Below are 72,089 nucleotides of genomic sequence, written 5' to 3' on the forward strand. Positions count from 1 at the left end.
ATTGACACCATAGAACTGAGCACCAACTTAGATAAGATCAGCATATGGATCATGGAATGAACATAAGACATTTTGGAGACCACTGCTTTTTAATGGATATCGGGTGTTGACCAGAGCCCGAAGAACAACGACTAGGCCATTAGAACAAGGGCTCACCTGTTCTGTGGTTTGTGATTGTGCATGTCAGGAGGATGTGGTGAGGGAAGGGGCTGAGTGATGATGATCCTCCACAGGGAGAGAGGTGATGCTGACAGATCTCTATTATGAACAGACTGCAATTCCATCTCTTTCAAATCAACAGAGGTTATTACCACTCCAAATCACCACAGGGACTAGGAAACTAGCATTGTAACCTTGTCACACATAGTTATTATCTGAGAGAAGGGCATGGGACTGAATCATCCTCAATTGTCTATGAGGAAAATCAGTCACCTTGATTAGCATGGTACCTGGTTAAATGGATTTCCCATATAAGATCCTGTGACAAAAATCCAAATGGATTGAGTATACGCCCTGGGTGACACCACGGTGATGCATGGTCTTAGTAACCAAACAGGAAATGCTTGTGAGCTGAGTAGTTCCCATGTTCAGGGTTAAAGGTCGTGAAAATGGCAGATTGGTTTAAGCCATGTCACTCAATAGAGACATAACGGAGTTTGAATGAACCTCAGCAGCCAACCCTCAAGGGGGGATGGAAGCTAGCTCCCCTCCAGTAGACGTTTGTTTTGGTATTAGAGGGAGGTTAAACGGTTTAAGCTGAGCAGAGGTGGAATAAGAATAACCCTCTAGTGTTAAGACTGAGCACTTCTCTCTCCCATAGTGTGTAAACCCAAACAAACATCAACGTGACGCGGAGACGCTATGAGATACTAACACCAGACACTTAAACTAGACACTAAACACCAGACATAGACAGGAATTATGAGCAACAACATGTTGATCAGAAGCACATGGGGGTGAGTGTGTTAACTTCTTCCCTGTCTCTCCATCTTTCTCTCTATATGCCTCCCTTTCACTTCTTCTGTCTCTCCATCTTTCTCTCTATATGCCTCCCTTTCACTTCTTCTGTCTCTCCATCTTTCTCTCTATATGCCTCCCTTTCACTTCTTCTGTCTCTCCATCTTTCTCTCTATATGCCTCCCTTTCACTTCTTCTGTCTCTCCATCTTTCTCTCTATATGCCTCCCTTTCACTTCCGTCTCTCCATCTTTCTCTCTATATGCCTCCCTTTCACTTCTTCTGTCTCTCCATCTTTCTCTGTATCTGCCTCCCTTTCACTTCCGTCTCTCCATCTTTCTCTGTATCTGCCTCCCTTTCACTTCTTCTGTCTCTCCATCTTTCTCTCTATATGCCTCCCTTTCACTTCTTCTGTCTCTCCATCTTTCTCTGTACATGCCTCCCTTTCACTTCTTCTGTCTCTCCATCTTTCTCTGTATCTGCCTCTGGCTCTGCTATATATAGTAACAGCTCTATCTGGACTATAGATTTCACAGAACAAGAGAAAACTAAAAATGTATGAAATTAAAGGAGTCATTTCACAGAGCACTGGGTCGGACTATCAGTATGTCTGGAAGTAATCCACTCCTAAGACAAAAACAGAAGAGAAAAAATGACAAGCTTTCAAAATCTTCTGTCCTCCTGTTGTGACTCAATTAACCCACCGTGGTCCACTTACCCAACATTAACTTTCTATTAGACTCAATTGACCCACCGTGGTGCACTTACCCAACATTAACTTTCCATTAGACTCAATTAACCCACCGTGGTCCACTTACCCAACATTAACTTTCTATTAGACTCAATTGACCCACCGTGGTCCACTTACCCAACATTAACTTTCTATTAGACTCAATTATCCCACCGTGGTCCACTTACCCAACATTAACTTTCCATTAGACTCAATTAACCCACCGTGGTCCACTTACCCAACATTAACTTTCCATTAGACTCAATTAACCCACCGTGGTCCACTTACCCAACATTAACTTTCTATTAGACTCAATTATCCCACCGTGGTCCACTTACCCAACATTAACTTTCTATTAGACTCAATTAACCCACCGTGGTCCACTTACCCAACATTAACTTTCTATTAGACTCAATTGACCCACCGTGGTCCACTTACCCAACATTAACTTTCTATTAGATTCAATTAACCCACCGTGGTCCACTTACCCAACATCAACTTTCTATTAGACTCAATTATCCCACCGTGGTCCACTTACCCAACATTAACTTTCCATTAGACTCAATTAACCCACCGTGGTCCACTTACCCAACATTAACTTTCTATTAGATTCAATTAACCCACCGTGGTCCACTTACCCAACATTAACTTTCCATTAGACTCAATTAACCCACCGTGGTCCACTTACCCAACATTATCTTTCCATTAGACTCAATTAACCCACCGTGGTCCACTTACCCAACATTAACTTTCTATTAGACTCAATTAACCCACCGTGGTCCACTTACCCAACATTAACTTTCTATTAGATTCAATTAACCCACCGTGGTCCACTTACCCAACATTAACGTTCTATTAGACTCAATTAACCCACCGTGGTCCACTTACCCAACATTAACTTTTTATTAGATTCAATTAACCCACCGTGGTCCACTTACCCAACATTAACTTTCTATTAGACTCAATTGACCCACCGTGGTCCACTTACCCAACATTAACTTTCTATTAGATTCAATTAACCCACCGTGGTCCACTTACCCAACATCAACTTTCTATTAGACTCAATTATCCCACCGTGGTCCACTTACCCAACATTAACTTTCCATTAGACTCAATTAACCCACCGTGGTCCACTTACCCAACATTAACTTTCTATTAGATTCAATTAACCCACCGTGGTCCACTTACCCAACATTAACTTTCCATTAGACTCAATTAACCCACCGTGGTCCACTTACCCAACATTATCTTTCCATTAGACTCAATTAACCCACCGTGGTCCACTTACCCAACATTAACTTTCTATTAGACTCAATTAACCCACCGTGGTCCACTTACCCAACATTAACTTTCTATTAGATTCAATTAACCCACCGTGGTCCACTTACCCAACATTAACGTTCTATTAGACTCAATTAACCAACCGTGGTCCACTTACCCAACATTAACTTTTTATTAGATTCAATTAACCCACCGTGGTCCACTTACCCAACATTAACTTTCTATTAGACTCAATTATCCCACCGTGGTCCACTTACCCAACATGAACTTTCTAATAGATTTGCAGGCAGAGCCAGGGGGAGACAGGGGGCTGATACTCAACATGGGACAGCTTCGGGAAACAATAGACCTCTGGGGAAACACAAAGAAAACACACATAGGCACTCAATGCACAGACACAATCTTTCACAAACCACATAGAAAGACGGAAGGCTGTGAGAGCAGGGACCAGGGGTGGTTATGGGAAAGTGAAAGAAAGAGTAGAGGCGGAACCACGGCTGGTGGGTTTTCTTTCCCTTGCTCTCTCAGAGGAAGAGAGGAGGAAATGAACCTGAGATTCAACAGAGCTGGAGATTTAGACCTCCTTCCATCCTCTTTCCTTTATCCTTACAATTCCACTTCTCCACTCTTCTTTCCCCCCTTTTACCAGTGGTGGAAAACATACTCAAAAGTCATACTTGAGTCAAAGTAAAGATATCTTAATAGAAAATGACTAAAGTAAAAGTGAAAGTCACCCAGTAAAAAACTACTTGAGTAAAAGTCTGAAAGTACTTGGTTTTAAATATACTTAAGTATCAAAAGTAAATGGAATTGCTAAAATGTACTTGAGTATCAAAAGTTAAAGTGATTATAATTTCTAATTCCTTATATTATGCAAACCAGACAGCACAATTTCGATAGCCAGGGGCACACTACAACACTCTGACATTAATTTACAAACAAAGCATTTGTGTTTAGTAAGTCTGCCAGGTCAGAGGCAATAGGGATGACCAGGGATGTTCTCTTGATAAGTGAGTGAGTTGGACCATTTTCCTGTAAAGTACTTTTGGGTGTCAGGGAAAATGTACAGAGTAAAAAGTACATTATTTTCTTCAGGAATGTAGTGAAGTAAAAGTAAAAGTTGTCAAAAATAAATAGTAAAGTACAGATACCCCTTAAAGTATTTTTACTTCAGTACTTTACACCACTGCCTTTTACATTTATATTTGAGTTATTTCGCAGACACTCTTATCCAGAGCAACTTACAGGAGGAGCAATTAGGGTGAAATGCCTTGCTCAAGGGCACATTGACCGATTTTTCATCTAGTCGGCTCAAGGAATCGAACCAGCAACCTTTCGGTAACTGGCCCAACGCTCTTAACAACTAGGCTACCTGCTGCCCTTGTCCTCTACTTTAAAGTCAACCACACGTGGAATACCACAGGGCAGGATGAACTATTATGTTATAACAGAACAACTCAGAAGAACGCATTGTCAGTGATGTGCTTAAAGTGGATCCTATAGTTGTGAAATCCCAGGAGATTGTCAGAGAGAGAGAGAGAGAGAGAGAGAGAGAGAGAGAGAGAGAGAGAGAGAGAGAGAGAGAGAGAGAGAGAGAGATGTAACTCTGCTACTGCTGCTGATGACAACCAGACCACCTTCCCCTCTACTGCCGTTATATTTTGTTTCTCCTCAGCATTTTCTTTCCACAAAGAAATGGACTTGTAGATTGCAAGTGAAACAGACTCTCTGATGAGGGTAGCACTTAGCTGGAAGACTTGGCAGAGACTGTTGAAGTTTGATTCATCCCAACCAACCATCCAAGGCCCAGCCAAAAATAAAAAACATCCTAATATTTCAGTTGATGTGTTTCTAACAGCAGGAGATACTGTTAGACAGAATATACACAGACATGTTGGGGCGGCAGGTAGCCTAGTGGTTAGAGCGTTGGACTAGTAACCCAAAGGTTAAAGGTTACTAATCCCCAAGCCAACAAGGTACAAATCTGTCGTTCTGCCCCTGAACAAGGCAGTTAACCCCGTGTTCCTAGGCCATCATTGAAAATAAGAATTTGTTATTAACTGACTTGCCTAGTTAAATAAAGATACAATAATGTTACCTTGTTCATGTAACATATTAAATTGTCCCATGTCAGATGCACCTACACACCACACATACATACTAGTAACTGCCAAAATAAAGGAAACATAAAGTGTCTTAATAGGGTGTTGGGCCACCACGAGCCAGAACAGCTTCAACGTGCCTTAGCATACATTCTACAAGTGTCTGGAACTCTATTGGAGGGATGCAACATTATTCTTCCACAAGCAATTCCATAATTTGTTGTTTTGTTGATGGTGGTGGAAAACACTGTCTCAAGCACCGTTCCAGAATCTTCCATAAGTGTTCAATTTGGTTGAGATCTGGTGACAGATCTTTTCATGCTCATCAAATCATTCAGTGATTGTATATAGCCCCGCTATTGTTATTTACTGTTGCTCTTTAATTATTTGTTATTCTTCTCTTACTTTTGGGGGGGATTTTCTTAAAAATGCAATGTTGGTTAAGGGCTTGTAAGTAATTATTTCACTGTAAGGTCTACACCTGCTGTATTCGGCGCATGTGACAAATACAATTTGATTTGAGTACTCGTGGACTGTGGATGGGGGCATTGTCATCCTATGGGGGCATAGACATGGTAGCCCAAATAATGGCTTGCTCAACATTTTTAAACATGACCCTAAGCATAATGGAATTTTAATTGCTTAAGTAACTAAGGAACCACACCTGTGTGGAAGCACCTTCTTTCAATATACTTTGTGTCCTTCATTTACTCTAGTGTTTCCTTTATTTTGGCAGTTACCTGTAGCTACATCAGCCTCACTGCTGGTAAATGCCTGACAGATTCACATGCTACAATAGCTCCCCCTAGTGTCAACTGATCAAATGGCTACTGTTTTCTAAAGACTGTAGACTGGACTAAACTAAGACACAAATGTACTGAGTAAGGACAACATTCAGTTAAAATGATAAATGTTTCAGTATATAGTATTAACCAAAACATTGGATCTGACAGCTTGAGTTTGACCCTTAATTAAGCCACTATGTCAGCAGGGTGTGTCCAAACCTGGACACTAGAGGGCGCCTACACCTCACTGATCACACCAGTATTCCCCAGACCAGCTCTCGCCATGCTACCTCTGCCTGGCTGTCGCCTGCAGCGCCTCATTCAAATTGAATTATACAGTGAAATAGGATTACATGATAGAGCACTATTGTTGGAGTCTGGAAGAAAAGTAGACTCAGTACATATTACACAAACACACATTTCTGTCTGGCATTCTGATTCAAGTCTTGAATAAAACTAGACTGGGAGAATATATTGTTACACATGCTATTCCCTGGTGCAGCATAATGACTTATTTTAGCATTGAGCCTCTGCTTATCTTGAGTGAGTAAAGAAACTGAGTTATGGACCTATAACAATGTGTGGTGGTGAATGCGTGTGTATGAATGGAACAGTGCTGATTTAAAGACACTTTATTATGGCTGGTGTTCCACTAGATAGTGGGTTGGGGAGCTGATATCCCTTTATAGACAGGTTGTTGCTTCTTCCATGACCCTCTCTGGTACACAGGGCCGCCTCTGAGGCAGAATACAATTAAAAAGAGGGAAGTTTATAGAGTCTAAAATAATCTAACAGATATCTAGAGCCCTCCTGAGCCTGGGTACTCATTCTTAACCTTCATCAGCATTTAGTGGTGCGTAATGAGAATAGAAAGGGGGACTATTGAGTGTGTGTGTGTGTGTGTGTGTGTGTGTGTGTGTGTGTGTGTGTGTGTGTGTGTGTGTGTGTGTGTGTGTGTGTGTGTGTGTGTGTGTGTGTGTGTGTGTGTCAGTCAGATGGATAGAGGAGAGCACGTCAGAGACCTCCTTCTCTTTGATGTCTCAGTCATATGGCTGATTGACACACTCCACAGAGACCTTATCCTCCAGTGACCTCTCACCTCTGACCTCAGTCTTGTATGAGGGTAGAGTCTCTGGCCATCACAGACTTATAGCTAATTAACCCCTGAACTGAGATCAATTAACCCTGTAACATCGCCTTAATAGATAGCCAAACAAGCTGGATTAGCAGATACAGATAACTCCAAAGTTCACAAAGGTCAAAGGGTAAAGTAACATTTGAGATCCAGAGGAAAGCAGGAAGCTGAGGAAAATATATCATCTATCAGATAGAAAAAAGGTAGACGGATAGACAGACAGACTGAACCGGACCGACTGATCCAGACAGACAGACGGACTGAACCGGACCGACTGAACCGGACAGACAGAGCTTTATGTTTCTATCTAATGAAGTGGAAGTAGAGCCGAGCAGTGAGCAGCAGCAGTAATATGCTGAAGTGGCCAGATATCCAGTAGACCGGCCCATTAACCTGCTCCTAATGAACTGTGTTATAGGAAATGTTTTTATTAATCACACAGCACCTGGTGACGCACGTGTGCTCTCCAGGCTCACTGTGTACATCAATAAGCTTCAACAAGGCTGTAGATTGACTAGACACCCTGCAGGAAACTACATCAGGGCCAAACAAGCTGCTCACAGCGTTCATGTGTCCATCAGAATGAAAACGGATCAATTCAGCTTTGGGACTGACATAACAAAGTCAGAACCGGCCCTAACCAAAAAGGAAAGTTCCTGTCCTGAGGATGTCAATGAGGAAAATTTTATGTATGCCCCATGTGTGTTGGCATTGGTTAACACTGAAATGTGACTGTGACATGGTCACGATCACCACCTGTTACACACAGCAGGTGAACCAGAATAGTCAGGGACAGTCTGTTAGTCTACAGAAGATCATAGAAAAGTTTATTCCAATCATTTGCATCAATAGCTTAATTCCCTAAATGGATTAAATGTGCTTCCAAATAGCAGCCATCATCATCATACATAATGACATGCTTGGTTCCACTGACATAATGTGTGCAAAAGTGCAAACCAGTCAATTAGTTTAGTAGAACCACAGTGGGTTTGACTATATTCTGCTTGACTGCTGATGAGAAATAGTGTGAGGGCATGAGAGAGAGATAGTTGGGGGCACACGCATGAGGGGCAGGGAGAGAGAGAGAGAGAGAGACTGTTTAAACGTCAATGCCAGTATACGATTCCTTGTCAGTCCACACACGCTGATATGAGCAACGCCAAGGATTCCATTCATCAACTAGGCTTCACCCCAGTGGATATACACTGATACAGCCGACTATATATCATCTACTTCATTCTCACTCACACTGTTGCAGGTTGAGCAGGAATTGCATACACTATTTTTCGTGGATGGTAATGCGGTACATTCTCATGGATTTCCAATGTTATAGTGATTGGACTCAACACCGGGAAAAGTAAAAGGAAGGCGCGTGTTGAAGGTGCCCAGGTGTAGCAGCTGAGCCTGCGTTGGACATGGGACCGTATCTTAGCTTTGGGGATTACAGTGCGGAAGGAATAGCGTCTTCGTGAATGAAAGCTGACTTCGGGCTGAAGCGGGAATCTGAGGCACTGCGCGCGCCAGAAAAATGCGTTCCAACCACGGCTTTATCTTGCTTCTCCTTAACGGAACAGCGTGCTTGGTAAGCAAGAAGGGGCGGCGGTGCCCAGCAGTGTAAAAAAGTTACACCAGTCATATGTGTGTCTGTGTCCATAGTTCCATGTCCATTCACCCCTGTCGTTACTAGGCTACCCCTTCCTTCAGACATGTGCCACTCATTTGTTTGGCGAAAAGTGAAGGGAATTAACCGTGCATACGGTGTCGCACGAGCTACTGGACCCGACAAGGTTCCCTCTCCCAGGGCAGAGACCCGCGTGAGTGAGTACGCTGTGAGCGGTTGCCATGGATAGCATGCTGCGCCACGGACAACGGTCCCGTACATTAATTGTGCCTCAAATCTCCATATTGGAGTTCCTCGGTTGAAGCGTATTCTATCCGTTGCTGAAGTTATTTGTTGATGGACAACGAAAGGGGACTGACTCTCTTTGACCGATCATTACGATTTGTTATTAAAAAAAATTGAAAGATAACTTAATAACGGTACAAAGGCGAGACGAATAGGCTACCTGGCATGAGACACAGTGCAACGTGTCCCCCATACAGGTAATGTCTGGTCAATATTTTAATGTTTCATTGTGCAAGGTTGAGTAAAATAAAATGAAGGAATTTCTAAAATTGTATATTGACCACGAGCTGATTATTGCAGGCAACACAATTCGACGTTAGTGCACTGTAGCCTATGCCAGTTCAGGTATCACACTGTGCAACCTGGTGTATACTCAATCAACATTATGTTGTGATTAATGATCTGCAATTACCACAGGATTTAGAGTTCTGGTAAATGTAACGCTTTTAATGTGATAAACATAACTAACATCAAGATGAAACTAAGTGCCTTATTAGGCATGTTTATTGACCATGTTGTGTGCAAAATTTTAGCCGAGACTTTAATTTTCTAAACAAATGTACGTCATCATGCTTTACATTTATATCTATATATAGAGCAACAATCTAATTTGGCAAATTTAGAGGCAAATTGTAGCATCAAGAACAAAAACTGAATGACGTAGGCTAAATTCAAGTGTTGTCGCAAGGTTGCTTCTTTGATGCGTTGTGTTCAGTTCTGTTGTGACACCTTTGTGTCAGAGCGGCCGACCTTGTGGCTTTGTAAAGGCACACACACTGAATAACCTTGGGCGCTTCTGACTGAACACAGACTGTAGTATACAGGTGAATTGTAGGCTATAATAAAGTATTCAAAGAGTTATTACCCACTGGGCACAGATGTTAGTTCAACGTCTAGTTATCGTTGAGTTGGCAACTAATGTAAAGTCAAGGTGAAATCAACAAAACATGTCACCATGTCATTGGATTTAGGTTAAAAGTTGTGTGAAAAAATACGAAATCCCCTTATGTTGATAATTGTTTTCAAATCAAATCAGTTTTCCACATTGATTCAATGTCATCACATTGATTTATTTGATTGAAATGGCGTGGAAACAAGTTGATTAAACCCGTTTTTGCCCACTGGGTAGTTGCCTAATCCAGGATTTTAAGCACAACAAATTCGTAAAATATAGTAAGAATTGGATTCTTAACATATCATACGAATTGCAAAAAAAACATTTTTTTTAATATTGCAGGATGTAACCACAGAGTTTCTAAACTCAGAGGTGCAACATCGCAAGACTTCCTGGGAACACTTGCGAAACAAACCAAGCAGAGCAGGCTGGGGTTTGAGAAGTCAGTGAAAGAAGTGACATTCTTTTCCTTAGTTGTTAATTTTCTTGAAATCTAAAGGCACAACCTAGATTCGAGCCAACGTCTTAAGTAGTTGAACATATTATTACTCCAACCTCGTGAAAGTGACAAACTGACACCTTTTCATTTTCCTCAAAACCAACATTATATCGAAGCAGTGCCTTTGATTTGACGGCCAGCACATTGCAGTTCCCTTTAGATCCAGTGACTTGTTTCAGCCCACTAGCCAACATCACCATGATATCACCTAGAAGTGTGATTAGGGATTTCTATTGGAGAAGCAGTTTCTGCCTACATACTGTACTGTCTTTGATGTAATATGTTACACGAAATAGATGACTTGGTACACAATTTGATGAGGTAGTACACAAAAAACGGGGACAACTTTTGGCTCTTGAGCACCATTTTCAGAACTACTGGCTGAAATAATACAAAAGTTTGAGAGTGCATCTTAAAGTAGGTAACCTATTTTATATAAAGACATAGGCCACTGTTTAGCCTACGTGAAATTAAAATGAGATTATGGATAATTCAAAATAAAAGTCATCATTAGGCCAAATGTACCACCATCTCAAAATTATTTTTCTTCATTGATTGAACATTTGCACGTCTCACAAAGGATTTGGGTCGTAAGACATATTATTAATAGATGACATTGGCCCTATTACTTGACAAATTGAATAAATGTTCCCCTTCCATTTCCTCCCATCTAAGAGAGAGGTTTTAGGAGTCGGAGAACATGTTTACGCTTCAAGGTGTATGTTCACACATGCTTGCCACATACTCTCAAACGCAGCAGGATTGCACTAATGATGTAATTAATTGGAGTGCAGTTTCTATCAATATTCTACCATGTTGCCTATCTAAAAACTGTGGCGCACCACATCTCTCAGCAGGGGATCTTGGGTAATTCATTAGCCGCACGACATTGATAAATTATAGAGCAATTAATAAATTATCCAACTTATTACACAATAGAGCTCGGATTAATAATGATAGACCATGCATTTATATTCAAATTCAGCTGATTTCCCTATTGTACCGCCCCACTCAATATCAGTGTGTAGCCTTTGTCTCTAGGGTGTATAAACCCACTCTGTCTGGATGGAAATAAGGTTATTAATACTCTATCAACACGAAGAAAGCAACAATGATGTGATGGATTTAGCGTCTCAAATGTTAATTACTATGCCATGCATTGGTTGATATGAATAATATAAACAATCTTAGTCAGAGTGCTTTGAAATTGACTGCTATGCTAAGAAATTATAGTACGTTTTTGGCGAGGGTTTAGCAATTTTTCATTCTATGACATGCAGCTCAGAGATTGGATTCATTTGTTTTGGCTCGAGCATTCAGTGTTATACAGTCAAGAGCCTATTCCAACTAATTTGTTTGTTAAATGTTTATATTAGGGCTATTAACCCAGCACTAGTCTCATAGCAATACCATTAGATCCTTACAGTAAGACAGGCAATATCAAGGGTTATTGTGCTTTCTCCAGGTTCACACGCACACACACACACACACACACACACACACACACAGATCGAGAGAGAAAGAGAAAGACAGAGCGAGAGACAGGTAAGGGGAGTCTGGCTCCTAACATATCCACTGTGTGCCATGTGCCCATGCTCATAATGACTGGGGTTACAAAAGGGCTGAATAAGGAAGAGAGTGCAGAAAGGGAGAGTTAGCAGTCAAATACAGGGTGAGGGACAGCCTAGTGTGAATAGGATAGAAAAGACAAGAAATGTGTAGAACAGCATACAACGAGAACAGAGAGTATGGAGAGAGACAGAATTAAATAAAAGAGTTGGGGGAGAGAAAGACGGAGGGAAGGAGAGGGATTGAAATGGATAGAGCGTAGAATAGATGGAGTAGTAACAGTAGTAATAATAGTAATAATAATAATACATTGAATTTGGCGGACGCCTTTCAGGACACTCAAGGACATTTTCCATTAACAATAGGTCTACATCAAATCAAGTGTAACAATCAATGTGCAATTTAAAATCAAAGGACCAGACAAAACAGGACAAATAAAATGAGGGAGGGAGGGCTTGGGTAGAGGATATAAACACAGTTTAAGGGTTTGGGTTTTAGGGGTAGGGTTGGGAATAGGCAAAGGGATGGGTTTAGGGTAAGGGTTTGGGTTTGGGTTTGGGTTTGGGTTTAGGGGGTAGGGTTGGGAATAGGCAAAGGGACGGGTTTAGGGTAAGGGTTTGGGTTTAGGGGTAGGGTTGGGAATAGGCAAAGGGACAGGTTTAGGGTAAGGGTTTGGGGGACACATGGATACTGAGAAGGGGTGTAGGACAGAGTCAATCATAGACTACAGGCTACAGGTTATAGGCTTCCTATGAAGAGGTGTGTTTTGAGGAGGTTTTTGAATGAGATGACTGTGGCTTCATGTTGTATGTGTGGGCATAGTGCATTCCAGAGCCTGGGTGCCGAGCAGCTGAAGGCCCGGGCACCCATGTTGGAGAGGCAGAATGAGGGGGTGACAAGGAGACCAGCAGAGGAGGAGCGGGTGGAGCGAGAGGGGGCATAGACTGGGAAAAGGTCAGAGAGGTAGGTGGATGCCAGGTTGTGGAGGGCCTTGTAGGTGAAGAGGAGTGTCTTAAAGTCAATACAGGATTGCACAGGGAGACAGTGTAGATTGATGAGGATTGGTGTGATGTGTTCAGTCGATCTGGTGCGGGTGAGGATTCTGGCAGCATAGTTCTGGACCAGCTGGAATCTGTTGGTGAGTTTGGTGGGGATACCAGGGAGGAGAGTGTTGCAGTAGTCCAGTCGGGAGGTGATGAAGGCATGGATCAGGGTATCGGTTCAATAATTATGGAAGTGATAATAAGTGTATTGTACTAGTAAAACGAAGACAATACTGTATATTACACATTCACAATCTCGCTTTCTCACTCACGCACGCACACACACACACACACACACACACACACACACACACACACACCACAGGGACGCGTGAGCGGTTATTTGCCATGGAGCACTGGTCTGAAATTTGCATTGTAACCTTCAAACAGCAGGGATCACCAGGGATGAAGGAGCTCTGCTCTCACACACATTCAGTGAACTCACTCTACCCAGTTTTGGAGAGGCAGGCACGTATTGAACAAGGACTTCTATAGGCTAGAAGCCTCAGGTTCTCAGAGACCTTGAGAGGTTGCACATGTCCTCCACACTCCACAGATTGTCACCCACTATACATACAGTAGTTGTCAGAGAGCATGATTTCCAATGTATTAACTATAGTTTTACAATTCTAAGTTCAAGGGGAAATGGAATGGGAACAACAGAGAGTAGCCATAGGCCAACAGAGGTGTGTGGAATATTCACCCAGTAAGAATCTGAGGTGCTGTCCAAGGATCTGAAGTGTCTCTCGACTTTCGTGGGTTTTAGCATTAGTGGCGCTCCCTTTCCATGGTGCTGAAAACGTCTTCTATGTTCCCTTGTTAGTTGCGATTCCTGTCCATGGTGCTGAAACATCAGTGTGATGTCTTAAGTATTACCTGGGGCTTCTCCCAATGAAGTTACGCTGCAGACAGCACTCTGATCTATACAGCTCTATGTTTTCTGGTTATAGGCCGTGCATCTGCAGCTACATGACTGATCTATGTTTATACAGCTATGTGTTGTATGAGCTTTATGTATATGTTGAGCATCAGGGTCTGTTCTCACTGATCTGTTTTTACTCCATCCTTTCTAGGCTTGTCCACTATGAAGTCTATAGGATCATTACATATCTGACATCTAGTTGCCAGTGCAATTTTAGGTGTTCGTATTTTCAACTCCTCATATTGAAGTAAGATATTAAACAGAGCGTCTTTCCACAGCGTGTTGTGTTATTTAAGGTTAAGAGACTGGCTGAAGGTCATTTTAACCACATGCAGCTATTTTCCCCTCTTCTGTCTTGTCAGAAAGTCTTTGAGTCATATTTCTTAGATACCCAGCCCTCCCTTCACAGTCAGTGACCTTGTCCACCCAGATTCATCCCTCACTAAGCAGGACAACACCAGCCATGCGCCTCCTGTACAACAACAATACATCCAAAGCATTCCAAACTGAGACGGAGAGACACAGACTGTACATGGCCACACAAATATGGTACAATACACCAATGCTGTATCAGCACAAACACATTAGATGACTGCCAATGCAAAGCTGTGCATTATAGTCCTAGTGCCTCTCTGTCTTGCTGTCTCCAGGTTCAATCACAGCCTCAAACAGTATCAATCACAGCCTCAAACAGTATCAATCACAGCCTCAAACAGTATCAATCAGTCACAAACAGTACAGTTATACTATGGCCTCACAAACACAGATAAGCTATAGCCATATCTCTGTCTCTCATTTTCTGTATTGATTGTTTTGTTTAACCTTTATCCAGGTTTCATTGAGATCAAAAGTCTTTCACAAGATGGACCAGGTCCAAGACAAGAGCAGGCAGGGTCACGGTGTAACAAGAGGTAACAGACATTAAACAGGCAGGGTCCCGGTGTAACAAGAGGTAACAGACATTAAAACACCTCCCTGTGGACAATGGATTCTTATTGTACTTCAATAATTCCTCCAACAGACAAGAGCTAGACAGACACACTACAGTGAATGAGAGGAGCTTTAGAGAAGAGGCAGAGAAAAGGGCCAGTGGTGTTATTATGGACAGGCTGTCACTTCCTGCTCGGGTTATAAAACAGCTTGAGTTATGCGCAGGCATGGCATGGATGACCCGAGAGGTGCGCCATTCTCCTGCCCACCCCGCGAGTACCCCAGCGCTGGGCCTTAGGCCGCCCTCAGCCCCCCAGGCCCTCAGCATCCCCTGCTGCCTGACTGACTGACATACAGCAGTAGAGAGAGGCATGATGGGTAGAGGAAGATTGTGCTCTGTGGCACATCACCAGACAGGCACAACGCTGCCTGTCCACAGACAGAAAACACTTTTCTGCACAAGCGCAATTGTCAAATCTAATTTTACAGATGTAGATCTTACCGTGAAATTCTTACTTACAAGCCCTTAACCAACAATGCATTTTGAAGAAAATAGGAGTTAAGAAAATATTTACCTAATAAACAAAAGTAAAAAAAGGAACACAATAAAATAACAAAGGCTATATACAGGGGGTACCGGTACCAAGTCAACGTGCAGGGGTACAGGTTAGTCGAGGTACTTGAAGTAATATGTACATGCAGGTAGGGCTAACGTAACTATGCATAGATAATAAGCAGCGAGTAACAGCAATATAAAGAAATGGAGGAGGGTGAGGGTCAATGCAAATAGTCCGGGTAGCCATTTCATTCATTGTTCAGCAGACTTATGGTTTGGGGGTAGAAGCGGTTAAGGAGCCTTTTGGACCTAGACTTGGCATTCTGGTACCGCTTGCCGTGCGATAGCAGAGAGAACAGTCTATGACTAGGGTGGCTGGAGACTTTGACAATTTTTTGGGCCTTCCTCTGACTCTGCCTAGTATATACAGTGGGGAGAACAAGTATTTGATACACTGCCGATTTTGCAGGTTTTCCTACTTACAAAGCATGTAGAGGTCTGTCATTTTTATCATAGGTACACTTCAACTGTGAGAGACGGAATCTAAAACAAAAATCCAGAAAATCACATTGTATGATTTTTAAGTAATTAATTTGCATTTTATTGCATGACATAAGTATTTGATCACCTACCAACCAGTAAGAATTCCGGCTCTCACAGACCTGTTAGTTTTTCTTTAAGAAGCCCTCCTGTTCTCCACTCATTACCTGTATTAACTGCACCTGTTTGAACTCGTTACCTGTATAAAAGACACCTGTCCACACACTCAATCAAACAGACTCCAACCTCTCCACAATGGCCAAGACCAGAGAGCTGTGTAAGGACATCAGGGATAAATTGTAGACCTGTACAAGGCTGGGATGGGCTACAGGACAATAGCCAAGCAGCTTGGTGAGAAGGCAACAACTGTTGGCACAATTATTAGAAAATGGAAGAAGTTCAAGATGACGGTCAATCACCCTCGGTCTGGGGCTCCATGCAAGATCTCACCTCGTGGGGCATCAATGATCATGAGGAATGTGAGGGATCAGCCCAGAACTACACGGCAGGACCTGGTCAATGACCTGAAGAGAGCTGGGACCACAGTCTCAAAGAAAACCATTAGTAACACACTACGCCGTCATGGATTAAAATCCTGCAGCGCACGCAAGGTCCCCCTGCTCAAGCCAGCGCATGTCCAGGCCCGTCTGAAGTTTGCCAATGACCATCTGGATGATCCAGAGGAGGAATGGGAGAAGGTCATGTGGTCTGATGAGACAAAAATAGAGCTTTTTGCTCTAAACTCCACTCGCCGTGTTTGGAGGAATAGAAGGATGAGTACAACCCCAAGAACACCATCCCAACCGTGAAGCATGGAGGTGGAAACATCATTCTTTGGGGATGCTTTTCTGCAAAGGGGACAGGACGACTGCACCGTATTGAAGGGAGGATGGATGGGGCCATGTATCGCGAGATCTTGACCAACAACCTCCTTCCCTCAGTAAGAGCATTGAAGATGGGTCGTGGCTGGGTCTTCCAGCATGACAACGACCCGAAACACACAGCCAGGGCAACTAAGGAGTGGCTCCGTAAGAAGCATCTCAAGGTCCTGGAGTGGCCTATCCAGTCTCCAGACCTGAACCCAATAGAAAATCTTTGGAGGGAGCCGAAAGTCCGTATTGCCCAGCGACAGCCCCGAAACCTGAAGGATCTGGAGAAGGTCTGTATGGAGGAGTGGGCCAAAATCCCTGCTGCAGTGTGTGCAAACCTGGTCAAGAACTACAGGAAACGTATGATCTCTGTAATTGCAAACTAAGGTTTCTGTACCAAATATTCAGTTCTGCTTTTCTGATGTATCAAATACTTATGTCATGCAATAAAATGCAAATTAATTAATTAAAAATCATACAATGTAATTTTCTGGATTTTTGTTTTAGATTCCTTCTCTCACAGTTGAAGTGTACCTATGATAAAAATTACAGACCTCTACATGCTTTGTAAGTAGGAAAACCTGCAAAATTGTCAGTGTATCAAATACTTGTTCTCCCCACTGTAGGTCGTGGATGTCAGGAAGCTGGGCCCCTGTGATGTACTGGGCCATACGCACTACCCTCTGTAGCGCCTTACGGTCGGATGCCGAGCAGTTACCATACCAGGCCGGTCAGGATGCTCTCGATTGTGCAGCTGTAGAACTTTTTGAGGATCTGGGACCCATGCCAAATCTTTTCAGTCTCCTGAGGGGGAATAGGCGTTGTCGTGCCCTCTTCACTGTGTTTGGAAAATAATCGTTTGTTGGTGATGAACTTGAAGCTCTCGAGCCGCTCTACTACAGCCCCATTGATGTAAATGGGGGAGTGTTCGGCCCTCCTTTTCCTGTAGTCCACAATCAGCTTCTTTGTCTTGCTCATGTTAAGGGAGAGGTTATTGTCCTGGCACAACACTGCCAGGTCTCTGCCCTCCTCCCTATAGGCTATCTCATCATTGTCGGTGATCAGGCCTACCATCGCTGTGTTGTCAGCTAACTTAATGGTGTCGTGCTTGGCCACGCAGTCGTGGGTGAACAGGGAGTACAGGAGGGGACTAAGAATGCACCCCTAAGGGGCCCCCGTGTTGAGGATCAGCGTAGCACATGTGTTGTTTCTATCCTTACCACCTGGGGGTGGCCCGTCAGAAAGTCCAGGATCTAGTTGTGGAGGGAGGTGTTTAGTCCCAGTTTTATGGTTCGTCGGAGGGCGTAGCGGGTTTTCTTATAAGTGTCCTGCTCCTTGAAAGTGGCAGCTCTAGCCTTTAGCTCGGTGCGAATGTTGCCTGTAATCAATGGCTTCTGGTTGGGATATGTACGTACGGTCATTGTGGGGACGACATGATCAATGCACTTATTGATGAAGCCGGTGAGTGAGGTGGTATACTCCTCAATGCCATTGGATGAATCCCAGAATTTGTATTTTTTTGAAAACTAAGCAAGTCAGTTAAAAACAAATTCATATTTACAATGACGGCCTACCCAAACAAAACTGGGCCAATTGTGCGCCGCCCTATGGGACTCCCAATCCCGGCCGGTTGTGATACAGTCTGGAATCAAACCAAGATCTGTAGTGATGCCTCTAGCACTGAGATGCAGTGCCTTAGAGCGCTGCGCCACTCGGGAGCCAACATATTCTAGTGTGTGCTAGCAAAACAGTCCTGTAGCTTAGCATCCGCATCATCTGACCACTTCCGTATTGAGCCAGTCATTGGTACTTCCTGCTTTAGTTTTTGCTAGTACGCAGGAATCAGTAGAATAGAATTATGGTCAGATTTGCCAAATGGATGGCGAGGGAGAGCTTTGTACGGGTCTCTGTGCTGGAGTAAAGGTGGTCTAGAGTTGTTTTTCCACTGGTTGTACATGTGACATGCTGGTAGAAATTAGGTAAAACAGATTTAAGATTTCCTGCATTAAAGTCCCCGGGTCACTAGGAGCACCGCTTCTGGATGAGCATTTTCTTGTTTGCTTATGACCTTATACATCTCGTTGAGTGCGGTCTTAGTGCCAGCATCGGTTTTTGGTGGTAAATAGACAACTATGAAAAATGTAGATGAAAACTCTCTTAGTAGATAGTGTGGTCTACAGCTTATCATGATGTACTCTACCTCAGGTGAGCAAAACCTAGAGACTTCCTCAATATTAGAGACCACGCACCAGCTGTTATTGACAAATTGACACAGAACACCACCCCTCGTCTTACCGGAGGTAACGGTCTTGCCGATGCACGGAAAACCCAGCCAACTCTATATTATCCATGTCGTCGTTCAGCCAACTCGGTGAAACATAAGATATTACAGTTTTTAATGTCCCGTTGGTAGGATAGTCTCGAACAGAGCTCATCCAGTTTATTTTCCAGTGATTGCACGTTGGCCAATAGGACGGATGGTAGAGCCGGGTTACTCACTCTCCAACGAATTCTCACAAGGCACCCGGATCTGCGGCCCCTGTATCTCCGTCTCCTCTTCATGCGAATGACGGGGATTTGGGCCTGGTCCGGGAGCAGCAGTATATCCTTCGTGTCAGACTCATTAAAGAAAAAAATCTTCATCCAGTTCGAGGTGAGTAATCGCTGTTCTGATATCCAGAAGCTATTTTCGGTCATAAGAGACGGTAGCAGAAACATTATGTACAAAAAGAAGTTACAAGCAATGTGAAAAACACACAAAATAGCACAATTGGTTAGGAGCCCGTAAAACAGCAGCCATCCCCTCCGGCGTCATTGTGTGGCATGGATGACCCTAGAGATGCGCCTTTCTCCTGCCCAACCAGTTGTGGCATTGTCCTCTGAAACACTGGGGCACATAGAAAAAAAGGGCCAGGATGAATTGTGCTGGAGAATATGTTACAGTATGTGTCTGTCAGGAATTGTTTGAACCACACAACAATGATATACAGAGGTTGTAAAAGGCTCTGCCTGGTCAATCCGACGTCTGCTGTGACCATTTACTGCGATGCGGCCTCCGCAGAAGTCAGAGCAAGCATTCGTGCTCTCAAATATTTTAACAATACGGATGGCTTTGTATAGCTCCACATTGACATGATTGGTTGACAGTAGGTTGGGGCTGGAGGTCCTGTATTAACACAAACTCACTTCCTTGACAACTTCCTTCACAACAGCTCTGCTGTCAACCAATCATGTCAATGTGGAGCTATACAGAGCGCTCCGCATTGTTAAAACATTTGAGAACACGCAGCAATGCCGTACAGAGCTTGATTTGGTCTCTGCATGCCTCTGGAGACTCTGCAATTGCGTCACACCCTCCATACGAAGCCTCCGACCACATTTTCAGATCAAGCATAAATTGGCTTTAAGTCATAAATTGGCTCTAATTCCATAGAATTAGAAGTAATTTCACCTTTGATTATTAGGAAGGAAGCGTCACACAATTTTATTCCTCTGAGAATGCTAGCCACTCGAGAGCTTCCTATTTGTGCTGAATATACTTTTATTTATGTAAATAAAAAGTTCTCAAGAACAAACAGCTTTAGAGAGCGGACGGTGGCGGAACTCCTTTTTACTGGAAATAGAAGCAGGTTTATTTGAAGAGGGGACATCTGTCACCATCTGCTACTACAAAGAGACCACTAGTGATGTCCTCCTGATGATGCAGTGGGCTATGGGTCCCATGCTGACCTCACCAGGCTGTGACGGGGGTTCCTGGTGAAATCATCAGGGGGTGATGGGGCTTCTGCTGACCTCACCAGGCTGTGACGGGCTGTTTGGTTACAGTGGAGAAAAGACACACAAGTATCTACCCACTCCAACAACCAGCTGACTTAGGGGCCTCCAGGGTATAGTCCCGAGATGTTGAAGTGATCTGAAGGACTACAGTACTATATGTCTCCAAGGGTGGTGCTCTAATCTGGAAGGGTTTTCTGTTTACTGTTCTAGAACAGACTGAGTTTGTACTGTAGCTCAAATCAAAATCCAATTTTATTTAATAATAAAATAATAATTAGCTTAAAGGAAATGAACGATGTTGGTTGGAGTCATGACAATGTCGATGGAGTTGTCCACACACTGTTGATGTTTGTACTATTACCAGACAGAAAAGACAGTTAATACTAACTATGTCCACTGATATGACCTCAAATGAAAGCTAAGCCCAGTATTCCACAGTGCATCACCACAGAGAGAGAGTGTGTTAGAGAGAGTTAGAGGGAGGGAGAGAGAGAGAAAGGGAGGGAGGTAGAGGGAGAGAGAGAGAGAAAGAGAGAGAGTCCAGTCCCCTCTCAGGTCCTCTCAGACAGGTGGGCATATACAGTAGCAGAACTCCGCTTTAATCCGTTCAATCCCATCAACCACTGCTCTCGCTCTCCTCCTGCTATCCTGCTCCAGCACCGCACTCCACTCAGCCGCCTTGTCGATATCTTATAATGTACAAATTTGATAGCCAATTCAGAGCAAGGTCTCTCCCTCAGCATACTAAATGAAGCTGCAGGTCCAGTGGGATGGTAGAACTGAACTTGTCCAAAATGAGTAAGGAGCTCAAAACAGAGAGAAAGTGGCTGAATGTAGTGAGTTCATCCACCCAGCATAGAGCTGAATGTAGTGAGTTCATCCACCCAGCATAGAGCTGAATGTAGTGAGTTCATCCACCCAGCATAGAGCTGAATGTAGTGAGTTCATCCACCCAGCGCAGAGCTGAATTTAGTGAGTTCATCCACCCAGCGCAGAGCTGAATGTAGTGAGTTCATCCACCCAGCATAGAGCTGAATGTAGTTAGTTCATCCACCCAGCGCAGAGCTGAATGTAGTGAGTTCATCCACCCAGCATAGAGCTGAATGTAGTTAGTTCATCCACCCAGCGCAGAGCTGAATTTAGTGAGTTCATCCACCCAGCGCAGAGCTGAATTTAGTGAGTTCATCCACCCAGCGCAGAGCTGAATGTAGTGAGTTCATCCACCCAGCGCAGAGCTGAATGTAGTGAGTTCATCCACCCAGCGCAGAGCTGAATGTAGTGAGTTCATCCACCCAGCATAGAGCTGAATTTAGTGAGTTCATCCACCCAGCATAGAGCTGAATGTAGTGAGTTCATCCACCCAGCGCAGAGCTGAATTTAGTGAGTTCATCCACCCAGCATAGAGCTGAATGTAGTGAGTTCATCCACCCAGCATAGAGCTGAATGTAGTGAGTTCATCCACCCAGCGCAGAGCTAAGCTCCGGTGATCCCCTTGAAGCTGACGTAAATTATTAATTAAGAGTCAAACGCCTTGTTTCTTGTGAAATTACCTTTCCCTCCCCCGGCCCTCCCGTCCACGCTAGCCTCCCTCCCCCGGCCCTCCCGTCCACGCTAGCCAGTGGAATAATTAGTTATAAGGGCACAGCCGCTCTCCGATTTTAATCATGTAACAGAAGGAGAATATTCCTACAGTGAACACATTAGGTCTGGAGTTTGGTGGGAGGGAAAAACCCCCACAAAGCGTCGGAGAACACTCTGGAAATCTGAGCAGGCGCTTGAGCCGTTAATTAAAAATGTATGTCATATTAGAGATGAAGATTTCAACTCAACAGCCAGAGGAAAATTGAGAGCTTATTGAAGCCATCTGCTGCCCAGGAGAAGGATGTGCTGCAAAAACACCTGCTGTGTGCCTCTATATGATCAAATACCATATACACCATCTCTATACACGTGGATATTGATGAGAAGACACATCTGAATAGGTAAAACTCTCTATTTTCAGTAGCAGTATTTCTCTAGTTGACACCATGGCCTCTCATCACCACCTGAGCACTGTGACAGAACAGAACAGTTAGTTCAGAGATTTGAGCTAACTTTCTCCATAATCTCTGTTCTGGCTTTTAGCAACTGTGCCGTGACGCCAGGGGAACAGGAGGGTAAAATGGTGTAACTGTCACTTTAATAGTCTTAATATTTCCTGTGGAGCTGGTGGGCTCTTGTTGATCATTTCCTCCCTCTCATCCTCTCCCGTTCCTCTACCCCCTGCCGCGAGAGAGGCCCCAGGCCTGTACTCACTAACGCTTAATGCGTCACAATTACCACAGTGATGGAGCCTGCAGACCCCCCACATTCCCTCCAACCATTTCACTGACTCACACATGACGGACGACAAAATCACCCCCCGCCAACAACCCCAGACTCTGACCTGATTGCACCTTCGCCCTCATTTCAGCTTTGTGTAGCTCAGATCGGCTGATAAGCACTCTTTATGAAGCTTCATAAGTACTTTGAAACCTAACACCAACATTGTTCCTCGGATTACAACTCAGCCTAATACAGCTGCTGTTAAACAGGTCTATTAATCTTCTTCAAACTGCTGTGCCATGCTATGTCAGTCTTATACAGCACTATTCAGCCCCATAGCATGTGTTTCCATCTTTCACTTCAGACATCCCTCAACATAAGCAGGCCAGTGTATAACCTTCAGCACGGTGACTCACTCTACACAAGCGTTCCTTCAAGCCATTAACCATCTGCTCTAAAGCGAGGGGGATCTCATCCTCATTGTTTTATTACCCCAGTAATCATCCATGAAGCCCGTTCTAACATGTCTCCCACACTGACGCTGTGCACTTCAATCGTTTGTTCTACAGAAGCACTCTCTCTTCCCTAACCTCTAACACACACGTCCTGTCTCACCCCGAATGCTCTGTTTACATATTCAGCTCCTTAAACGAACACATCTCATGCAAGTTATGGCTCAGTGAGATTGTATTATAGAGGGGGCAATGTGTTTGTTGTTCAGCTCTTCTCCTTGCCGGCACTGCCTGTCTGAGTCACTGAATCACTGAGTGTCTGGGAAATGAGCTCAATGTAAACACAAGAGACAGAGTGTCATAAAGATTCATACAGTGGCACATTCCACACAACCCTGGAGGGCACTGTGATGGCCACCACTGAGACTCTGCAGTGCCACCTAGGGAGACTGGCAGACCGGCAGCGTGCTGCTCTTTGCCCACCAGACACCGTTCCATGAAGGGAGAGGAGTCAAACCCAAAGTGGCACATCATTCAGGGACAAGGGGGAATAGTGTTTTTGCAATCACAGTCACAGCGCCTGGCACGCACTCGCAGGCAAGAGTAGGCTTCTGAATAGATTCAAATCAATATGTCTTCTGCTCCATGTATTTTATTCATTATTAATGAAGCCAAGGAGGGATTCTCAGGGACGCTATCAGAAATGTCAAATAATATCACATTTTAGCCAACAGGGTTCCTTGTCAGGTTGATGTGTTTGTGTCTGAATGAGGGTCCGCTCTCTGTGGGAAACATGGAAGATCACTGTGAAGAACAGTGATCACTGTGGCCCAGCCCAGGTAAACAGACCAGGGGTGTGTAGTGTTGACTGTGGCCCAGCCCAGGTAAACAGACCAGGGGTGTGTAGTGTTGACTGTGGCCCAGCCCAGGTACCCAGACCAGGGGTGTGTAGTGTTGACTGTGGCCCAGCCCAGGTACCCAGACCAGGGGTGTGTAGTCTTGACTGTGGCCCAGCCCAGGTAACCAGACCAGGGGTGTGTAGTGTTGACTGTGGCCCAGCCCAGGTAACCAGACCAGGGGTGTGTAGTGTTGACTGTGGCCCAGCCCAGGTACCCAGACCAGGGGTGTGTAGTCTTGACTGTGGCCCAGCCCAGGTAACCAGACCAGGGGTGTGTAGTGTTGACTGTGGCCCAGCCCAGGTAACTCAAACAGCCCTAGAGGGACCAGAGAGAAAGGCTGAGGTCTGGGGACTCCTCATCTCCTCCAGAGTCTGAGTCCATAGCTAGACCATAACACAACAACATCAGTAGGGAATCCTCTACAGACTGCTGCAATGCAAGTTGTTATGAAAGGAAATACATGTTTTAGAGCGACAGAAAATCAATATTACAAGACTGTCTGAAATGCAAGAGAACAAATCTGAGTGAGCCTGTAGAAATCTGTATAAAATGGAGTAAGAATGAGTAAAACTTAATAATCCTGACTAAGCCGGTATAAGGAAGCCCTGACACTCAAAACAGTGGATGGATCAGAGCACAGACAGAGCAGCATGCATTATGAATCACTGTATAACAGTGGGATCACTGGGAGAAACCCTTCTCTATCTGGCAGAGAGAGAGAGAGAGAGAGAGAGAGAGAGAGAGAGAGAGAGAGAGAGAGAGAGAGAGAGAGAGAGAGAGAGAGAGCATGCACACAAACACACACATACAAATACACACACACACTTATGCCTCGCTAATAGGGTACTGTCCACACACATTCCGGCAACCATCCATTGCATAATGACACTAACACAAACAGAGGAACGGCGACACAAACAGACTCCTATCCTCTCCACGGTTAGATCAAAAGGACAGAAGAGCACTCCGGGCTCCCACAGCGCCTACCTGTTAATAGATCATTACCATCTAATAATTACCCATTACAGCCTGCTCTCACACACACTCCACAAAGCCACGGCTGAGCCGAGCACGACTATCTATCTCTCGCTCTCCTTTCTCCTCACTCACTGTTAACATCTGACAGTTTTGTGTGTGTGCCAATACAGATTTTTTAATTAAAACATAAAAAACCTTAATTGCACATCAAGGTTTATTCGCCTGCCCCTCCTCCAACCCCACACCGAAGGCACCGAAGCAATAATTGTTTCTCCACTCAGGCCTGCACTATGGGGCTTAAATCTCTACCTTCATCCCCCCAGGCCTCTCAAGTAGCTGAAGGTATAGGAGGCGATTTCTATTTCATCTGCTGCTTGGGGAGCAATATAGCTTCTCTGAAAACCAGACGGTATATCTGTTCTCTGAATAGACACCAGAATGTAACAGCACAACATATATACCTGCATACTCAAACATTCATTTATAACAGTACAACATTGATATAATGTCACAGTTGATCTCTATAGCACCAGGAGCTAAATTAAGTATCGATTACATCTTTCATTCCTTTTCTGTCCTTGTTTCTTACTCCCTTCATAATAACTCCCCTTTTTTCTCCTCTTTCCATCTCTCTTTTCTCTCTCTCTCTCTCCCTTTTTCTCTTTCACACACCTTCTCCCCCTCTCCCTCTCTCACTCTCTTGCTCTCTCAAACACACACTCTGCCCCTCTCTCTCTTTCACCCTCTCTTTTTCTCATTCTCTCTCTCCCTATCCCTCTTTATCTCCAGCTGGCCCTGGGTCAAGAAGATGACTCTCCAAGCCCCAAGAGCTCCTCAGCAGACGGGTCGTCCTCTAAGACGGTGGGTCTCCTGGGGAGTCAGACTCCCCTTTCCCCCCTGAGTCGCTGGATGCTCCAGAGTAAAAGTCGGGCAGCCAATGCCACCTCCCTGGAGCTGCCCTACCGCTCACCCATTCCCTTCTCCAAGCAGGAGTTCTGGGAGATGCTGGGTAGTGACCTGATGAAGCCAGACACCTCCTCTTCCTCCCGCGTCAAACGCCGGCCCATCGTTAAGACGGGCAAGTTCAAGAAGATGTTTGGCTGGGGAGACTTTTACTCTAATATCAAGACGGTGCGTCTCAACCTGCTGATTACCGGCAAGATCGTAGACCATGGCAACGGAACGTTCAGCGTCTACTTCCGCCACAACTCCACGGGCCAGGGCAACATCTCAGTCAGCCTGGTGCCACCGGTCAAGGCGGTGGAGTTTGACCTGGAGCGCCAGAGCGTGGTCTACCCCAAGGACTCTAAGATCTTCAACTGCCGCGTGGACTATGAGAAGGTGGACCGCAGCAAGCGCACGTCGCTGTGCAACTACGACCCGTCCAAGACCTGCTTCCAGGAGCAGACACAGAGCCATGTCTCCTGGATCTGTTCCAAGCCCTTCAAGGTCATCTGTATCTACATCTCCTTCTACAGTACAGACTACCGCCTGGTCCAGAAGGTCTGCCCGGACTACAACTACCACAACGAGATGCCCTACCTGCCCTCGGGTTAGAGGGGGACACACAGGAGGGGGAGAGGAGGGACGAGGGCAGGAGTGACTCTGTAGGGTGAGGGGCCACCAGATTGAGCTGGATTAAACGTTTTATGTAATTTGCTGCAACGCCTCACCAGACAACCCCTCGCTGTAGCCAGACTACTGTACCCTGTAAAAACGTATATATGCAACAAATACAGTATGCACACAGTGAGGCATTGATATTTAGAGTGCTGTCATGAAGCATTCATCGACAGGAACAGTAGTAACTAGCACGCCCAACATCATCACACACGTTTACCTCAACTCAAACCTCTAATTTCGCTACCTACTTTGCTAAATACAGAAAACACCTACAAACATCTATGAATGTTTTCGTGAACTACTGCACACTGTCATTCAGGTGAGGTAGCACTCTACTTTCAAAAGGGCATCTTCCATTTGTTTCTGTATGGACCCTTGTCCCAATCTTTCCCACTGCTCCCATATCCCACCCCTCTCTCTCCACCCCTATGTCATCCCGATAGGCTATCCCACCCAATGTTTATTCTAAAGGTATGACATTCTATCAAAGAAAGAAAGAGCAAAGAGAGAAAGCAAAAGCAATCGCCAGACAAAAATATGGGACAGGGCTTAAGTTCAACGTGAGAGAAATAACTTCATTCTGCATAGAGATAGGCACTTGCCTCTCCACACATGATAGAGAGGGAAGGGGGAGGGAGAGAGAGAGCGAGAGAGAGACAGAGAGAGAGAGCGTGAGCACGAAAGTGGGAGAGGGAGAGGGGGAGAAATGAGATTCAGAGAGCTCTTTTAATTAAAGTGGAGGAGAGAGAAGGAGATGTAGAGTATTCAGCTCCTTCTATTGTCCCCTCTGTATGAAAAAGATTACATTTTGTTGCAGTCAGGATTCCTGATTTCAAGCTTTGATAACTTCGGCTGTGTGTGGGAGATTTCTCTTTCCTGACAAACGCTGTGTGTTCACAAAAGTCTGATCGTTATCTGGAATAAATTAAAATAAAACTAATTAAGGCTTCACCGAGAGAGGGCGAAATGTATTCCTGGAAATCAAGTTAGGATTATTAGGATGCGAGCGAGGAGCACAGCGAGGGGTACAGCGATGGGCACAGCGAGGGGTATAGTGGATAGTTGTGTTATGGCTCCCTGGCCCAGCAGCTTGGCCCTCAGTTAACAGCTCTCTCATCAAGATGAATAGCCACTGGCTGGCTGAACTCATGTCCATTTCACAAACAACAACACTAGACAAAATACTGTATATATCTCATTTAGGGACAACTGATTATGTACTGACAATATGGGCTGTTTGGAAATTGACTCATAGCACCTATATAGACTACGTGATGATTTCCTGACTATGTATTTTCCAATGGCAGGTGTCATACTTTGAACACTGAATGCATAATATATGGTATTACTAATGTATTTGTAAAAAGGAAAAACCTCAATGTAACAGAAGTGATTGAACCCCATGGCCTTTGGCACTGCTGTGCTCTGATTGGTCTGGAGGGAGCTTAGTGGGGTTTCTGTAGCACTGAGGCCTGGGAGGCCAGTGTGTGACTTGGATCAGGAACCACTCACTATAAAGTCCTCCTCCTGTGGGGGGTACGGGAGCATCACGTCAGGTAGAGATGGAGCAATTTGACTGTAGGTAGAATAGAAGAGAGAGACAGAATAAAAGAGAGAAAGGCTCACTCACAAGGCTATATATGGGAAGTACTGTAAGTGAGATCTGAACATCAAAGTGTCTGGGTGTTTAATCTAGCTCCTGTCTTTATGAGGCCATAACCACAACATCTCTGTTAGGCTGCTGCCGTTGCTGCCTCTCTCTGCTGCCGTTGCTGCCTCTCTCAGACTGCCTCTCTCAGACTGCCTCTCTCTGCTGCCGTTGCTGCCTCTCTCTGCTGCCTGTCTCTGACTGCCTGTCTCTGACTGCCTGTCTCTGACTGCTGCTAGAACAGCCCTGCAGGGTCCAGCAGGGAACATTAACCACTAACATCACAAAGACTAAATTATCTTTTAAGATATTACTGTTTATTCAGACGCATAAACCCAAATCTACACTTCAGACCCCTGATGCTTACTGGTGATTTGGTTTTCCTCTGAGCAAATGTTTTACTTGAAAAGACAATATGCAGTGGTTTGTCTGTGGTGGTTCTCCCTTGTCGAGATGTTTGTAAAATAGATCTGTCTGGTTTATCACTAGTGTCACAGTCAATCCTCAGTCACACCTGCTGTGTTTAAATGCAAACTAATAATCTGGAATTAGTCAGAATTCAATGAGTCTGAATTAAACAAGTAAACACCCATATTGGACAAGAAGAGTCCAGTAATCCGAATGAGCTCATTTCAAGTGAAACGAGTGTACAATACTCCTTTCCTAAACAATTTGTTTGGGATTTATTAAGTCAGTATTTGGCATGTAAACATTACATTCAGATTACTGTTGTTTGCATGACAGCTTTCTGGTGAATATTTGCAATTGTTAAGAGGACGTTTTGGACCTCTTAGGAACAAATTAAACATGAAAGGAAGCGATTGAAGACAAAAAATTCTGTAATGCTCTGCATTAGTTGTTGGTGCTTGCTACCTTTTGGGAAAATGTGCCTCATGCAACCATCAATGGAATATCATTATACAGTAGTAAGCATGCAAACAGTAGACAGTATTCAGAACATATTAGAGTCCAAGTGCAGTTGATTTGTTTGTTTATTGGGATCCCCAGTAGCTTTTGCAGAAGCAGCAGCTACTCTTCCTGGGGTCCACAGAGTTCATCTGAATACCCAGATACTCCAACAGAATTCTGCATGTAAGCATAGTACCTTCCCTGTCTCACAGTAAACTGATGCAAGTACTGCCTGGCAAGACCCTGTCCCTCTCCCTCTCAGAGTTGGCATGCAGGGAAGTATAGCCTCATGTCGCAGTTTGTAATGTTGGGATTTACCAACTAGTGTGTGGAAGTCTGCCATTGGCCTAAAGTCATCCCACTCCTCTTCCTACTCCTCTCTGCCCATCTGGGCTCTCTTTTCCCCTACCCACAACATGTCCTCCTATCCTCTCTGTGTCTCTCCTCTCACTGTGACCAGCTCCCCTAACCTCCATGCCCCCATGTTCCTATGTCGGGGCTACCTCCCCTGCCCTGGCGCTGAACTCCACTGTGGGCAGGTCCTCATCCATCTCTCTTTCTCTCCCTCTATCCCCGCCCGCCAGAGTCCAGCTCAGAGCTCATCTGGCTAATCTCTCGGCTTAACAGTGAGGCCAACTGAACCCTCACAGTGAGAACACACACACATGCCGGCGCAAACACACACACATCGCAGTGCTACAGAGACATGAACAAAGAAGATTATGTACACAGTACCTCCAGCCCTTGTAGAAACACAGGCTGGTATGGGTGCTCCTTCTCCTACCCCCCCCCCCCCCCCCCCGCCCCCCGCCCCATTCAAAGTATTTTACCTCAGCCTCCTTCCAATCTGTCATGTTAAAGACAAGAAGACTTCCTGGAAAGCAGGCTTAGGCCTAGAGGTATGCCAACCTGCCTAACCTACTGACGCCCCACTCACCTCCATCCCTCCACCAGCCCTGTAGCATCTGGATAAGACATCTGGACTTTCAGAGGAGACATGGAGTAAAACACCTTGAGGTGGAGCCCCACCCCCTCCTGACAACTAGAAAACTAACAGAGACACTGCTGGACTGTTATGACTGCTGGGTCACATGTACCGCCTCTCTACCTTCCTCAGTCCCTCGCTCCAATCCTCACCCCATCCTCGCAAATTAACAGCAATATATCACTGAGACTCCACCATGCTCCTCTATGGCTGCTCAAACAGAGGGTGCTGCTGGTTGGAAGAAGAGAGAATGTTGCTGTAGGATGGCCAGTGTTGTTATGGTGACAGTCTTATTGTTGTCCAATGGAGTGTCAACAGACTTGTGGACAGTTGGCCTTCCATAGGCCACAGGGCAATGCTTGTCCTCTCAGCACACAATAGAAACAGAACTGACCGTCAGAGAGAGATATATATATATATACAGTATATACATATACAAACTACAAGTTCTCTGACCTAAATAAAGTTGTATTTAATGTGGGTCATGCCGTGAAGTTGTCTGTTTTATCTTTTCACATTATTTTGTTTCAGTGTCATATTGATGATATAGCGTAAGGATGATATGATGGCATTAATTGTGGTTTCCGACATTCAAAAAATCAATAAAGTACACAAAATAACTTATCACTTGAATTGTAGAGAAACAGGCTCCAGTCTTATATCTTGTTTCGCTTGACAAATTCACTGGAAGCCAGAAAGTGTCAATGTCGATGAAATCTTTATTTGGTCTAATTTGCATATACTCATATTGTGCGCCAACGGCAAAGAACAGATGTGACAATGTGTGCTAATGGCCCTTACAGAGACACGAAGAGAGAGAGAAATAGGAAAGAGAAATAAACTCGCGAAAAGGGGGTAATGTTTCAACTAGGATGATGCATGCAACTCCTTTAATGAGCCTCTCCTTTCTTTCTTTGTGACTTTTCTCTCTCCTTCATTTTGGGAATGTAATTGACATTAAATCCGTTGGGCTTCTTAATTAAATCCCAGACAACTGTTAACGAGGAGATGAGTTCAAACCTTCAGCTCACTACATCCCTTTAAACAAGATCGATTACGGCATGGCTGGCGGCGCATCTCCTCCATCCCCCATCTCCTCATCCCTCTGCCAACGCCCCCTTGTTTCCATAAAAGCACCGCCTGCCTCAGGATAACCTTGCTGGAGATGATGAAAGAAAAGGGAAAAAGTCAACAAGATAGAAGAATAGAAATCTAATTTGGAAGCCAGGGTTCTTGTGAATGTGTAATCTATATAACAGCAATGTAGTGGCTGACACACAGGGAGAGAGGAAGCTGGTAGTGGTGAAGGAGAATAGAGTGAATAGAGTTTACATGGAACAGTCTAAAGGGAGAGAAACAACGGACACCAGTGTTGTCGTACTGGCACAGACTGAGGCGTTTTGGCTCTCTGGGAGAGAAAACAATTTGTGAGTGCGAGCATCTGGTTGTGGAAGTGGCGTTTCAGCAGGAGTAATAGGGAACAGGACCATAGTCAATTGAGAAAATAACTAGTGATGGCATGAGAAGGTGGGGGAAGGCGTGAAAAGCTAAAAGTGATAAATAGACATTCACACAAGTAACCTTGAGCTATGAAAAAGAGAGAAACAGAGAAAGGGAGAGAGAGAGAGAGAGAGAGAGAGAGATTATTTGCAGGGCATGCGTACTATAAGTCACCCACCTCCTAATTATACCCAACATGCCCTCTATACGCATAATATTACCAGCTAATCACTGATTGCCCATTATTGTCTGAGTCAACAACAGAATACTGTACCTCACCTGCCTGGGAACATGGCCTCAATTGTAATACCCCAAATGTAGTATCTCAATTTGCAACATCATCCCTCCATAGAGGTATCTGTTACCCAACAATACTAAATCTATCTACAGGTTTTATATCCCATTCACTTTACTAATACCAATATCAAGACTATCCTTTCTATAATCAGCGGCTGTATCGGTGAGCTGTGACACTATTTGGCCCTAGGATCTATTTCCACACACCAGACACGGTGGCTTGGCTTCTAAGACCACCAGTCTTATGTAAGTTGATTAGGCTACAGTTATCTGGGTACCAACCCTGTTCAGAAGACGGTAATTCCAGGAAATGACCTTTAAAACTGAAAAATGTTCTGTCTGCCCCATGGCACAATGAGTAGAATTGCTTGAAATGAGTTTTAAAACTGCAACATTTTCTCTCCGCCCATGGCAAAATGCACAGACTTTCAGAAAATCTACTTTCAAATTTCGAAACATTTGACCCACTAGGTGGGGGGCCCCCAAACCAAATCTCGCTGATGCCTCCCAAAAAGCTAGGACCGGCCCTGCACACGAATGCTCTAAGTGGTTTCATGTTCCAGCATTCTAATGGTCTCTCTGGACTGCCATTCCAATCATGCAGAGCAGTGGGTGTGTGGGGCCTGGAGGTTATTAGCCCAGTGTGTTAGATTAGAGGCCCTCAGAGCTGGTTCATATGTGGGAGGGAAGAACAAACAGAGGCCAAGATAGCCAGCCTGATTCTGTGCCTGAGCCTGCATGATCCCCCAGCTCTGTATCCATGCCCCTGATGGAACACTAACTGGGCCTTATGCACTATTCACCACTTACACAGGCAGTGACAGAGGCTGGGAGAGAGCCAGGCCAGAAGAACACTGAGGAGGGAGAGGGATGGAAATACATTGTGTTGAAAGAGGGGTGGAGAGAGGGATACTGAACAATAAGGGCAGGGGGGTTGGTATACACTAAGTGTACAAAACATTAGGAACACCTGCTCTTTCCATGACAGACTGACCAGGTGAATCCAGGTGAAAGCTATGATCCCTTATTGTTGTCACTTATTAAATCCACTTCATTTAGTGTAGATGAAGGGGAGGAGACAGGTTAAAGAAGGATTTTTAAGCCTTGAGATAATTGAGACATGACTTGTGTATGGGGTAGGGTGGGGTAGGGTGGTATGTGGTGGTCTGCTTTCGAGACTTTGTAGAGTCCATGCCCTGACGAATTGAGGAAGGTGCTCTTAATGTTTTGTATTTAATTTATTAACTTTTTTATTTTATTTATTAACTTTTATTTTATCAGGTGAGCCCAATTGAGACCAGGGTCTCATTTTCCAATGGTGCCCTGAGACCACAAAGCAAATGGAAAGTTGCAGAATATGGAAAGATAAAGAAAAACTCAAACTGTATGTGTGCGTGCCTGCGTGTGTGAGTATGTGACGCAGTGAGAGATTGTTGGAAAGGAACAGGAACAGCCCGGGGGATACAGTGGAGTCAAACTGAATCAACTAATTAGATTAGAATCATTTCACAATGGCTTCAGACACTGTAAATCATTATTTTATCCTATTATTCTTGTGAAGAGAAAAACAAAGCCTTTAGTATAGAAACATGAACTACCATCAACAATATAGTGAAACTATAATTAGTTGTCACATACTAGGCTAGTCACTAGTTTCATAATCCTGCTACATTTCAATTGACCTTGTAGATGCAGTTTCAAAGAATTGCTGTCCATGGTGCTGAAATCTCTGATTGCTGCTATTTGCTTAACGTTTCCATTGGACATTTCACATCACTCAGTCCTCTGAGATGCAGTTGGCTTTCTGTTCTGGTCATGGACGTGTCACAGCAAACCTAAAGGCCATCAAACCTATTATGACCATGACCACAATGATCAATAAATACATCATGTTACTGTGCCAACAATATGAGCCCACTCCAGTGTGTCTCAATGGGGTCAACTGTTCATCTGTGCACAACAAAGAGAGATATGTGTCCATCACAGTGTTGACATTAAGGATAATATCTGTCTGCGTTAGCCAATAAGACAGTGTTATCTGTAGGTTATGATGAAGGCATCAGGTCTCTGATCTCTGGATCAGCCAACAAAGAGGACATTTCCACTTAACTAAGCGAAGCTGAGGAAAGGTGTGATTAAAATTCAGTGACAGGCCTTTAAATACCAGCCAGGGATAACAGTGGTGCCCTTTGGCAAGGTAATTATTCACTCTGCTGAAAGACCATCAGGTGTGTGTGTGTGAATGTGTGAGGGGTGGGTCTGAGTTTGAGCCTTTAGTTTTGAGGCGGTGTGTTTGAGAAGTACAAGTAACAGCATCTGTTCTTTCAGTCTAGATGTGAGGAGTGTTTGTGTCTAACTCAGTAATGCCGACAGACACTAAGGGCCTTTAATAGGCTGATACATGTGAGATAAGGACATTAGACAGCGAGAGAGAAAGGGAGAGAGATAGGGAGAGAGAAAGAGAGAGATCAAGCAAGAGACAGAGGGAGGAAGAGAGAGTAAGAAAGAAAGAGATCAAGTGAGAGACGGAGAGGAGGAGGGAGGAGGGAGAGAGAGACATGAACTGGTAAAGGTTAGCTTTCTACCGCTCCATCACTGTCTCAGCCTCTCCAGACCTCCATCTCTCCTTCCATCTTTTTTTCTCTTTTACCACCAAGCGAACAACATTTGATATGATCTACTGAGGAGGTGCTGTCGTCCTCTCCCACCGAGTAGAGACCCAGACTACAGCCCAAGGCCTGATGGGATGAGACTCTTATTGAGAAGCTGTCCTTCAAAAACTGCAGCTTAACAACAAAAAAGAAAATGTTTCTTCCTTATTGTCTTTCTGTAGCTCCCTCTCCCACCTCTCCGGGTGTTTCTTCTGACAGTCTACTGTCTACTGTGGGGTTCTTGATAAGAGTCATGTGGGGAGGCAGGTGGTTGGGGGTTGTATCTTTGGGGCTGATCACCCCCCTTTTGTACCTCCCCCTCCCTTCCTTCGCTGTGTGAGTGTTGGGCTCGGATCATTATCGGCAGCCCTGAATGGGATTCATCATGCGATGTGCAGAGTCAGCTGCAGTCAACGTGCAACACCCTTCGCCACTTCTCAATCAATCTTCATTTGCCTCTTTTCCTCATTTTTGGTTGGGGAGACAGATTTCTCTAATGAGAAACTTTAGTTCCTTTAGTTTTCCACTCTTAGTAAACAGAATAGAAAGTGCTACAATTTCGCCCAGGACGGTTTCTAAAACAGAAAATAGGTTTCAAAAATAGTTTGAGTCTTGTGTCCTGCTGAGCTGACTGTTAGTAAAACAGAAAGTAGGCCTTGAGCACTGGAGGAATATTGAAACCATCCATAGATATCCCCCTACAGGCACTATTACAACTACAAGTCATGAATATTACACACTAATGAAACGCCACATCCACAGAACCAGCTACAATTTAGGAAAGAGGAGTTTTTCTTTTTGCAACGCTAGGACATTATTGGAATCCCTTAGATGTAAAGATGAGAAGTTTGGCCATGTTCCCTGTATAAAATGCCTGAATAAAAAGCTTGCTGACAGACTTGTCTCTTTTATTGGTGTGAATGGATTGCATTTTGTGCCTGGGTCATATCGTTTACAGCACAGTAAAAGAAGAAAGCAAGAGAGAGGGAGATTGTTGCGGGGAAATCATTGGGAAGCCTGTTACTGTGACATGGGAATTCATTTTTGAGTCCTTCATAGTTTACTTTGTGACATGAATTACCTCTATATGTATGTTTCGTGAAAGGAAACCTGCAGGTCCCAAGGAGGTTGCAGTCAGATCTGGTAGAACTGAGGCCGTAACACTAACACTTGGTCTATGGGTTCACACTCTGACCCAGTGGTAATTAAACTTTTTCAGAGGGGAGACCATTTTTTATCACCAGAATTTCTGGGGCCCCCATTTTTTCCCCAATAATTTCTTGCGACCCAAACACCACCCCAAAGCTAATGAAACAACCTAAAAATCTGTAAATGTTGATGTTTACATCAACAAATCAAAATGATAAGAAAGCAATAAATAGATTTACTCAATAACCTTTATCTTTCTCAAAAACGTTTGTATATGGTCCCATACAATAATCTATACTCTTAATTATTTCTTTTTTTAAATGTGGGGCCACCCCACTGCAGTGGGGTCATGACCCCGACTTTGAATACCACTGCTCTAAGCCTATTGTTGTGTACTATAATACTTACTGTCTGTAATCACAGCTAGCTCTAGAAAAGATCAGGCCTACCTTCAAGCAGCTCATACCAAGCCTCTAGCCAGCACCATGTAGCTCTTTGTTTCCCAATAAAAAGACACTCAAACAAAGACCAATGCTTCTATCCTTGTTAGATCTCGGTCCTGGCAGAAAGACGACTTTTGTCAGTGTCTATTTTCAGAGCGTTACAGTGTGCTGACACCCCGCTCATTTTCATGATAGATATCTCTGATCAGCAAACGTTTTACTGCTCATTACCCTGAGCATAACTAAAGACTTGTCTCCAGTCTCACAGACCTTATCTCTAAACAATAACCATGGCGTTAGTCATGATTGCCATTCTCATTCAAACCTTCATATATCATCAGGTCTCTGCAGCTCAAATGAATTGCTTATGTCTTCATACAATCTTCGGACACCGTGACGGCCTCCTATCCTATAACCCTAATACCGTCTACACTATCCTATTGTCCTAATACCGTCTACACTATCCTATATCCCTAATACCGTCCACACTATCCTATAGCCCTAATACCGTCTATATACTATCCTATATCCCTAATACAGTCTACATACTATCCTATATCCCTAATACCGTCCACACTATCCTATAGCCCTAATACCGTCTATATACTATCCTATATCCCTAATACAGTCTACATACTATCCTATATCCCTAATACCGTCTACATACTATCCTATAGTCCTAATACCGTCTACATACTATCCTATATCCCTAATACAGTCTACATACTATCCTATATCCCTAATACCGTCTACATACTATCATATAGCCCAAATACCGTCTACATACTATCCTATATCCCTAATACCGTCTACATACTATCCTATAGCCCTAATACCGTCTACATACTATCCTATAGCCCTAATACCGTCTACATACTATCCTATAGCCCTAATACCGTCTACACTATCCTATATCCCTAATACCGTCTACACTATCCTATATCCCTAATACCGTCTACACTATCCTATATCCCTAATACCGTCTACACTATCCTATAGCCCTAATACCGTCTGCATACTATCCTATTGACCTAATACAGTCTACACTATCCTATAGCCCTAATACCGTCTGCATACTATCCTATTGACCTAATACAGTCTACATACTATCATATATCCCTAATACCGTCTACACTATCCTATAGCCCTAATACCGTCTACACTATCCTATAGCCCTAATACCGTCTACATACTATCCTATTGACCTAATACCGTCTACACTATCCTATAGCCCTAATACCGTCTACATACTATCCTATTGACCTAATACAGTCTACACTATCCTATTGCCCTAATACGTCTACATACTATCCTATAACCCTAATACCGTCTACACTATCCTATTGACCTAATACCGTCTACACTATCCTATATCCCTAATACCGTCTACATACTATCCTATAGCCCTAATACCGTCTACACTATCCTATATCCCTAATACCGTCTACATACTATCCTATTGCCCTAATACGTCTACATACTATCCTATAGCCCTAATACCGTCTACACTATCCTATAGCCCTAATACCGTCTATATACTATCCTATTGACCTAATACCGTCTACACTATCCTATATCCCTAATACCGTCTACATACTATCCTATAGCCCAAATACTGTCTACATACTATCCTATAGCCCTAATACCGTCTACATACTATCGTATAGCCCTAATACTGTCTACATACTATCATATAGCCCTAATACTGTCTACATACTATCATATAGCCCTATTACCGTCTATATACTATCCTATATCCCTAATACCGTCTACATACTATCCTATAGCCCTAATACCGTCTACACTATCCTATATCCCTAATACCGTCTACATACTATCCTATTGCCCTAATACGTCTACATACTATCCTATAACCCTAATACCGTCTACACTATCCTATAGCCCTAATACCGTCTATATACTATCCTATTGACCTAATACCGTCTACACTATCCTATAGCCCTAATACCGTCTACACTATCCTATAGCCCTAATACCGTCTACATACTATCCTATTGACCTAATACCGTCTACACTATCCTATAGCCCTAATACCGTCTACATACTATCCTATTGACCTAATACAGTCTACACTATCCTATTGCCCTAATACGTCTACATACTATCCTATAACCCTAATACCGTCTACACTATCCTATTGACCTAATACCGTCTACACTATCCTATATCCCTAATACCGTCTACATACTATCCTATAGCCCTAATACCGTCTACACTATCCTATATCCCTAATACCGTCTACATACTATCCTATTGCCCTAATACGTCTACATACTATCCTATAACCCTAATACCGTCTACACTATCCTATAGCCCTAATACCGTCTATATACTATCCTATTGACCTAATACCGTCTACACTATCCTATATCCCTAATACCGTCTACATACTATCCTATAGCCCAAATACTGTCTACATACTATCCTATAGCCCTAATACCGTCTACATACTATCGTATAGCCCTAATACTGTCTACATACTATCATATAGCCCTAATACTGTCTACATACTATCATATAGCCCTATTACCGTCTATATACTATCCTATAGCCCTAATACCGTCTACATACTATCATATAGCCCTTTTACCGTCTATATACTATCCTATAGCCCTAATACCGTCTACATACTATCATATAGCCCTTTTACCGTCTACATACTATCATATAGCCCTTTTACCGTCTACATACTATCATATAGCCCTTTTACCGTCTACATACTATCATATAGCCCTTTTACCGTCTATATACTATCCTATAGCCCTAATACCGTCTACATACTATCATATAGCCCTTTTACCGTCTACATACTATCATATAGCCCTTTTACCGTCTACATACTATCATATAGCCCTTTTACCGTCTATATACTATCCTATAGCCCTAATACCGTCTACATACTATCATATAGCCCTTTTACCGTCTATATACTATCATATAGCCCTTTTACCGTCTACATACTATCATATAGCCCTTTTACCGTCTATATACTATCATATAGCCCTTTTACCGTCTACATACTATCATATAGCCCTAATACCGTCTACATACTATCATATAGCCCTTTTACCGTCTACATACTATCATATAGCCCTTTTACCGTCTACATACTATCATATAGCCCTTTTACCGTCTATATACTATCATATAGCCCTTTTACCGTCTATATACTATCATATAGCCCTTTTACCATCTACATACTATCATATAGCCCTTTTACCGTCTATATACTATCATATAGCCCTTTTACCGTCTATATACTATCCTTTGGCTATAAAGTGCTTCCATTGTGGATACTGAAAGACTGGGGACCTGGTGGTAGTTGGCCAGTTACAGTGTGTGCGTCTGCTCATTACCTTTAGCATTTTAGAATACTAGCATTTTGTATTGGTTTGTAGAGGTCGCATAGACCACAGGATTCCAATTCACTGTTGAACGCCAACAGAATTATTATGATTAATGGCTGAATGTGCAGGGTTGAGTTGACTTGATTCCTTTTTAGACCCAAAAACCATTGGCTTAAATGTACCCCTCTGGAACGCAATGTTAAATTGGGAGATGGTCTGAAGAGAGAGAGATACAGTAAAGAGCAACTAAAGAGAACAAGTTGCACAATAAAACACACAGACAGTATGACTGATCAAATGCACGCACACACATGCGCACACACAGCCAATCCCTTCTCACACTGAGGGGATTTGGGACAGTATTAAACAAGCCAGCCAATTAGAATTATGAGCAGGGTCAATGCTTCACATAAGACACAGAGACTCTTCTGCCACTAAAATCACTCTCCCTGTCTGGCCTTTGTCCTTGACCGCTTTTGACCTCTCCTCTGTGGGGATTGAGTTATTGACCCTGTGGCCCGGTGGACATCACCCAGCAGCCATCACTTTACCACCTTACCTTCCTGCCACGGAGAACATATGGCAGCTGGAACAGTGCTTATTGATGGATCCTTTGGTGGTGGGGAAGGGGTTGGTATGGGGGGGGCAACAAGGTGAGGGTGGGGAAGTGGATGTTTTATGAGGCCCTTAACATTTAGTTCCCCAGCATTTCAATCCGCGTGTCTATTAAAGATGGCTGCTCCTCCTACGCGTTCCCCATCCATCACACCGCCAGAGAGCCACCCCACACTGACAGACAGCTCAATATGACAGAGAGAGAGAGAGGAGGATGGAGGGAGGGAGGGAGTGTACAGCAGTAATGGAACAACCGAGAGAGAGAGAGTAAGACAGATAGAGGTAGCCTACAGAGTGTACAATTACCGATGAAAACAAGGAAAAAATTTGGCAGAAGAACCAACAATATGGACAAACAGAGAGCTCCTCACAGAGCAGCATCATGACTTTACTCCCAATATGGCTCCTTTATAGCCAACAGTAGTGGTAAGTTAGGAGCAGTGAAACAGACTCCATAGTCGGAGCAGAAACAAAGCTTCTGGTTGGAAAATGAAGTCAAACAAGCGGTAAATAAAAACAGACCCTGAGAAATAGATGAGGTCTCAGTTCCCCCAGGCAGTGTGTGTGTGGGCCAGACAGGGCTCCCGCTCTGTTCAGGCTCTGGTAATATGCTGGCCCCTCCAGGTCACTGCTATTAATTACAAAACGTACCCAGTTCTCCCTCCATTAATCTAAATTTAGAGGCAGAGTCCAGCGACCGCCTGCTCCTGCCACGATCGCTGGGTACAGGGAGAACAGAGCCCTGCTGCCTTCGGACCAATCACATACAGTATCCACTGCTCTCTGGCCAATTGGAGCTAAGCCCTGGTAACTTCTGACCAATCAGGGGCAAGGCTTCAACCTTCCAGCCACTGAGAGCCAAGGTCAGCTGACTGCTGACCCACCACAGCCAAAAGCCGGACCCATTCTGACCACTCAGAACAGAACACACACAGATAAACACATCTACTGTAGACCCCCGTGCAATTAGCATTACGTTGATGAACAGCTGTTGTGGATCTGCTCACCTTCCTGAGGCCTTTTATCTTAATTAACAGCCGCACACATATGTGCAAGAACACAATCCCATACAACACCGGCCCTACCCCAGCCCAGCTCTCACTGGCCACAGTACATGTGTAGGTCAGACAGCAGACAGGGGAGTCTGCTCCACAACACGTCAACAACAAGGAGAAGAGAGGGAGTGGAGAGAGAACGAGAGAGGGTAAACGAGACAGAGACAAAGAGAGATAGAGAGCAAGTCGCTGAGGGAGACAGAAAGCGGGTGAGAGAAAAAGGAGGGTATACCGTGCTGCAACCTTGTGTCCCCGCGCCAGACTGTCCCTGGGCCGCCATGCCCACCTCCAGCAATTAATCATCTGATACTGAGCTTACTCAGCCGACAACCAGCTCCCCCACATCCTCATTAACACTGGCGCAGGAGAGGAAGGAGAAGAGAGGAGAGGAAAAGGGAGATGTAACACAGTGTGAAAAAAGAACGAAGCAAAAAGAGAGGGAAATAGCGGAAGTGATAAGAGAACAGAGGAGAGAACAGAGGAGAGGACAGAAGAGGAAGAGAAAATTGCAGAGGGGAGACGTGAAAGGAGGAGAGCAGAGAATACACAGACATTGCCTGGGATTGTAAAGGAAACATAAGGAGGAGCTGTGCCAGCCTCTGCAGAATACCATCTATCTCTCAGACTGGTGAGACAGGCACCAACGTTATTCTAGCCACCATACTGTGTGTGTGTGTGAGAGAGAAGGCGAGAGCGAGAGAGCGAGAGACTGTGACAATTGGTGTGTGCACATCCATGTGTGTGTGTGTGTGTGTGTGTGTGTGTGTGTGTGTGTGTGTGTGTGTGTGTGTGTGTGTGTGTGTGTGTGTGTGTGTGTGTGTGTGTGTGTGTGTGTGTGTGTGTGTGTGTGTGTGTTTGCACATCTGCAGTGCCTGCATTCTTGAGCAACACTTACATCTCTGGTCTAGAACATCAGGAAACTCAATGTCCTCCTATTTTTTCTCTCCCAGAGCCACACTAGTGTTGCCACGTCCACCTGCCAGCCAATTAGCAGAGCGGGCAGCAGCAGCAGCTGCCCAGGACAGGAGCAGGTGGAGGACCATGCCCAACATACCCACCGCCTGCTAATGCTAATCACTGTGCTCACTACTGGGACCACTGGACTGGACTGAAGGGCGCAAGGGGCTGGGCTGGGGGGGCAGGAGGGAGAGGGTGCTGGGGGAGCTAATAGTAGGACACTGCCTGGGTAAACCAGACCCTGGCCAACTTACAGTGTTCCACTTCTCCTATACTGCAAACCTCTGCTACGGTGCTGAACCACTGGAACAAGCCCACCTTCCTTATCCTGTACCTGCATACCATGACCATCAGTGCATGTTTCCCTCAACCTTCTCTGCTTCTATCTTTCTCCCTCTCCTTCTCAGCTCTGAAAAATTAGCTCCATCTACAGAGGGTTGGGTGATGGAGAGGGGGGGGGGTTGGCAATCAGAGCCAAAATAGGCCCGCTCCTCTCCCACTCGTTAAACCTCTAGACCTTTTTTCACTTTTATGGATGGAGTAATATATTACTTTATTTACGAGGACAGAGCCTGACAGATTTAATATTTTAATTCAGTTTTATGGCTTGAACATGGGGCGCACCACTCTTTATGGGTCCTGCTCCGCCACCACACAGCCACCGGATCGGTCGGGTCCGCTAGGCCGAGACAGGAGGGCAGGGCCTTACAGACATAACCATCCCTCATGTCACTCTGCCAAAAACACAGAGCATCTGTACCTCTGTGTTCCAGAGCCCCCCCTCCTCTCCACCTCCTCCTCCTCCCTCTCTCCCTATAACTCCTGGGAGGAGACGTGGCCATGGAGCAGACAGACAGTGCCGGTCTAATAGAAGAGAGATTCATGGTTGAAATGTTTCAGGGCTGATATTGAGGGGAGATTCATATTTCAGACAATTCAGGGATACTGGTATAGAGATTGATAATTCACACCATACAGGTTGCAACTTTGGTCATTTTCATTGTTTCAACGATACTCCACCAATATTTTAGTAATTAATGGTTTAGACCATTAGCAGCCAATATTGGAAGGAGATTCATGGATCACAGGACTCTATAGCAGAGGGTGATCACTCAAACGCTTCAGGACTAAATATTTTGGAGTAGAGTCGTGGTGTAGGCCACTTCAAAAACACAAATCAAAGAGTTTTTCACAATGAAGAAATACCCACGCGCATCTAACATCATGAAAAGTTTGATTACACTTTAATGGAAATCAATAGGCTTTCAGCGCACTCTCTCCAAAATAATTTTTCAATCAAGAGAAATGCATTACTTTGGCAACATACCATTTAAGAGTTCTCGCAGAAAGGCAGACAAATGCCAGACAGCCAAGATAACCACAAAGCCATGTTTTCTGTCAAATACTGCCAACTAAGACAGTTCCCCGAAGTTCTTTTCCCTGACTGGTCCTTACCAGTGACTTTTAGCGGGAAGTTAAAAGCCCCAGTACCAACGTGTGAAACCAATACAGAGGTGGACTACAGTATCTCTCCCTATGAGGAGTCTGTATCAGGCACCTAGAGAGCAGTTCCCATGGGAACGGGCTAATCACTCTCCGTGCTCCCCAAGATCTCCCCTGTCTTCCCCCTCCAGCCCCACCCTGCTCCCCCTCCCACAGCGCTGGGAGAGAGCAAGGCGGTTATCGATCAGTGAGGGGTGGGCAGCTCAACCAATCAATGAGTCTCTGAGCCCTCCGGTGTTTATGGGATAGAAGAGGGGGACTGTTCAAGTGGCTGTCCCAGGGTGATTTCTGTCCAACACAAAGTGATTTCTGTTCAACACAAATCACCAGTCTAATTGATGGGCCTGGAATTGATTTAATCGACCTGGTCATCCCAGCCGGTGACACATCATTGGGCCATTTATAGGTGTTAGTTTAATTTCCCCCTCATGGGGAGCAGAGAGGAGAGATGCCGTCAGGGGGTTAGCAGGCCAGGCCAGGGCTGCAATACTGGAGGCTGCAGTTCTTTGCTAACACTTTGCTACCCTGCTATCTCTAAGTCATGTAGGCCTATCACTGCTATTCTCTTCTATGTCTCTGAGAAGATACTGGGATGCACCATGGTCACATTGCTGACTTCACTAAATGAGATAACAGTGGAAAAGACCAGGTATAAAAGCTATATCCATCAGAGGTTTAACTTCACCAAGGAGACAGACTACACCTAACATAAGACAAAGATGACACGAGAGAGAGAGAGAGAGAGAGAGAGAGAGAGAGAGAGAGAGAGAGAGAGAGAGAGAGAGAGAGAGAGAGAGAGAGAGAGAGAGAGAGAGAGAGAGAGAGAGAGAGAGAGAGAGAGAGAATTGAGAAACAATTGAGGGACAAAAACGTGCATTTTTTCGCAGGAACGTATACAGAATATTAACCTCAACATCAAAACCTTCAATCCAAATTCCATACCGAAAGCCTTCATTTTGGACAAAATTACCTGAATGGACTATTACTACAGAGAAAAAACGAACAAACTAAAAACTGCAGAAAACACAGCGGAACCTGGAAATACGACCCAACACATAACTGAGTAAGTAATGTTCAGTCTGAACCTACTTCTGAAGTAAAAAAGTAAAAGACAATCTTGTTATATAAAGCTTAATAAATAAGGCTATTAATCTACCAAGCTGTTAGAACAGAACTGACCTGGCTGCAAATTCAATTAGTGCTGAAGTGTGAAGTAAGAGGTGTGAAAACTCTTAGGCCTAACAATGGCAGGAGAATTGAATTTGATTGAGTTTCACAGCCCCCCCACCAAATGCAGAGGCCTTTGAAACCCCCATGGCCTATCCCTATGCAGAGGTCATTACCATACATTACCCCATGGCTATAAAAAATAACACTGCACGGAAAAAGAACAACAACAAAAAGCTCCTCAAGAACAATCCAGAGACACTATTTTCTGAGGGGAACATAAGCAATTTAATTATCCACACAGACGAATCCCCTGGCATGGCACAGTGCTATAAGAGCACACTACCCCTATGTCAATGTAAATGTAAAATTATACTGTTTTCTTAGCTAGCTAAGTTGTTTACCTGTTGCTAGGCAGTTGCTAGGGACATTCCTGAAAGAAGCTAGCTAGCTAACAAGGAGTGTCTAGTTGGCAGAAGAGAAGAAGGGACAAAGAAGGGACAAAGTGGGACAAAATAAGGACAGAAGAAAAGGGAAAGGGGACATTAAGGTGAAGCAGTCCTCTAAAGACACAAAAGACAATAATACAAGAAACAACACTTCTATTGCCTCTCCCTCTACGATACGCACTTCCGGTTTGGTTTGGAGCGAGTAGTTGCATTCCGCTTTGCTCCACAGGTAGTATTACAGGTAGTATTACATTTCATTTCATTACAGTACAACAGTTTGATTTGTTTGATCTTAGCTGGCTACATAGCCGTCTTTGTATCCAAGATAATTGTGTAGTCTAGAGTAATTGTCGAGGTTACCTAGCCAGTTAGAGGTTACCTAGCCAGCTACACTTTCAAACAAAGTCAACAACGCAGCCACTGCTAGCTAGCCTATTTCACCAGCCAGCAGTACTATATCATTTTAGTCAATAAGATTTTTTGCAACGTAAGCTTAACTTTCTGAACATTCGAGACGTGTAGTCCACTTGTCATTCCAATCTCCTTTGCATTAGCGTAGCCTCTTCTGTAGCCTGTCAACTATGTGTCTGTCTATCCCTGTTCTCTCCTCTCTGCACAGACCATACAAACGCTTCACACCGCGTGGCCGCTGCTACTCTAACCTGGTGGTCCCAGCGCGCACGACCCACGTGGAGTTCCAGGTCTCAGGCAGCCTCTGGAACTGCCGATCTGCGGCCAACAAGGCAGAGTTCATCTCAGCCTATGCTTCCCTCCAGTCCCTCGACTTCTTGGCACTGACGGAAACATGGATTACCACTGATAACACTGCTACTCCTACTGCTCTCTCCTCGTCTGCCCACGTGTTCTCGCACACCCCGAGAGCTTCTGGTCAGCGGGGTGGTGGCACTGGGATCCTCATCTCTCCCAAGTGGACATTCTCTCTTTCTCCCCTGACCCATCTGTCTATCGCCTCCTTTGAATTCCATGCTGTCACAGTTACCAGCCCTTTCAAGCTTAACATCCTTATCATTTATCGCCCTCCAGGTTCCCTTGGAGAGTTCATCAATGAGCTTGACGCCCTGATAAGTTCCTTTCCTGAGGATGGCTCACCTCTCACAGTTCTGGGTGACTTTAACCTCCCCACGTCTACCTTTGACTCATTCCTCTCTGCCTCCTTCTTTCCACTCCTCTCCTCTTTTGACCTCACCCTCTCACCTTCCCCCCCTACTCACAAGGCAGGCAATACGCTTGACCTCATCTTTACTAGATGCTGTTCTTCCACTAATCTCATTGCAACTCCCCTCCAAGTCTCCGACCACTACCTTGTATCCTTTTCCCTCTCGCTCTCATCCAACACTTCCCACACTGCCCCTACTCGGATGGTATCGCGCCGTCCCAACCTTCGCTCTCTCTCCCCCGCTACTCTCTCCTCTTCCATCCTATCATCTCTTCCCTCTGCTCAAACCTTCTCCAACCTATCTCCTGATTCTGCCTCCTCAACCCTCCTCTCCTCCCTTTCTGCATCCTTTGACTCTCTATGTCCCCTATCCTCCAGGCCGGCTCGGTCCTCCCCTCCTGCTCCGTGGCTCGACGACTCATTGCGAGCTCACAGAACAGGGCTCCGGGCAGCCGAGCGGAAATGGAGGAAAACTCGCCTCCCTGCGGACCTGGCATCCTTTCACTCCCTCCTCTCTACATTCTCCTCTTCTGTCTCTGCTGCTAAAGCCAATTTCTACCACTCTAAATTCCAAGCATCTGCCTCTAACCCTAGGAAGCTCTTTGCCACCTTCTCCTCCCTCCTGAATCCTCCTCCCCCTCCTCCCCCCTCCTCCCTCTCTGCTGATGACTTCGTCAACCATTTTGAAAAGAAGGTCGACGACATCCGATCCTCGTTTGCTAAGTCAAACGACACCGCTGGTTCTGCTCACACTGCCCTACCCTGTGCTTTGACCTCTTTCTCCCCTCTCTCTCCAGATGAAATCTCGCGTCTTGTGACGGCCGGCCGCCCAACAACCTGCCCGCTTGACCCTATCCCCTCCTCTCTTCTCCAGACCATTTCCGGAGACCTTCTCCCTTACCTCACCTCGCTCATCAACTCATCCTTGACCGCTGGCTACGTCCCTTCCGTCTTCAAGAGAGCGAGAGTTGCACCCCTTCTGAAAAAACCTACACTCGATCCCTCCGATGTCAACAACTACAGACCAGTATCCCTTCTTTCTTTTCTCTCCAAAACTCTTGAACGTGCCGTCCTTGGCCAGCTCTCCTGCTATCTCTCTCAGAATGACCTTCTTGATCCAAATCAGTCAGGTTTCAAGACTAGTCATTCAACTGAGACTGCTCTTCTCTGTGTCACGGAGGCGCTCCGCACTGCTAAAGCTAACTCTTTCTCCTCTGCTCTCATCCTTCTAGACCTATCGGCTGCCTTTGATACTGTGAACCATCAGATCCTCCTCTCCACCCTCTCCGAGCTGGGCATCTCCGGCGCGGCCCACGCTTGGATTGCGTCCTACCTGACAGGTCGCTCCTACCAGGTGGCGTGGCGAGAATCTGTCTCCGCACCACGTGCTCTCACCACTGGTGTCCCCCAGGGCTCTGTTCTATGCCCTCTCCTATTCTCGCTATACACCAAGTCACTTGGCTCTGTCATATCCTCACATGGTCTCTCCTATCATTGCTATGCAGACGACACACAATTAATCTTCTCCTTTCCCCCCTCTGATAACCAGGTGGTGAATCGCATCTCTGCATGTCTGGCAGACATATCAGTGTGGATGACGGATCACCACCTCAAGCTGAACCTCGGCAAGACGGAGCTGCTCTTCCTCCCGGGGAAGGACTGCCCGTTCCATGATCTCGCCATCACGGTTGACAACTCCATTGTGTCCTCCTCCCAGAGTGCTAAGAACCTTGGCGTGATCCTGGACAACACCCTGTCGTTCTCAACTAACATCAAGGCGGTGACCCGTTCCTGTAGGTTCATGCTCTACAACATTCGCAGAGTACGACCCTGCCTCACGCAGGAAGCGGCGCAGGTCCTAATCCAGGCACTTGTCATCTCCCGTCTGGATTACTGCAACTCGCTGTTGGCTGGGCTCCCTGCCTGTGCCATTAAACCCCTACAACTCATCCAGAACGCCGCAGCCCGTCTGGTGTTCAACTTTCCCAAGTTCTCTCACGTCACCCCGCTCCTCCGCTCTCTCCACTGGCTTCCAGTTGAAGCTCGCATCCGCTACAAGACCATGGTGCTTGCCTACGGAGCTGTGAGGGGAACGGCACCTCCGTACCTTCAGGCTCTGATCAGGCCCTACACCCAAACAAGGGCACTGCGTTCATCCACCTCTGGCCTGCTCGCCTCCCTACCTCTGAGGAAGTACAGTTCCCGCTCAGCCCAGTCAAAACTGTTCGCTGCTCTGGCACCCCAATGGTGGAACAAACTCCCTCACGACGCCAGGTCAGCGGAGTCAATCACCACCTTCCGGAGACACCTGAAACCCCACCTCTTTAAGGAATACCTAGGATAGGATAAAGTAATCCTTCTAACCCCCCCCCCCTTAAAAGATGCACTGTTGTAGAGTGGTTGTTCCACTGGATATCATAAGGTGAATGCACCAATTTGTAAGTCGCTCTGGATAAGAGCGTCTGCTAAATGACTTAAATGTAAATGTAAATGTAATGTCAAGAGGGTATTGGCCCAGGGTGGAAACTCAGAATACTAGACATTGAGGAAATTTAAACAACCTCTGTCAACGTGTAAAAGTCTGGGACAGTAATGGTGCAGGGCATACTCAAGCAGTTCCAGCAGGAGTTTTACGGGATCAAAGAGACAACTCCCCCACCCTGAGTGAGTCTGATCACACCTCTTCAAACTGTCCTGCAGACGAGGATAGTCGTCGAGACAAACCCCCACTATTACACCCCCCCAAGCACCATCATGTGACCTAAGAGGTATGTATCAGATGCTCAACATGTTCTGCTCACACCTACTGTGATGGTCCGGGCCTAAACCCCACAAAAACAACACAAACATTTGACTATCTCAACCTGGAATATACAAGGTCTGAGGTCATCTGCCTTTGGCCTAAAGAGCAGGAACCCAGACCTCATCAAAGAAATTGGAAATACAGATATTGTCATCCTACAAGAAACGGTATAGAGGAGATAGGCCCACTGGTTGCCCTCTAGGTTACAGAGAGCTGGTAGTACCATCCACCAAACTACCAGGTGTGAAACAGGGAAGAGACTCTGGGGGTATGCTAATTTGGATTATAGCAGGTCTAACCCACTATTAAATTAGTCAAAACAGGAACATTTTACATCTGGCTAGAAATTAATAAGGAAATTATCTCAACAGACAAAAATATCCTCATGTGTGCTACCTATATCCCCCCAATAGAATCCCTATACTTTAACGATGTCAGCTTCTCCATCCTAGAGGGGGAGATCAACTATTTCCAGGCCCAGGGACATGTACTAGTCTGTGGTGAACTAAATGCCAGAACTGGACAAGAACCTGACACCCTCAGCACACAGGGGGAAAAACACATGCATTCCCTCCCCCAAATGCCCCCCTAGACACAACTATAACAACAAAACCGGGTCACAACTCCTGCAGCTCTGTCGGACACTGGGGACTCCTACGGTACGTACACCTATAGCTCATCTCTTGGCAGTAGTACTGTAGACTACTTTATCACTGACCTCAACACAGTCTCTTAGAGAGTTCACAGTCAGTCCACTGACATTCCTATCAGATCACAGCAAAACCACAGTCTACTTGAACAGATCTATGGTCAATCATGAGGCATCAAAGCCAAAGGAACTGAATAATATTAAGAAATGCTATAGATGGAAGGAAAGCAGTGGAAATTAACCAAAAAGATTAGGCAATTAGGCAACAACAAATTATATCTCTTCTAGACAATTTCCTGGATAAAATGGTTCACTGTAATAGCGAAGGTGTAAACTTGGCAGTAGAAAACCTAAAGAGTATATTTGACTTCTCAGCTTCCTAATCAAATCTAAACATTTCAAGCAGACAACCTAAGAAAATTAACAACAATGACAATGGTTTGATGAAGAATGCAAAAATCTAAGAAAGAAACCTATCGAACAAAAACCATAGAGACCCAGAAAACCTGAGCCTACAAAACAATACAGAAATACACTACGGAAAAAGAAGGAACAGCACGTCAGAAATCAGCTCAATGTAAATGAAGAATCAATAGAATCTAACCACTTCTGGGAAAATTTGAAAACTCTAAACAAACAACAACACGGAGAGTTATCCATCCAAAACGGAGATGTATGGATAAACCACTTCTCCAATCTTTTTGGCTCTATAGCAAAGAACAAAAACATACACATGATTAAATACACATTTTATAATCAACTATTAAAGACTACCAACACCTACTGGATTCTCCAATTACATTGAATGAACTACTGGACAAAAGACAAACCCTCCAACCCCAAAAGGCCTGTCGGGTTGATGGTATCCTAAATAAAATTATAAAATATACAGACCACAAATTCAAATTGGCTATACTTAAACTCTTTAACATCATCTTCAGCTCTGGCATATTCCCCAATATTTGGAACCAAGGACTGATCACCCCAATCCATAAAAATAGAGACAAATTTGACTCCAATAACTACCGTGGGATATGTGTCAACAGCAACCTTGGGAAAATCCTCTGCATCATCATTAACAGCAGACTCGTACATTTCCTCATGCGAAAACAATGTACTGAGCAAATGTCAAATTGGCTTTTTACCAAATTACCGTAAGAAAGACCACATATTCACCCTGCACACCCTAAATGACAAACAAACAAACCAAAACAAAGGCTTCTCATGCTTTGTTGATTTCTAAAAAGCTTCTGAAGGCCTGCTATACAAATTGATGGAAAGTGGTGTTAGGGGAAAGACATACGACATTATAAAATCCATGTACACAAACAACAAGTGTACAACACACAAAAACTATACATACCTTGGCCTAAACATCAGCGCCACAGGTAACTTCTGAGAGGCAAAGCAAGAAGGGCCTTCTATGCCATCAAAAGGAACATAAAATTCAACATACCAATTAGGATCTGGCTAAAAATACTTGAATCAGTTATAGAACCCATTGCCCTTTATGGTTGTAAGGTCTGGGGTCTGCTCACCAACCAAGAATTAACTAAACCTTACAAACACCAAATTGAGACTCTGCATGCATAATTCTGCAAAAATATCCTCTTTGTACAACGTAAAACACAAAATAATGCATGCAGAGCAGAATTAGGCCGATACCCACTAATGGTCAAAATCCAGAAAAGAGCCGTTAAATTCTATAACCACCTAAAAGCAAGTGATTCCCAAACTTCCATAACAAATCCATCACCTACAGAGAGATGAACCTAGAGAAGAGTCCCTTAAGCAAGCTGGTGCTGAGGCTCTGTTCACAAACACAAACAGACCCCACAGAGACCCAGGACAGCAACACAATTAGACCCAACCAAATCATGAGAAGACAAAAAGATAATTCATTCCAATGCGTCCTGTAATTAACTAAAAAAACGGAGCAAACTAGAATAATATTTGGCACTAAAAAGAGAGTACTGACCCAAACTTAAGGAGGCTTTGACTATGTACAGACTCAGTGAGCATAGCCTTAATATTGAGAAATGCCATCGTAGGCAGACCTGGCTCTCAAAAGAAGACAGGCTATGTGCACACCGCCCACAAAAAAAAAAAGACACATATTTCCCTCAGATTACACAGACCTACAAAGAATTTGAAAATAAACCCAATTTTGATTAACTCCCATATCTTTTGGGTGAAATACCACAGTGTGCCATCACAGCAGCAAGATTTGTGACCTGTTGCCACAAGAAAAGGGCAACCAGTGAAGAACAAACACCATTGTAAATACAACCCATATTTATGTTTATTTATTTTCCCTTTTGTACTTTAACTAGCACATAATATGATATTTGAAATGTTTTTATTCTTTTGGAACTTTTGTTAGTGTAATGTCCTGTAAAAAAATGTGAATTGTTTATTTCACTTTTGTTTATTATCTACGTCACTTGCTTTGGCAATGTAAAAATTTACCATGCCAAAAAAGCCCTAAAATGTAATTTAATTGAGAGAGACAGAGAGTTAGAGAGACAGCGATAAAGAAAGAGAGAGAGAGAACAAGGGGGAGAAAGAGAGCGAGAGAGAGAAAGAGAGAGTAAGAGAGAGACGTTTAGCTCAGGGCCTTCTCTTAAACATGCAGTCAGATACTGATCAAACTCAGGGGGCAGAGATGGACTCTGCCCCGGAGGTGACTAAATAATTAACAAGGCTTTAATTAAACCTATAAATGAGCAACTGACCCCTGGTCGTCTGAGAGAGCCACAGGGTGTGGTGGGTGGGGTGGGGGCTGGAGGACAACGGGGCTATTGGCAGAGAGAGCAGGGGGTGACAACATTACAGTAATAAACAGGGGCAGATAGAACAACATGCAGAGAAGCACGTTGGCCTGCTCATTTAGCTTGACATTTGAGCAGCATCATCAACCCAGGGGCTCACTGCAGTGTCATGATGGAGAGCCTCTTCACTGCCAGCTATACTGACACACACATGTTCATTGGAGGAAGGTAGAGGAGACAGGAAAGACCAATCAGTGGTCATATTACTGTACGTCTTTTACTGTAGAGTGACTGTATTACCACCTGTTGGTCTTCACCTATAGGCTCTAGCAGAATAATAATATAATCAGTAAGTGTGTGTGTGTGTGTGTGTGTGTGTGTGTGTGTGTGTGTGTGTGTGTGTGTGTGTGTGTGTGTGTGTGTGTGTGTGTGTGTGTGTGTGTGTGTGTACACGTGACTTTGAACAGCAGGAAGATATCAGAAACCTATTTAGATTTTTTTTAAACCAGATATTATGATGATAATGAAATTACATTTCTTAATTTGAAGAAAATAGAGGGGGGAAAAAAGAAATTCTCTCCAATTACTTTAAAGCAGTTTCTGATTAGGCCTAGAGCAATGTCCCAGTCTTTTCTAGTTCCTCCAGATTCAACAAGACAAGGGACATTTAAGAGATCTAAAAATGTCATCATTTTCTTCTTCAGTTTAATAATGCATAAAAGGGGATAATATCATCGCTCTCATTGGTCACAGTGACAGCACTCTCACTTAATCAAACGAAAGTCCCAAAAGCCATACCACGCAAACAGCCCACTGGTTCTAACTCTCTCTCTCTCACACACACTCCCTTTCTCTCTCAAACGGCACAAGCACTCTGAAATGCAATCAATCACACAGTTCCTCCACACACACACACACACACACACACAAAACACACACACACAGAGGAATAGTCGAGTACCAACTCTGTGGCATAGCCCGGCAGTAATCAGTCGCTCTCTCTCGTAGTCTTTCTCTCAGTCGGTCTCCCATGGAGCAAGCGTCTTTTTAAACAGTCGTAAAGAGGGAATTAATCTCTCCCTGGGCTGTCATGGCAGGATATAAATCTATCACCTCACTCATCTCCTCATCAGCACTCCTCTCCATGCTAATCCCTGTCTCGTCATCACCAACATATGCACACGGCAATTACAAGAAGATCACAGTCACTGAAGTAGAATATGCTAACCCCCTCCCTCCCTCACTCACCTTTTCTTTCACTGTTTTTTTGCTCCTTCTTTCTTTCTTTCTTTTGACCTTTCTTTCTTAATGTATTTATATCGCTCTCACAACACAGAAATTCATTACAGAAATATCTGCAGAAACTCGTCCGTCTATACCCTTTAACCTTTAAGTCAGCACAATATTACAGTTATTGGCTATTTATAATGTGACATTTAAGTTGTTCCTCGGTGTCAGAAATAGACTGCCTTTCATTCCTGTACAGTAAATTGTGTCCTTAACAGAAAGTTATTTTTCATTTCATCTCTGCTCATGGTGTTCTGTCTTTTCTCCACAGGTATTCAGATCACTTCTACTGTGATTAGGGGTTGTTGTCTGTGAGGCCAGATAAATCTGTGTGATTTCTATCAGAGCAGCAGTACTACCCTGGCCCTGCTGTAAACCTTTTCTCCAGAACCACACAGCAGCCTCAGACGACCGAGGAGTGGAGAGAGAGAGAGGAGGTTGAGGAAGCACAGTTCACTATCAGTGACTTACACAGAGGTCAGAGGTCGGCTCTAATCTGAGCCCAGAGGAGCCCAGTCACACTGCGTCCCGGCAGCCCGGCTCTGTTACACGCCATAATCCGCTCTGAGGTTAATGTGCTGCTACTTCCTGATAAAGAACTTACAGAGGGAAGGAGAGATTCTTAGCTAAACTACCTTGAGACAGAACTCAGCATTCTCCCCATAGAGACCACACAGCTACAGCTAGCCACTACTACAGCATAAAGCCATAGCTCTTAGGAACGAGTACCGGGGGAAATAAACATCATCATTAACCCAGAATTAAAACGCTGTTCCCTGTGCTGACACCCTTTAATGTTGTCATATCGCTGGCCAATTAGAACACAGTGCTGTGTTTATGTCTGCATTAAAACGTGATGATGTTATCTGAACAGGACTGCATCACTGACAGAAGGTAGCGGGGCTAATCTACACTATGGCTCGTCTGCTCATCTAGTGGTGAAATGACAAATACAACATTCTGGACCATACACACTCATGGGGAAAGTGCAGTGGTGGCAAAAGTACCCAATTGTCATACTTGAGTAAAAGTAAAGATACCTTAATAGAAAATGACTCAATGAAAAGTCACCCAGTAACAAACTACTTGAATAAAAGTCAAAGTATCAAAAGTAAAAGTATAAATCATTTAAAATTCATTATATTAAGCAAACCACACGGCCACATTTTACATATTTTTATTTACGGATAGCCAAGGACGCACTCCAACACTAGACAAACAAAGCAATAGTGTTTAGTGAGTCTACAAGATCTTGTTCTCTTTCTCCTGTCCTGCTAAACATTCCAAATGTAAGGAGTACTTTTGGGTGTCAGGAAAAATATATGGGAGTAAAAAGTAAATATTTTCTTCAGGAATGTAGTGGAGTGAAAGTAAAAGTTTTAAAATAAATAAATAGGCATTTCTCAGTGAAGTACAAATACCCCCAAAAACATATTAAGTAGTACTTCAAAGTATTTTTACGTAGTTACTTTACACCAGGGTTCTCCAACAGGTAGATCCCAAACTACCAGTAGCTCGCCAAGCAATTCTGAAAGTGTTTGCATTTTTTAATTTGTTCCATCGCAAACTGTGAAAAACATAAAGCTCCCAACTACTATCAAATCAAAGCCACATTGAATTATCCCACCCCTGGTTAGCCTCTATTGGCTTAGAAGGCCAAACACAACATCTGCCTATACATTTCCAGAAATATCTGTCTATTTGGGGCACGAGTTTGCTTGTCACTCTGTATGTAGCAAGTTAGTGATGCTAATGATAACCGTCTTGTGGGTAGACAGTCTTCCCCAAAAATATACTCAATGAAATGTTAACTACAAAGTAGGTTACCTGACAGAACTACACTGAACAAAAATATACTCAATGAAATGTTAACTACAAAGTAGGTTACCTGGCAGAACTACACTGAACAAAAATATACTCAATGAAATGTTAACTACAAAGCAGGTTACCTGGCAGAACTACACTGAACAAAAATATAAATGCAACATGCAAAAATTTCAAAGATTTTACTGAGTTACTCAAAGTCACTGGCTTTGAGTAAGGCAGCGTGTCTATGTATGCGGATAACTCAACACACGTCAACCTACTACAGCGACTGAAATGACTGCAACACTTAACAAAGAGATGCAGTTAGTTTCGGAATGGGTAGCAGTGAATAAGTTAGTTCTAAATATTTCCAAAACTAAAAGCATTGTATTTGGGACAAATCATTCACTAAACCCTAAACCTGAACTACATTTAGGAATGAATAATGTGGAAATTGAGCAAGTTGAGATAAATAAATTGCTTGGAATAACCCTGGATTGTAAACTGTCATGGTTAAACCATATTGATACAACAGTAGCTTAGATGGGGAGTAGTGCTGCTGGAAGTGGTGTTGGAGGGCCAGTAGGAGGCACTCTTTCCTCTGGTCAAAAAAAAAATATCCCAATGCCCCAGGGCAGTGATTGGGGATACTGCCCTGTGTAGGGTGCCGTCTTTCGGGTGGGACGTTAAACGGGTGTCCTGACTCTCTGAGGGCATTAAAGATCCCATGCCACTTATCGTAAGAGTAGGGGTGTTAACCCCGGTGTCCTGGCTAAATTCCCAATCTGGCCCTCAAACCATCACGGTCACCTAATAATCCCCAGTTTACAATTGGCTCATTCATCCCCCTCCTGTCCCCTGTAACTATTCCCCAGGTCGTTGCTGTAAATGAGAACGTGTTCTCAGTCAACTTACTTGGTAAAATAACGGATAAATAAAATAAAACAATTAAGTGTCCATAATAAAGCGTTACTCTGCCTTCTTAACAACACTATCAACAAGGCAGGTCCTACAGGCCCTGGTTTTGACACACCTGGTCAGGTGCAACAAAGAGAGACTTGGGAAAATTGCAGTTGGCTCAGAACAGGGCAGCACGGCTGGCCCTTAAAAGTACACGGAGCTAATATTAATGACATGCATGTCAATCTCTCATGGCTCAAAGTGGAAGAGAGATTGACATCCTCATAACTTGTTTTCGTAAGAGGTGTTGACAAGCTGAAGGTTCCTAGCTGTCTGCTTAAAATACTAGCACACAGCTCGGACACCCATGCATACCCCACATGACATGCCACCAGAGGTCTGTTTAAACTACTAGCACACAGCTCGGACACCCATGCATACCCTACATGACATGCCACCAGAGGTCTGTTTAAAATACTAGCACACAGCTCGGACACCCATGCATACCCCACATGACATGCCACCAGAGGTCTGTTTAAAATACTAGCACACAGCTCGGACACCCATGCATACCCCACATGACATGCCACCAGAGGTCTGTTTAAAATACTAGCACACAGCTGGGACACCCATGCATACCCCACATGACATGCCACCAGAGGTCTGTTTAAAATACTAGCACACAGCTCGGACACCCATGCATACCCCACATGACATGCCACCAGAGGTCTGTTTAAACTACTAGCACACAGGTCGGACACCCATGCATACCCCACATGACATGCCACCCGAGGTCTGTTTAAATGACTAGCACACAGCTCGGACACCCATGCATACCCCACATGACATGCCACCCGAGGTCTGTTTAAATGACTAGCACACAGCTCGGACACCCATGCATACCCCACATGACATGCCACCAGAGGTCTGTTTAACCTACTAGCACACAGCTTGGACACCCATGCATACCCCACATGACATGCCACCAGAGGTCTGTTTAAACTACTAGCACACAGCTCGGACACCCATGCATACCCCACATGACATGCCACCAGAGGTCTGTTTAACCTACTAGCACACAGCTCGGACACCCATGCATACCCCACATGACATGCCACCCGAGGTCTGTTTAAATGACTAGCACACAGCTCGGACACCCATGCATACCCCACATGACATGCCACCCGAGGTCTGTTTAAAATACTTGCACACAGCTCGGACACCCATGCATACCCCACATGACATGCCACCCGAGGTCTGTTTAAAATACTAGCACACAGCTCGGACACCCATGTATACCCCACATGACATGCCACCCGAGGTCTGTTTAAAATACTAGCACACAGCTCGGACACCCATACATACCCCACATGACATGCCACCAGAGGTCTGTTTAAATGACTAGCACACAGCTCGGACACCCATGCATACCCTACATGACATGCCACCAGAGGTCTGTTTAAATGACTAGCACACAGCTCGGACACCCATGCATACCCCACATGACATGCCACCCGAGGTCTGTTTAAATGACTAGCACACAGCTCGGACACCCATGCATACCCCACATGACATGCCACCAGAGGTCTGTTTAAAATACTAGCACACAGCTCGGACACCCATGCATACCCCACATGACATGCCACCAGAGGTCTGTTTAAAATACTAGCACACAGCTCGGACACCCATGCATACCCCACATGACATGCCACCCGAGGTCTGTTTAAATGACTAGCACACAGCTCGGACACCCATGCATACCCCACATGACATGCCACCAGAGGTCTGTTTAAAATACTTGCACACAGCTCGGACACCCATGCATACCCCACATGACATGCCACCCGAGGTCTGTTTAAAATACTAGCACACAGCTCGGACACCCATGCATACCCCACATGACATGCCACCAGAGGTCTGTTTAAAATACTAGCACACAGCTCGGACACCCATGCATACCCCACATGACATGCCACCCGAGGTCTCTTCACAGTCACCAAGTCCAGAACAGACTATAGGAGGTGCACAGTACTACATAGAGCCATGACTACATGGAACTCTATTCCACATCAGGTAACAGATGCAAAGCAGTAGAATCAGATTTAAAAAGCAGGAAAAAATACACCTTATAGAACAACGGGGACTGTGCAGTAACACAAACATAGGCACAGACACATGCATAGACACACATGATAACATACGCACTATACACATGTACACATGTATTTTGTGTTGTAGATATGTGGTAGTGGAGTAGGGGCCTGAGGGCACACCGTGTGTTGTGAATTCTGTAATGAATATACTGTAATGTTTTTAAAATTGTGTAACTGCCTTAATTCTGCCAGACCCCAGGAAGAATGGGGATCCATAATAAATACAAATATAAGGAAATCAGTCAATTGAAATAAATTCATTAGGCCCTAATCTATGGATTTTACATGACTGGGAATACAGATATGCATCTGATGGTTAGATATCATCAGAAAAAGGTAGGGTCATGGATCAGAAACCAGTCAGTATCTGGTGTGACCACCATTTGCCTCACGCGACACATCTCATTCGCATAGAGTTGATCAGGCTGTTGAATGTGGCCTGTGGAATGTTGTCTCACTCCTCTTCAATGACTGTGCAAAGTTGCTGGATATTTTGGCGGGAACTGGAACAGGGATGTAAACAAATTTGTGCACACAATTTGAGAGAAATTATCTTTTTGTGGGTATGGAACATTTCTGGGATCTTATATTTCATCTCATGAAACATGGGACCAACACTTTACATGTTGCGTTTATATTTTTGGTCAGAACATACTATTTGATTATTGATTATTTGTATAAATTGAGTGGCCATTGTTTTACAAACTGTGCCATGACATGCTGCAGCAGTTGTCCTAACAGCAGAAACGTCGCTAGACCAACAAATTCCTCTCTCGTTAGATGCGCAATTAAAGGGGAATTATTATTATTATTATGTATATTTTTTGGTATAATTTCTTTCTCTGTAGAAAGGGTACCTATCATGTCAAATGTGTATGGTAAGGGTGTGTGTGTGTTTAATGCACATGTGTGGGTGTGAGTGAATGTGTGCACGTGTGCATGCGATCTAGCTTGGTACTTGTGCTTGCGTGTCTTAAGGAAAAGCTGGGGGATTGCTTGAGTGAGGCTGTTTAGAGAAGGTCAGAGAGGAGAGCAAGGCAATTTGAGGTTGGAAATGAGCGATGTCCTTTCTCATTTGAGCACCACGGTGACCCCAGCCTCACAGATGCCACCTCCTCTAATATATCAACAGCCCCCATTGTGTTTGGTTTCCTCCGTTGTGTTTGTCTCTTACCACAATGAAGAGAGAAAGAGAGGGATGGAGAGAGAGTGAGAGGAGGGGGCGGTTACCTACAGGGATTTGTAAATTAAATATCTGGAATGGCCCGTGGAGTAGGGGTAATCTCCCCCATGGGGAAAGACAGGATTGGAGAGAGGGGAGGACAAGAGATAGAGAGGTGGAGTGAGAGAGAGGGAAAGAGAGAGGAAGAAAGAGAGAGAACGAGAGATAAGTAATAGAGGGCGGGGATGAGGATGGAGGCAGATATTGAGCCAGTGTGTCTGAACGGCTGAACACATCAGTGGAGATCTGACACAGACTGACAGAGAGCCCAGCAGCAGTGTGGTCCTGTTGGCCTTCCAGCACTGCTGTCTGCTGCTGAGAGCACAGAACACAATACAGCTCTGGCTCTTCTAGGGAAATAACACATCAACCAGGCATTTCTCACACCACACTACACCAATGGATGGATGGAAATATGCATATCAATATGGATGGACAGGGAGAGATTGAGAGGTGCACATAAGTCCACTCAAACATCTCAAGTCGCAATGCCACAGCAGTAAACATGCAGTAGATGGCTGACAATTACTAAAGAGGCAGTATGGGACTTGAAGGACAATTACAACATGACAGAGGACACTGCAGAGATCCACACAACAGGGCCACAACAATGTCCTCCTTGATAAGCATCCATCACTAAGCTATGCCCTGGAGGTGCTTGATAAAAGGTCTGTCTGCTAAGAGGCAGGGGAGGCAGGTTGGAGAGTGGGGCTGGTGTGTGATGCATGGCGGCAGGGGGGCATAGTGAATCACAGGAGACCAGCCCCAGCTGGGTGATGGAGGAGCGGCAGGTTGGTTCAGTTGGGGGGGGGGGGGGGGGGTGTTAGTTAGGCCTCTCTGTGTGGATGAGAAGCTCTGAGCCCCCCCAGTCCCCCTGTAAGTCCCCCGCAGGACAGCCGGCCGACACTCAGACAGCCGCGCCTCCATGACGAACGCTCTCCCCCTTTAATGAGTCTCAGTCACAGCTGAACACACCGTGGTGCTTTACAGCTCCCACAGACAGACAGACAGAAGGCCCGGGATGAATGGCTGCCTGCCTTGGTGAATCGCAAACACACCAACAAGAAGAAAACATAGTCCTAGAAAGTCCCACTATAGTATGTCATGTTTCATGTATCATGTTTGTTTGTGTGAAAGTTGTGCCGGCACTTTGTCATCACAGGCGAACCGAACATCTGTGGTTTGTTCTCAGCGTCGCCTCTTAACCAACTGTTCCAACAGAACACCAAATGGTCACGGTAGAAAACAGAATCTTCTAGTAGACCCCCTAACAGACCCCTTTGGCTCAGCAAGAGAAAACACCATTATATTCTAGTATTGTCACGCAGTCTCCCCATTCAGTCATCTTCTTATGCACCTGTCATGGTGATATCATGGCGAGGTTGTCTGTCACAGAGCGTGATGCCAGTTCCCCTGTCACAGTCACTTTACCTCCTCCCTGTCACTCAGCGTGGCGTGTTCTGAATGCCCAATGACAGAGGCACAGCACAGGCGGCTGGAGCTGGATCCAGATGAAGGTGATTAAATGTCCTTGAGGGATCTCTAGTCGCTGCTTGACAAATGTACCATATGCAAGAATTTCTATGTCAACTCACTTGTTGAGAGACACACACACACACACACACATTCTGTACATTCTGTATAGTGGAAATAGACTTGGATCAAATAATTGGCATTGATTTTGTGGGACAGAGTCTTTGTCATGGTGCATGAGTATGGATCTTGTTCGACTTGGTTGTGTCAGGCAGGGGGGTGAGCAGTAACGTGAAAAATGACCCCCTATCTGTCTGAGGCCCAGTGAGGCAGAGCCAAATACACAGCCGGAGAACCCCACATCAAAACCCAACCTCTGCCCAGCCTTATTACAGGCTATCACTTAAGGTGTCAGAGGGGCTGACACCTTGACGCAGTAGAACCCACTCCATAATGGATGCTGCCATTACCACCCCATCTTCCATCACCCCTCTAAGGTACACACACACACACTCGCGCACACACACACTCGCGCACACACACAGACACAGAGAGCATCTAAATATAATGCAGTCTTCATGGGTGTGTGTGGTTTGCTGTGCCAGTGAAATTAAAGGAGGCCTCTCTAATAACAGCAAATGTAATACCAGCACTAGTCCCTTAATGAGAGCTGCCTGTGTTTGCTCTGGGCTCATATCCACAGACCAGCAGGAGGGAGAGAGAGAACGAGGGAGGGAAAGAGGGAGAGAAAAAGAGAGGAAGGGGGAGAGACGTTAAAATCTCCCATTAGCGTCACCTCCTTGGCGAGCAAGCCCCCTCTCTGGAGGGTGGTTGGTCTAAGGCGGGGGGCGCGGGGTGTCAGATGCACGCCCTCGCCTCAGCCTAGCCAGGGCTCCCACGGTGCAGTGCGCTCCGGCATTAATAACACACAGAATTACAACAGTGCTTATTAGAAAACAGCAAGAAACAGTAAATGAGATGAGACAACCTGCCAGGAACCAGAATTGGAGCCTCCTTCGAAATGGACAGAAAGGATAAACAAGGCAACAGTCAACATATCGTCCCCCACGAATGATGCAGCACCTCCCTTGGGCCAATCAGTGTGATTTTGTAACTAATGGATGTCTATGGCAAGACGCATCATTCACCCAGATTTTGTAAAAATGGGCCAGTGGTGTTTGGGATATGGGGATAAATAAGTTCAAGAGTAAAAACGTGCTTAACAAGTCACATAATGGGCCTCCCGGGTGGCGCAGTGGTCTAAGGCACATTGCAGTGCTAACTGTGCCACCAGAGATTCTGGGTTCGAGCCCAGGCTCTGACGCAGCTGGCCGCGGCCGCGACCGGGAGGTCCATGGGGCGACGCACAATTGGCCCAGCGTCGTCTGGGTTAGGGAGGGTTTGGCCGGCAGGGATATCCTTGTCTCATCGCGCAGTAGCGACTCCTGTGGCGGGCCGGGCACAGTCCATGCTGACCAGGTCGCCAGGTGTACAATGTTTCCTCCGACACATTGGTGCGGCTGGCTTCCGGGTTGGATGTGCGTTGTTGACGGCCTACCCCGGACGACGCTGGGCCAATTGTACGCCACCCTTTGGCAGTGATTAAATCACAGCCGGTTGTGATACAGCCTGGAATCTAACCAGGGTCTGTAAGAACTGAGATGAGATGCCTTAGACAGCTGCACCACTCAGGAGCCCCAGGCTGTGATAAGAGAAAACAATATTAACCTAATTGACAGAGTGAAAAGAAGTAAGACTGTACAGAATAAAAAAAATATTCCAAAACATGCATCCTGTTTGCAACAAGGCACCGCAAAAAAATGTGGTAAAGCAATTCACTTTTTGTCCTGAAAACCTGGTTCAGTCTGCTTTCCACCAGACACTGGGAGATGAATTCACCATTCAGGAGGACAATAACCTAAAACACAAGACCAAATATACACTGGACTGGAGTTACTTACCAAGAAGACAGTGAATGTTCCCGAGTTGCTGAGTTACAGTTTTGACTTAAATCTACTTGAAAATCTATTGCAAGACCTGAAAAAGGTTACAAGCTATGATCAACAACAAACTTGACAGAGCTTGAATAATTTTGAAAATAACAAATTTTGCACAATCCAGATGTGGAAAGCTCTTAGAGATTTAACCAGAAAGACTCACAGCTGTAATCACTGCTAAAAGTGCTTCTACAAAGTATTGACTCAGGGGTGTTAATACTTATGTAAATTAGATATTTCTGTATTTACATTTACATTACATTTAAGTCATTTAGCAGACGCTCTTATCCAGAGCGACTTACAAATATTTAATTTTCAATACATTTGCAAACATTTCTAAAAACATGTTTAATCAATTTTAAATGCAGGTTGTAACACAACGAAATGTGGAATAAGTCAAGGGATGTGAATGCTTTCTGAAGGCACTGTATAAACATGTGCTCGTTATAGCACCACTGTGTGGTCGATATGAATGTTCTTGCATATGTTGAGTCTTGACAGTGTTTGCAACATGTGTACCGAATTGTGTTACAATACGAATATCCTTGACATATTTATATGCATTTATGTGCCAGACCACGCCCACGTGATTGTTTATTGGTCAACAGCAGCCATGTTGTTTTAGGTACTATCTGATAAATATTGGTTGAGAGAGATATCCTGTTTCGTGCAGATCGGTCATTCGGTGCCAGAAGAGTTGCGTTTTAAGTGTTTTTCACAAAATTGTAAAAGGCAGAAAATCCATCATGGTTGACATTATGGGTCCCGAGGCAAATTTGTTCCTTGTGAGGAGAGGGACTTATGTACCGAATCTCATGACTTTAGGTCAAATGTGGTGAGTTGAGTGACCTTTTAAATTTTGCATTTTCATTCTTGTTATAGCGCCACCATCTGGCCAATCAGTGTAATTGTGTAAATGCCAAATCTAATACAAGACGCATCATTCACTCATGTCTTCGTCAAAATCAGGCCAGTGCTGTCAGATATCTGTCCCCTCCCCAATTTCATTGTGGGCGACAATAATATAAAACGAGGGAATATTTTTTTAAATATTTTTTTTAAAGAGATTGCAAATTGTTCCTCTGACTCATTTGGGATAGCAAGGTGCAGACCTGAGAAGAATGTATCAGAGGACAAGTGTGGTAGTATGAAGTATTTTGGAATCTGCATGCCTGTATGTGTGCATATGCATGCTTGCACGTGTGCACGAAAGTATTTGTGTGTGTGCATGCCTGTGTATACATGTACATATCTGTTGGTAATCATGTTAATGAACATGTAACATCTAACCGGCACGATATGGATACCGACGGTAAACATTTAGACTCCGTTCCGTTAGCGTGTCGACAGCGTTAAAAAAATGAAACAAAACAAAGCATTGCAATCATCAGTGCTGTAATAGTGTGGCTGCCTGATCCCCTGAGAGTTTGCTAAACAGAGTGATTGCAGTGATTTTAATATTTAATAACATGAAGGGATTGGAGAGGAACTGTGTCAGGGGAGAACAATCCGTTTGGACTCGCTAGGCAAATGAGGGAAACTAGGCTGAGCTCAGTGAGTTGCTCTTTCTGCTATTAATGCATTTAAAATACATTTTGGGAAATAGCCATGAATACACTTCAGCAACGAACTGGAAAGTGTTTCTCTGCTTGTACTGTTGTCATACAGAATGTCTCCCTCTACGGTGCAGGTGAACACACACACAGATAGAGGCTAATCTAATCAGACACCTCTGTTATCATCCACTCTCTGATGTACATCTAATAGAGGGATTCATTATCTGTCACATGCCAACGCTCTTCTTCTGAACACTATGGCTTGCTCAATACACAGTACATGTCACATGGAGTGAACACACACACACACACACACCCCTACTTGCACACACAGCTAGTAAAGGGTTCTAATCCTCAGCCTCTGGAGAGCTTGCTGTGAGTGTGTGCTGCTTGGACAGTTTCAAGCCCATGCCTCTGTGTCTGAGTTATGCTGATTTAACAGTGAGCCTGGACTACTCTAAGCCTGTGATAAGCCTGTTCATGGAAGGTTTCAGTGTTGAAACTGAATATGAACTGCTGATCCTTACAAACATCACATTCACACATCAGCAGCATCCCTGTTTCCATCCACAGTGTGACCATTTGACCCTGGTCTGCTGACCCCCAACCTTTGACCTCACAATTAGTGATGTTTTAGCTGAATTTACACCATTAGAAATGAAAAGAATCAGCCACACACGTGCATACACACACAATACTTATAATATACGAAAATCTTGAAATTTGAAGCTAAGCTGCAGAGAAACAAACACAGAGACATAAATAACCAAGCAACACAACCGAAAATTACAAACACACACACCACGTAAACACACACACCCGCACACACACTCCAAGCCCTGTCCAGGTCCATTAAGCTGGCATCAGGCGTTCGCCGTGGGCCGGGGCTGGCCAGACTCCCAGGTTAGAGGACGTCTCCTCCCGGTCCGCTCTCACCATCTGCTCTGTCCAGAAGGGCCGCGCCACTGGGGGGAAGAGACGGCCCGCCAGATATCAACCCAGAGGAGAGGGAGGGGAGGAGACTGAGGAGGAACTGGAGACGAGGTTGGAGGGTGCTGGTGGTGGAGGAGGAAGGTTGGAGGGTGCTGGTGGTGGGAGGAGGAAGGTTGGAGGGTGCTGGTGGTGGGAGGAGGAAGGTTGGAGGGGGCTGGTGGTGGAGGAGGAAGGTTGGAGGGTGCTGGTGGTGGGAGGAGGAAGGTTGGAGGGTGCTGGTGGTGGGAGGAAGGTTGGAGGGTGCTGGTGGTGGGAGGAAGGTTGGAGGGTGCTGGTGGTGGGAGGAAGGTTGGAGGGTGCTGGTGGTGGGAGGAGGAAGGTTGGAGGGGGCTGGTGGTGGGAGTAGGAAGGCTGCAGGGGGCTGGTGGTGGGAGGAGGAAGGTTGGAGGAGGCTGGTTGTGGGAGTAGGAAGGCTGCAGGGGGTTAGAGGTGGAAGGGGGTGGTGGTGGGAGGAGAAAGGTGGAAGGGGGTGGTGGGCAGATTGGAGGGGACTGGCCAGGGCAGAGCCTGTATGCCTGGGAGGGATACTGGGTCGTCTGTTACCTGTCCACCTCTGACAGCCACCATCTGCTACAGGGACGGAGAGATGGAACAGTGGAGGGGGGTGAGAGCCAAACAGAGAGAGAGTGGAGAAAGAGGGATGAAGGAACAGACAGACAGACAGACAGACGGACGAAAGAAAGGAGGGATGGGAGGAAATAATCAAAGACAGAGGGAGGGGTAGTTTGAGAGAGGGAGGAGTTTGAGATTGAGGGAAAGGTAATGAATAAGTAAGAGGAAACAAAGTGTAAATCCAGGCTCTTTATTTCTGTTATGCATATAAACCTTTAATTGGACTTGTGTGGTTGTGTTTAACAAGGTAGAGTGAGGGATAGTCTGACGGACAGAGAGAAGTAAGGAGGCAGGGAAGGAGCGAGAGAGAGTGAAAGATGGAGGGTGAGAGAGAGTTTAATTGGACACAAAGTGTGTTAGGCTGGGCGGAGAGGCAGAGGCGGCCTGCTGCTACCTGCTGACGTCTGGAGTTTTAGGAAAATTGGGTTTGAAACAAGAGGGACATTTCCTTGCTGAAATGAGAGATGGAGCGATACGGGAGAGTTAGCTCAGGACAAAGAAACAGGTCAGGCACTTCAGATGAACATTACTTTCTCTCCTCTGACAAATCCCATTCCAAATGAAACACGGAGCGGAGCCCAGGCCAAGGAAACTTATTACAGGGAAGAACTGCGGCGTTTCGATGCATTAATTTAGGCTCCTGTTCTCTCATTCTGTGGCTTAACCGTTGGCAGCTCGGATCCATGCAATGAGCAGCTATAGGACATTGAGGATATATCCCTGCTTGTCTATCATGGATAAGCTCTCCTCAGTCTAGTTCAACTGGTCAGACAACATTCTCCTACTTGTCTAACAAGGAGAGGGAGGGAGGAAGAAGAGAAAAGAAGAGGGGGAGGAAGAAGTGGTGAGGATAGGATAAGAGAGGAAGAAGAGGTGAGGAAGAGGAAGGAGAGGGGAATGGGAGGAACAAGAGGTGAGGAAGAAGGGGGGAGGAATAAGAGGTGAGGAAGAAGAGGTGAGGAAGAGATTGAAAGTGAGAGAAAGTTGAAGGCGAGCATCGGCAACGGAGGGGCAGAGGGATGGAGAGAGATTAGTAGATTTACAAATGGAGAAACTCATCTGTCAAAGGATAAATAAGAGTGAATTCGGTAAGTGCCAGACACTAGCAGCTCGCTTCGCTCAGATCAAAACTCCTCCAGAAATAGATAGGAGAACACAGGCCTCCCTTTGGAACAGGCCTTCCCTGCACTGTTTAGATCAGCCTTCTACCGTAAAACATGTCCTAATTTCAGCTGAACTGAGAGGAGCATCTCCCAGGGATACTTCTTCAACACCAATCTTTGAGCCCCAAAAAACAAGGGTGTAATTCAGCAGTTTGGATACAGAGAGGAGGGAGTGGTAGGTGGGATGATCTAGTGACTATAAACCAAAATCGATAGAGAAGGAGTCAATACCCTTATTGATTAATGGACTTATTGATCGATGAACTTGATTGAATGGAACTTTGTTGCTCCAGGGTCCCCAGCAGCACCAGACCAGGCAGTGAGGGTGCAATATTAAGCTCATAGCATCTCTCCCCCTGCCGTGCCACAATTAGCAGTCATTAGCAGCACAGGGGGGGGGGGGGGGGAGGGAGGGCGTCAGGTGCTAATCAGGTCCGCCTTTCTTTCCGTCCCCCAGCTCCACTCATCCACTGCACACACTCCTCAGATCCCCCGTGTGATACTGAAGAACAGATAACCAGCCAGACCATAAAAGCAACCACAGACTGAGAGACTGACTGTGTCACGTAAAGACAGAAGCATTCGAGGGTACAGTAGTTAAGAGAGCATGAAAGTCTCAGAAGATCAATAGTTAGGCTCTGTCTGTCTGTTAGTCCTCTGTGCATCACATTTAGATTGGGAGCTTAGCTCAGAGACACAGCTCCAGTCTCCATGAAAGCCAAATGAGCTACCCTATCAACAGAGCATCTACTGTACACATCAAGTAATACAGAGAGATGTTGAAGCTAGACGCCGTACGTGGCTGTTACAGAAGCGTTTTAGTGTCTGAGCAACAAGAACATACCAGGGTTATTGGTAAACAGCAGCAAAGTGACTGGGTGGAAAAGCGAGCCTGTAGAACAGTACAATGATGCAGAAAAGATAGTTACAGGAAATGCTTCACTCTTTTTTTTTTACTCCTTGTCGGGAGATTGACAGCTTGTCCTCTGCCGCGCCCCTTCCCGACGCTGGCGTTGGGGACGACGGTACACGGTCATCTCATCTCCCTCGCCGTGATTTGTGGACCCGTTCACGCAGGCAGCCACATTTACGCCGCTATATTGTCAGGGCTAACCGGGACGTGGAGCGAGGTGTGTGTGTGGAGCGAGGTGTGTGTGTGTGTGTATCTGTGAAAGGAAGACATTAATTTGCTGTATCCTTTCAGGCTTGTGTTAGGGAATTGAATTTAAACCAGGGCCATCCAGCATATTTCTGTACATGAGAGGAGGGGGAGAGAGAAACATCAATAAAGATGACACCATTTAAGAGCCAGACAACCTTTACAAAAGAGCAGCAAGTTTAATGGGCTGACCGTGAGGCTCATAAACCACAGCCTAAACCGTGAGCTATACACTACTACCACAACCCCACCAGGCTATACACTACTACCACAACCACACTATACACTACTACCACAACCCCACCAGGCTATACACTACTACCACAACCACACTATACACTACTACCACAACCCCACCAGGCTATACACTACTACCACAACCACACTATACACTACTACCACAACCCCACCAGGCTATACACTACTACCACAACCACACCAGGCTATACACTACTACCACAACCACACTATACACTACTACCACAACCCCACCAGGCTATACACTACTACCACAACCCCACCAGGCTATACACTACTACCACAACCCCACCAGGCTATACACTACTACCACAACCACACCAGGCTATACACTACTACCACAACCACACCACGCTATACACTACTACCACAACCACACTATACACTACTACCACAACCACACTATACACTACTACCACAACCACACCAGGCTATACACTACTACCACAACCACACCAGGCTATACACTACTACCACAACCACACCAGGCTATACACTACTACCACAACCACACCAGGCTATACACTACTACCACAACAGACTATACACTACTACCACAACCACACCAGGCTATACACTACTACCACAACCACACCAGGCTATACACTACTACCACAACAGACTATACACTACTACCACAACAGACTATACACTACTACCACAACCACACCAGGCTATACACTACTACCACAACCACACCAGGCTATACACTACTACCACACCAGACTATACACTACTACCACAACCCCACCAGGCTATACACTACTACCACAACCACACTATACACTACTACTACTACCACAACCCCACCAGGCTATACACTACTACCACAACCCCACCAGGCTATACACTACTACCACAACCCCACCAGGCTATACACTACTACCACAACCACACCAGGCTATACACTACTACCACAACCCCACCAGGCTATACACTACTACCACAACAGACTATACACTACTACCACAACCACACCAGGCTATACACTACTACCACAACCACACCAGACTGTACAGTACTACCACAACCACACTATACACTACTACCACAACAGACTATACACTACTACCACAACCACACCAGGCTATACACTACTACCACAACCACACTATACACTACTACCACAACAGACTATACACTACTACCACACCAGACTATACACTACTACCACAACAGACTATACACTACTACCACAACCCCACCAGGCTATACACTACTACCACAACCACACCAGGCTATACACTACTACCGCAACCACACCAGGCTATACACTACTACCACAACCACACCAGGCTATACACTACTACCACAACCACACCAGGCTATACACTACTACCACAACCACACCAGGCTATACACTACTACCACAACCACAACAGGCTATACACTACTACCACAACCACACCAGGCTATACACTACTACCACAACAGGCTATACACTACTACCACAACCACACCAGACTATACACTACTACCACAACCACACCAGGCTATACACTACTACCACAACAGACTATACACTACTACCACAACCACACCAGGCTATACACTACTACCACAACAGACTATACACTACTACCACAACCACACCAGGCTATACACTACTACCACAACAGACTATACACTACTACCACACCAGACTATACACTACTACCACAACAGACTATACACTACTACCACAACCACACCAGACTATACACTACTACCACAACAGACTATACACTACTACCACAACCCCACCAGGCTATACACTACTACCACAACCCCACCAGGCTATACACTACTACCACAACCACACCAGGCTATACACTACTACCACAACCACACCAGGCTATACACTACTACCACAACCACACCAGGCTATACACTACTACCACAACCACACCAGGCTATACACTACTACCACAACAGACTATACACTACTACCACAACCACACCAGGCTATACACTACTACCACAACCACACCAGGCTATACACTACTACCACACCAGACTATACACTACTACCACAACCCCACCAGGCTATACACTACTACCACAACCACACCAGGCTATACACTACTACCACAACCACACTATACACTACTACCACAACAGACTATACACTACTACCACAACCACACCAGGCTATACACTACTACCACAACCACACTATACACTACTACCACAACAGACTATACACTACTACCACAACCCCACCAGGCTATACACTACTACCACAACCACACCAGGCTATACACTACTACCACAACCACACCAGGCTATACACTACTACCACAACCACACCAGGCTATACACTACTACCACAACCACACCAGGCTATACACTACTACCACAACCACACCAGGCTATACACTACTACCACAACCACACCAGGCTATACACTACTACCACAACAGACTATACACTACTACCACAACCACACCAGGCTATACACTACTACCACAACCACACCAGACTATACACTACTACCACAACCACACCAGGCTATACACTACTACCACAACCACACCAGGCTATACACTACTACCACAACAGACTATACACTACTACCACAACCACACCAGGCTATACACTACTACCACAACCACACCAGGCTATACACTACTACCACAACCACACCAGGCTATACACTACTACCACACCAGACTATACACTAC

The 72,089-nt window shown here is 44.9% G+C and overlaps 1 protein-coding gene across 1 annotated transcript; it reads left to right on the forward strand.

The window, feature by feature from the left end:
• The first annotated feature begins 7,985 nt into the window (after nt 1-7,985).
• On the forward strand, nt 7,986-35,650 carry LOC139565040 (neurexophilin-1-like). Its single transcript, XM_071385051.1, has 2 exons — nt 7,986-8,571; nt 25,918-35,650. Exons 1-2 carry the CDS (start codon nt 8,518-8,520, stop codon nt 26,683-26,685), a joined length of 822 nt encoding a protein of 273 aa, XP_071241152.1. The 5' UTR covers nt 7,986-8,517; the 3' UTR covers nt 26,686-35,650.
• Nucleotides 35,651-72,089: the final 36,439 nt, after the last annotated feature.

This window comes from Salvelinus alpinus, chromosome 36 (genome assembly GCF_045679555.1).
Source record: "Salvelinus alpinus chromosome 36, SLU_Salpinus.1, whole genome shotgun sequence".
In the NCBI taxonomy this organism is placed as follows: domain Eukaryota; kingdom Metazoa; phylum Chordata; class Actinopteri; order Salmoniformes; family Salmonidae; genus Salvelinus; species Salvelinus alpinus.

Coding starts and splice junctions, on each gene's coding strand:
- LOC139565040 (XM_071385051.1), top strand. CDS start 8,518: ATGCGTTCCAACCACGGCTTTATCTTGCTTCTCCTTAACGGAACAGCG. Junction 8,572..25,917: donor TTAACGGAACAGCGTGCTTG/GTAAGCAAGAAG, acceptor CTTTATCTCCAG/CTGGCCCTGGGTCAAGAAGA.